This window comes from Oncorhynchus clarkii, chromosome 11 (assembly GCF_045791955.1).
Source record: "Oncorhynchus clarkii lewisi isolate Uvic-CL-2024 chromosome 11, UVic_Ocla_1.0, whole genome shotgun sequence".
In the NCBI taxonomy this organism is placed as follows: Eukaryota; Metazoa; Chordata; class Actinopteri; order Salmoniformes; family Salmonidae; genus Oncorhynchus; species Oncorhynchus clarkii.
The window spans coordinates 31,404,072-31,476,160 of NC_092157.1; the positions used below are offsets into that span (position 1 = coordinate 31,404,072).

At 41.6% G+C, this 72,089-nt stretch overlaps 1 protein-coding gene across 1 annotated transcript; it reads right to left on the reverse strand.

The window, feature by feature from the left end:
• Window positions 1-1,486: 1,486 nt before the first annotated feature.
• LOC139420433 (E3 ubiquitin-protein ligase RNF152-like) lies at window positions 1,487-48,130 on the reverse strand. Its single transcript, XM_071170562.1, has 2 exons — window positions 47,928-48,130; window positions 1,487-2,644 (listed from the first exon to the last, which is right to left on the reverse strand). The coding sequence occupies exon 2, from the start codon at window positions 2,209-2,211 to the stop codon at window positions 1,576-1,578; it is 636 nt and encodes a 211-aa protein (XP_071026663.1). The 5' UTR covers window positions 2,212-2,644; window positions 47,928-48,130; the 3' UTR covers window positions 1,487-1,575.
• Window positions 48,131-72,089: the final 23,959 nt, after the last annotated feature.

A 72,089-nucleotide genomic window follows, 5' to 3' on the forward strand; every position in this document is an offset into this window, starting at 1 on the left:
CTATATTGTGCACTACGTTTGACCAGGTCACTACGGGCCCTGGTCAAAAGCAGTGCACTAGACAGGTAATGATGTGCCATTTGGGACACAAACATGAAGAAGAAGAAAATATTTATAACTCTTCATAAATCAATGCGATTAGCATTAAGACTTGGACCCTCAAACCCGCCCACTCTTAACCCCACCCAGCACCTTACTGTGACCCCACAGCCTCACATGAAGATCAAAGACAGTATTAGCATGAAGGGAGATCAGTGTGAGAGAGAGAGAATGTGACTTGACTGGCCTATGACTTGAGACCTGGTTATCACGGATGCCCACGCCACGTGCTCTCTCTCTCGCACTGATCTCCCTTCATGTTAATACTGACCAGAGACCTCAATATTAAAAGCAATGACCATCTGTTCTCAGTGAAGGGCATCGGGGATAGACAAATCATTGCAACACTACATCAGTCATTATTACTTTAGGCTGGCTGGCTACTGAAGACATGTAGTATGTGCTTTCTATCAAATATAGGCTGGTTTATAAGTATATAATACAACACAGAGATCACATATTTCCCTGTTTTTGTTTTTAAAACATCATTGATCAAAATACCACCACATACATACAGTACTGCATTATACATTGGAGCAACAGTAAGTAAGCATTCTGTTTTTAGACCATTAGAGAGATTCTGACAAAATTTGAAACACAGCAAGCGCTTCCCCAAAATGTCACCCTATTCCTACATAGTGCACTATATAATAAATAGGGTGCCATTTGGGACACAACCACAGCAAACAACCACCACCAGTATTGATTGACCAGTCCCTCTAGGAACAACCCTTGGCTAGAGGTGGTTTAGTGGATTCCACATACAGTAATTACTGGATTCACTGTCTGTTTCGCCTCAGTACTGAGGACAGAAATAAAGAAAGCAGACCTGGGTTTCAAATACTTGGAAAATCAATTGAAATACCTATCTGTTTAAAATTGCCTGACATAATAAACCAATAGAAAAGTCCCAAAACGTCATACCCCACCCATCTGGCATGCCAGGCAGACTTAACCAAACACTCAAAGTATTTGAAAAGATTCACATTTTTGTATTTGATCCCAGGTCTACCAAGAGGTCCAAACACTGTATATTGCAGCTCCAGCTGGAGACACTGTATGTGCTCAGTACTGACACCACCAGTCCCCAGGGGTCCCCAAATTAGGTCCCCGGGTCAATAGATCCACAAGGATACCTCAAATTTCCACGAGAATTCCATGAGGCTGAGGCCCTCCTTCTGATGGGGGGGGGTTTGGGGAGTAGAGGGGTGCATCAAGTTGACGGAAAGGGGTGTGTGTTTTGTGTCTTCAGAATATCTCCAAATCAATAATAGGAGAAAATGAGTTTCAGTCCCCAGTTTATTTGTAGCAACCCCCTCTCTCTCTGTCTCGGTCTGTTTGTTGTTTTCTTGACCATCTATGATAGGTATAAAATCCTTTATCCTCATCATAATCCAGGCTGAGGAGGGTGGTGGAGCTACAGCAGGGGGGAGTGGGAGGGAACATGGTGATTGACATGATGTCTGGCCCCTCCCCTCAGCCACAGGAGATGACAGTAAAACGTTTGGAGATGCAGGACATGTTGTGGAGCACGATACCCAGGAGAAAGAGCAGGACACAGGCTACCAGGATCACTGTACACACCCCGGACCACGTGGAGCCCTTCCCCCCTCCACCACCTCCTCCCCCGGCTCCCCTCCTCTCTGCCTCCTCCAGGCCGTCGAGACTCATCCCCAGGGGCTGCAGCTCAGGCATGGTCACCACCGCCACATCCACCTTCTGCTGCCCGCTGCCACCTGGCAGGAACCGGCAGCCCAGTTCGCCAGGCAACAGCGCCCTCTCCTTAGCAGCGGGCAGGGGCAGCATGTAGCAGCCATTGCTAGGCAGGCGGATGAAGACGGGCGTGTGCTCGGAGGCATGTGGGATGGCGATGACGGTAATGATGTCAGGGTCATCGGGGAGCTGGGAGACGGAGAGGCCGGCGGGGAGTTTGGTGACGCCACGGCACCAGGGGCAGCGGATCTCTTTCTGGCTGGACCGCATCTGGGTCAGGCACACAGAGCAGCACGTGTGTCTGCAGTCCAGCAGCTTGGGCCTCCTTCGCGGGCTGTAGTAGTTAAAACAGATCTGACACTCCAAGATGGAGTCCTGCGAGAGAGACCGAGTCTCCATTTTGTTATGGATTGTTATTATGGATCCTTTATAGTAGCAATCAAGAGCAATCACGAGAATAGGCTGGTTTCACAAGGCTAGGTGCTTATAGTTTCAGAAGAAGGGAGAGAACGTGCTCAATTATTATCCTATTGTATAAACAAGTGAAACGGTGCTTGTAACCCTTTGATGTAACTGGCTGTTTTTGTGTACTGCAACACAAACCAGGATGACAAAGAAGAATGCCTCTTATTATTTGACTGTAGTAGCAGGAAGCTAAATGAAATCCAGATCATCTACAAGGCACTTGATTCCTCCTCAGAGCAAAGCTGTGCTGTTTGAGTTCATAGCCCCTGCTCGGTGTCCTTCCACCCACCTGACCGTCTCAGTGTTGGTGTGATGTCTCAGTGTCGGTGTGATGTCACAGGATGATTGAGGTCACACGATGGTTCATCTGTGAAACAAGAGAGAAGACCGCAGTGTTAACGGGCTGAAGAGATTCACGGAGCAGAGAGAGAGAGAGAGTATGTGTGTGTGTGTGCGTGTGTGTGTGTGTGTGTGTGTGTGTATAGAACACTGATTGTGGAGCAGAAATAGGATCACAGGCATGGCATGGGCAGTGTAGCGGGCAGCCAGGCATCTAGGCTTTTGTGTGTCCCGAATGGCACCCCATTCCCTATACAGTGCACTTCTTTTGACCAGAGCCCTATGGGGATTAGGGTGTAGCCTGTGTCCCCCTCAATCCCCCTAGGGCTGGCTCATCAGCCTGGATCTCTCGCATTCATTTTCACACAGATAAATCAGTTAGCTGCCCTGCCCCTATCAACGCTCTGCCTCTCTGCCTGGCTTTGACATCAAAAGGAACCACACACACACACACACACTCTCTCTCTCTCTCTCTGCTCCGTGAATCTCTTAGCTCTCATCAGACACACGACAGAGAAATAACTAACATTACAGAAACGTGTGAGGAAGCTCATACATGCCACATCATACAGAGCAAAGAGAAGGGAGGGAGGTCGTCATGCCACAACCACACGTGATGGAAAGTGACATTATCATCCGTGACATATCCACATCAGACACAATAGGGTAACTCAGGGCACTAAGGGCAGCAGAGGAGATCTGATAGTGGGTGGGATATAAGCATTTTTCATAATATTGCTAATTACTTTTTTTATCTTCAGCCACAGCAGGAAATTAATTTGGTCATCACACTACACAGAATACATCAAAATCAACATAGTTAGCCACAGGCTCTGTGAAAGTTTGTTCTCCCACTCTTCTTCTTACATAATCATATCAGCCATGTTAGTTAAGGCAATTCCAATGGTAACAGAATTACGCCCAGACTCAACATTTTTCACTTCAAATGTAAACCAAACAAAAAACACTGATGTCTAAGCTTAACAAACCACACATCTCTATGCACAAGGACTACTTTAACAAGATGTTACCGTAATTCTGTTGCCAAACGCTGCAACTTTTTCCAGATTTGTTTTGTTTATTTACTATTTACTCCTTTTTCTAAGTAGTCATTGTGCATAGAGTTCTATGGTTTGTTCAATTTTGAAATCAATGGTTTTTGTTTGGCATTCATTTTAAAGTAAAATAAAAAGTATTAGCGTCATTCCGTTAACGTGGAATTGACATTAATCCATGTAGAATCTCTGTTATGACACTCACATTTACAGATGATTACGTTCTGTCAAAATATTGCTGTTAAAATGCCGAAGAGGGTCTATTCCTACTCTTTATTTTCCTGTGAGCTGGGAGTGTGAAATGGAGGATCGGACTCAAAGCAAGGCAAGGCTTTTCTTTCCTCTTCCATCTCTAAGCCCTATAGGGACACTGTAGCTTGTACGGTAGTAGGCACATGTCTTAGTAACTGACTGACAGAGGGACAGTGACATGGAACAACCGTGAAACCTTTTCATTTCAAGGTGACCATAGATACTATTAATGTCAACAATATTGTCAAATTATACCTTGTCAATTAAACTCCTCAGCTCTAACAGCTGTTTGCTCACACGTTGTAATGGAATTATAGCCATAGAGAAGACATCCATGTGACATAGCGGTTGTGTCCCAAATGGCTCCCTATTATCTATGGGTCTTGGCCAAAAGTACTGCACTACTTAGGGAACAGGGTACCATGTCACTGTCCCTCCACCTTTTGGGACTGAAACATCTATTTCTTGTGTTAGGTTTCTAAATCCACTGTAAATGCAACACATTTGCAGCAGTTAGCGTCTCCACCACACCCATCCGAACCTCACCCACTTCCTCCCTTCCCCTCTTTTCCTCTCCCTCTATCCCTCCCCAGGCAAAATGTATCTTTCTGTTTTGGTTCTGATGTGATACCCCCTTCACTCCTCACTCTCCGCTTGACCTAGTTTCTCTAAACCCTTCTGCATTCTCTACCACCCTTTCAAAGTCAAGTAAAATGCAGAAAATGCAGTAATTTTAGTTACGGGGAAGAGAGAGAGAGAGGGGGGAAGATACAGAGGGAGAGAGAAAGAAGGAGAGAAAGAAAGGGAGGCAGATGAAGAGAGAAAAAGAGAGCGAGAGAGAGACCTGCCTGATGGGTAAGACAACCAGGGGTATTAGTAAAAACCCTTCATAAGATAAGGATTAGCTTTGATCTGACAAAAATGCTTTGTGGCTCAATATTCCCATACACTCATTATTTCATGCTCCTCTCCTTCCCTCCTTCATAATTTACTCTCTTCCCCTCCATCCTCTGTTATTTACTCTCTCTAAATACATTTCTCGACTGTTAGTCTGTCTACCTTTCTTTAGGTTACTCCTCTCTCTCTCTCGCTCTTTCACATTATAGTTTTGTGACCCATTTTCACATTTCACCTAGTGTGGGAGAGAAAACACACCTCACTGTCACTGAGCATAACTATAGGAGGTACGGCAAATCTAATTTCTGAACATCCTCTGTAAAACACTTAAAAGCAACTGTGAATGAATTCAAAAAAGTCTTAATACAAGGTTTGGTCCGTCATGTCATATGACTGTAGGAAGGGAATATGATTAAGTAATGATGGTGAGTTCCCTACTGGAACCCCTATCCCTGTCCAGAGCCCCTTTGGCCCCCTGGGACCATCCAAAAGGACAGATACACTCCCTTCGCTGAGCATAACTGGAACACACACACACGCACACACACAAACACTCTGTCCCTCCAGTCTCCCCTGCCTCGCTCCACAGCACACACAATCAGCCGAAGGAAAAAGCTCACTCCTCCTTAAAGACAGCGGCTAAAAATAACCAAGGAAAGGACACACACACACTCCCAAAAATGATAAACTGGTTGGAGCAAGTCAGGGAGGGGGGTAACAAGTAGCAGGGGATTTGGAAGACAAAGGAGGAGAGGAGAGAAAGGGCACAGAAACACAGGTTAACACCTGTCATTGTAAATAAGAATTTGTTCTAAACTAACTTCCCTAGTTAAATAAATAAAATCCCAAATGGCACCCTATTTCCTTATATGCTCCAGTCAAAAGTAGTGCACTAAATAGGAAATAGGGTGTCATTTGGGATGCATCATAGACATTAGACATGCATCAAAACTAAATAGTTCCCTTTTCTGAAAGAAAGGCTGGCCTCCTATAAATTAACATACACTTTCACAAAAAGTAATTACTATGTACATGTATGCATGAAAAGGCATTGATATTACACCACTTACACGGGTGGCCACTTACCAGTACTAGGACTAAAAACTCTGGCACAGTCAGAAACAGTTACTCTGTAAATTGAAACTAAGGGTTAATTGACATTACATGGCATGAGGCAAGGTCTAGGACAAACCCTTGACTAAGTTGCCAAGTACTTTTACGCTCCACACTCACTTCTAGTTAATCCTCCACTCAACAATTAATCTCAATAAGACAAAAAATGTATTATACATCGCAAGTGAAGCACACAAGCGAACAGAGAAGACCACATTTGCCCTTGAGAAAGGTGTATCTCGATGATGAAAAGTGTGTGTGTGTGTGTGTGTGTGTGTGTGTGTGTGTGTGTGTGTGTGTGTGTGTGTGTGTGTGTGTGTGTGTGTGTGTGTGTGTGTGTGTGTGTGTGTGTGTGTGTGTGTGTGTGTGTGTGTGTGTGTCCAGAGGCCTGTGCAGCAGACTGCTGCAGGACACATTATGGCAATTTCCATCTTAAGGACCTAGTCCCTATCAGCAAACACACACACACACACACACACACACACACACACACACACACACACACACACACACACACAGTCCCCATCCACAGACGTGCCTGCCAGGCAGCAGTACTATAAACTCTGGCCCACACACCCACATGAGCGTGACCAACAAACACACAATCCACTACCTCTCGGATACATCAGTAACACAGCTGAGGGGGAGGTGTGTGAGTATGTGTGTCCATGTGTGTGACCTGGAGAGGGAGGCGATCATACATCTCTTGAGGAGCTTGCATCTCATTCTCCAAAGCCAATATTTGACCACGTCCTTGGCTACCTTTCCTTTCTTATCAACAAACCCTAGTGGAAAACTGGAGAGAATAGATACAACACTAGGACCAGACTTACTGATTGAATTTCCCTGATCCTGAAACACAGACACCTCACATTGTTCTGTCTTAATCAATGTCTATCTAGCAGCTGGCTACATTATCAGAGATACAGGTAACTGCCAAAATAAAGGAAACACAAACATAAAGTGTCGTAGCCCTTTACACTTGTACCTGTATACAGGTTGAAAATGGTCGATTTGGGCAATGATAAGTGCATAAATTGGAACGCAGTGGCTGTATAGTAACATGCTATACAAGACCTCAGGCTCTGTCTGTATGGGTTTGACAAGAAGGAGGGATGGGGGAACAAGAAGATCCCCCATGCATTCAGCTAAATGTGCAACTTTTGCAAATGTTTTTGTTGTCTTGAGTGAGAGAAATGCTGTACATGTATTTTGAAAGATGAGACATAGAGGATTATAGTAAATACCGCGTTGATGTCATATAGGGAAGCCAAACATCCAGTCCAAATGTGCACTTCACATTTCCATCTCATAAAAAATCATATCTATTGTCAAAGTGGAGGATCATTATGTTTGATGTACAGTACCAGTCAAAAGTTCGGACACACCTACTCCTTCAAGGGTTGTTCTTTATTTCTACTATTTTCTACACTGTAGAATAACAGTGAAGACATCAAAACTCTGAAATAACACATATGGAATCATGTAAGTAACCAAAAAAGTGTTAAACAAATCAAAATATATTTTCTATTTGAGATTCTTCAAAGTAGACACCCTTTGCCTTGATGACAGCTTTGCACACTCTTGGCAATTAACATCCCTCTACGCTCCTTTGAGACCCCTCTATCAAAGTCTCTGAGATCTCTGCGCCATGGTAGCCAAAATAATGGGCAACTGGGCATTTTTATACATGACCCTAAGCATGATGGAATGTTAATTGCTTAATTAACTCATGAACCACACCCGTGTGGAGGCATCAGCTTTCAATATACTTTGTAGCCCTCATTTACTCAAGTGTTCCTTTATTTGGCAGCCTCTTATTTTTTAAACTGCATTGCTGGTTAGGACCTGTAAGGAAGCCACCTGTTGTATTCGGGTGCATGTGACAAATACAATTTAATTTGATTTGGGATATACACTGAGTGCACACAACATTAGGAACACCTTGCTAATATTGAGTTGCAACCCCTTCTGCCCTCAGAACAGCCTAAATGTGTCAGGGCATGTACTGTTAAAAGCATTCCACAGGAAGGCTGGCCCATGTTGACTCCGATGCTTCCCACAGTTGTTTCAAGTGGGCTGGATGTTCTTTGGGTGGTGGACCATTCTTGATACACACGGGAAACTGTTGAGTGTGAAAAACCCAGCAGCATTGCAGTTAAACTGGCGCACCTGGCACCTACTATCATACCCTGTTGAAAGGCACCATATATTTTTACTTGCCCACTCACCCTCTGAATGGCACACATACACAATCCATGTCGCAATTGTCTCAAGGCTTAAAAATCCTTCTTTAACCTGACGGATTTCATGGGGATTCCTTTATTATGCTAATTTGATTTCAACAAGGGCGCGGACATCGGCTCTAAGGGTGTAACCTTTCTCTTCCCCTTCATCAGTCGTGGCTGAACGACGACAACATTAACATACAACTGGCGGGTTGTACAATGTACCGGCAGGATAGAACAGTGGCGTCTGGTAAGACAAGGGGCAGCGGTCTATGTATTTTTGTAAACAACAGCTGGTGCACGATATCTAAGGAAGTCTCGAACTATTGCTCGCCTGAGGTAGAGTATCTCATGATAAGCTGTAGACCACACTACCTACCGAGAGACCTTTCATCTGTATTCTTTGTAGCTATTTACATACCACCACAGTTAGAGACTGGCACTAAGACAGCATTGAATGAACTGTATTCCGCCATAAGCAAACAAGAAAATGCTCACCCAGAGGAGGCACTCCTAGTAGCTGGGGACTTTAATGCAGGGAAACTTAAATCCATTTTACCATATATGAGCCCTAAAAGCTCATCAATAAGCTAAGGTCCCTAGGACTGAAAACCTCCCGCTGCAACTGGATCCTGGACTTCCTGATGAGCCGACCCCAGGTGGTAAGGGTAGGTAACACCACATTCGCCACGCTGATCCTCAACACAGGGGCCCCTCAGGGGTGCGTGCTCAGTCCCCTCCTGTACTCCCTGTTCACTCATGACCTCACGGCCAGGCATGACTTCAACGCCATCATTCAATTTGCCGATGACACAACAGTGGTAGGCCTGATCACCGACAATGACAAGACAGCCTATAGGGAGGAGGTCAGAGACCTGGCCGTGTGGTGCCAAGAGAACATCTTCTCCCTCAATGTGATTAAGATAATGGAGATGATTGTGGTCTACAGGAAAAGGAGGACAGAGCACACCCCCATTCTCATCGAAGGGCTGCAGTGGAGCAGGTTGAGAACTTCATGTTCCTTGGTATCCACATCACCAACAAACTAACATGGTCCAAGCACACCAAGACAGTCATGAAGAGGGCACGACAAAACCTATTCCCCCTCAGGAGACTGAAAATATTTGGCATGGATCCTCAGATCCTCAAAAGGTTCTACAGCTGCACCATCGAGAGCACTGGTTGCATCACTGCCTGGTAAGGCAACTGCTCGGCCTCCGACCACAAGGCACTACAGAAGGTAGTGCAAACGGCCCAGTACATCACTGGGGCCAAGCTTCCTGCCATTCAGGACCTCGATACCAGGCGGTGTCAGAGGAAGGCCCTCAAAGACTCCAGCCACCCGTGTCATAGACGGTTCTCTCTGCTACCACACGGCAAGTGGTACCGGAGCGCCAAGTCTAGGTCCAAGATGTTTCTATACAGCTTCTACCCCCAAGCCATAAGACTCCTGAACTTCTAGTCAAATGGCTACCCAGACTATTTGGAGCGGAATCAGTAGAATGGTATCAAATACATCAAACACATGGTTGCCAGGTATTTGATGCCATTCCATTTTATCCATTCCTGCCCTCAGAAGCCCCTACTGATCTACACTGAATGAAGTGGATATAACACGTGACATCAATAAGGGATTATCGCTTTCACCTGGATTCACCTGGTCAGTCTGTCATGGAAAGACCAGGTGTTCCTACTGTTTTGTACACTCAATGTCGATACAGATATCATGACAGGAAGAAATACTGATGAAGTGACATCAATCAATTGAGAGAAGGGTCTTTCTGTGTTGTCTATGCATCCAAGAGCATAATAAATGTTATCAACTGTGCTGTCCAAACAAATATCTTTATGTTTTGTTAAATCAGACCAATTCAAAGCCCTTTATGGTATTATGTCTATTCATGTCTACTCAGAATTGTAGCCTGCTGCCTGTTCAAAATGCTTTCAGTCATGACAGTGAGCTGGGTTGTGTGTTGTGCAGAGAAGTAAAACAAGGCAAGCTGGAGTCTAAATCTCCAAATAAAATAAATACTAATCTTTCTTCTCAAGGTCTCTCAGGTCAGGATTAAATCCGATCAGTGGTAGATCCGCGTTATAGCAGGTTTGACATTTAAAGGTAATTTCCAAGATATGCAACATTCACTGTGAATGAGGTCTTCACGAACGTGGGAACAATGCCTGTGACAGGTGCATAGCTGACAAAGCATATCCGGATTGAATCCCAGCCTTAATGTTGTGAACTCTGTGAAATACATCCAGGTTTAGTATCCTTTCCTTGATGTCAGTCATGGCTTACAAGCAATCAAGATTGCCATTTTTTGTATATCTCTGAAACTGAAATAATAAATATCCTAGTAATATCTAACCAGATCCAACGGATGATAAAATGTTTCTGTCTTCTACACGCAATGGCATCCACCTGTTCTATGATGAAATTACAGCGCAAAGCATCCTAATTATCAACAGCATTGCAATCCCTTTGTCTGATGATGAAAGGCGAGTTCAGACAGCACTGATGAGAAGTAGAGATAGTAGGACTACTATCTCTGTGATTAAAGGAACAGTTGAAAGGAGAGGATGGGTGACTATCTACTATCTGCCAGACATATTTACTGATTGTGGAGATGTGAAGGAAACCTCAACTGAACCAGACAGCTTGGAAAAAGTTGATCCTATTAGAAATTAACTCACAGTTTTTGACTCAAATTTAGCTGACCGTTAAGTATTAATCATATCTGTTAAAAATGTGAATAAGGGTTGTAGTTTCCTCGTGTGTACACCACCATTTTTAACAAAGTGCATACATTCTGCTGCTAACCAGCGGGTATTCCACACACACACACACACACACACACACACACACACACACACACACACACACACACACACACACACACTTCACTTCACTTCACTTCACTTAGGACTGGGAATGACATCATTCACACATCGGCAGGCAACGCAGCAATAGTGTATGTGAATGGGAACAGGAAGGAGATACCTAGTCAGTTGCACAACTGAATGCATTCAACCAAAATATGTCTTCCGCATTTAACCCAACCCCTCTGAATCAGGTGTATGTGCCTGTGCGTGTGCGCACATGCAAGCTTACAAACTCTGAAAGAGACGGCTTGAGCTTCTTACCCCAAGCACAGCACTACAGCGTGAGAAGACTACATACACTTGATGTTCTACTAATGCTTGATCTCTCAATGTCTTTCTGACGCACTCTGCTATCAGACAGTCCTACAACACACACCGCTTTTAACACACACACAAACTTTAGTCTTCAAACACACACCCCCTTCAAAACTTGTTTACTTAACACATCATCTATTCTAGTGTTCAATAACATCCCCGAGAGGCAAAACTTTCCTCAGCAAGTCAGTCAAACAGATGATATCTAGAAACAGAGGGAAGCGAGCGGAGATCTAACTCATTGCTCAAAGACAAGAACTGTCACATTACTTGAGTGTAATGTTGCTGGCGGTTCTTGGAAAGGAGTGAAGATATATTATCAAGAGAGAGAATGGATATTGTAGCACATTTTTAGAGTTGCCTGCCCTGAAACTGTTTCTTGTCACCTTATCAAGATCAACACCAGCTACATTGTCACTTTGTCATTATAATCATAGTAACAGTAACACATACTACAACCCTTAACCCTTCAAGTTCTTCTTCTCGTCAGTGTAAAACTATCATAGTGGGCAGAACTGGTTGGAAGATATCATTTCAACCAGGTTCTGAAGCTGAAACGGTGCCATTTCAAACAGTTTTGCCCACAGGGATATTTCAAGATCATACCATAGATTATCTTTGAAATAACACTGCCAGAGATTTCAAGATTATACATGTTGTCAAGGGACATGTATGGTGAAAGTAGAGGGCGTCCGCTTAAACAATCACATCAAATACGTATATTTCCCTTCAGGTCTTTCTATACCGCGCGCGCGCGCACGCACACACGCGCACACACACACACACACACACACATACACACACACACACGCGCACACACACACACACACACACACAAACACACACAAACACACACACAAACACACACACACACACACACACAAACACACACACAAACACACACACACAAACACACACACACAAACACACACACACACACACACGTCTCTGTTGCCAGGCAGTGGAAAAGAAAAACAGACAAACCTAGGCAGGCCTGAGAGTTTTAGTATAATCTCATATTAGAACCTTACCTGAGCCGCTTAGCTCTTCCCCAGGGCTGTAGAGCTGGTTTAAACAGCATCATGCATATGCTGACTACAGTTATATAACTGTATCATGTAGACCCTGACTACTACCACTATACACTGTACTGTGTATACCCTGAATACCGCTATATGCAGTGCTGATACTGTATTATATATGTACACTGTACTATCTACTGTGCTAATACTCTCTCTCTCTTTACTGTAGCACAGCGACAGCTAAAGCACCATAGATCCTTGTGTTGTGAAACTGATGCAGAGGTAGCTAGCTACTAGTTTTACAAATCCATGCTCTGTGTACCGAATACTGAGCCTCCTATCATGTAAAGGGAGCCACCCATAGACATTATTTACTTAACAACTAGCCAGTTTACTAACCAATCAACAGCCAACCACCCATAGATAATATAGTCAAAGGTTATGTCCCAAATGGCACCCTATATTCATAGAGCCCCATAGGGCTCTGGTCAAAAGTAGTGTACAGCAGTGTACATAGAGCATAGATAGTGTCGCAGTAAATTTGGGATGCAGACAAAGGCTTATCTTAGCTCAGAGGCAAACACAATTGTAGGCTACAGCTATATCCCCTGTCGTTAGTTACTAAGGCAGGGCCTTACCGTGGGCTTTAAAGACTTACACCTGCGTTCCAAATGGCAATTTTTGTAGGGGTTGATACATTTTTTGTAATAGAAAATCAAGTGTGACTTTTCAAAGCGGAAATAACAAACATCAAAAGCCTTTTTAAACATGAAATACACTACGAGTTTTACATTTCCTGCAAGAGTTCTCTTGCAAGAGTGTGATCAAATTAAGCCCTGACCAGATGTACTACACTATAAAGGGAATAGGGCGCCATTTAGGACCCGGCTACACCAATGGGGATCAACGGAATAGCAGCATTGATTGTTCATTAATCAGTCAATGCGACCGGATTGTTAGCTCACTGAGTGGATTATAAATGGCTATTTCAGTAGGAAAATATCCCAGCTTGTCCCTGTGTGTGGGCATACAGACAAATCAATTCTAAAACAGTCCTTAATTTCAAGGGAAACAATGTGTCTATACTAGAGTATATTTGTTATACTAAGTTAAAATAGCTAATAATTCTTTGAGTATAAACCAATTATAAACCCTAATTCAACAGGGTAATTTTCTCAGTAAGGCTATCTTGACAAACATGAATCAAATCATGAGCTAACAACATTCAGCTTTCGCGCATGCATTTACTTGCTCCCACAAAAATAGATTTAAAGAGCACTGCTACTGTATATGGAATAGCTTGGATAACAGTAACGCTCTGCTCATAGATCTATTCATGTCCAGTATGAAATTATGAGTGGATCATAGTTTTGACTAGATAGCTGTGAGGTAGTTGTCCCCAATTGGAACAAAATCAGTGTGTGACAAATTATAAACCTGATCTGAGGAATGGGCCAGATTCTCAATCCCAGTAGGCTGTCATGACTCCTGCTGCCCTGGGACTGAATTTGAGGGATTACTGTTCTGTTGTCTCTCTGTCTCTCTCTCTCTCTCTCTCTCTCTCTCTCTCTCTCTCATTGAGGTGAAGAAAGGAGAGAGATATTTCATCTGACTGGTTGGCGTGCAGCGGTGGACAGCTCTGGTTGGTGAAAACACAAACAGATCGATGAGATGATTGGCACCACACGACAATCCCGGCCCTTGGGCAGCCCAGACACTCAACCTTCATCCCAAATGGCATCATATTCCCTATGTAGTGCACTACTTGTGACCAGAGCCCTTTGGGAATAGGGTGCCATTTGGGATGCAAACACACACTCATGCCCCCCCCCCCCCCCCCCCTCTCTCATCTCAATCAACTTCACACAAGACCATTATGTAGGCCAACTCACACAAACACTATCAAACACACACATGCTATTTAACACCCTCCTAGATCCTTGGGTACACATTCTATCCACCCTAGTACACTCATGAAAATACAGTGATGAAAGCTACTAAAACCACTTCTATCTTTCCAGAGGGAACGTCCTCTGTAAGTGAAATGGAAAAACGTAGAAAAAGGCTAACATTGATATATAGTGACAATAAATTAGCTTTGCTAGCGCTTTAAATCCTCCACCCTCTGGGACCCTGCAGCTATTAATTCCTTTTTGAGGACAGTCAGCTATCAAGCGTTTTTCTTCCTTTTCATTCCCACTGAAAACGTTCCCAGATGTTGGCAAATCAACAGCCTTTAATATTCCTCTACCCCCTCATCTCATCTCGTATCCCCCCTCGTTTCTGGCAAACTCAAACGCTGAAAAATGAGCTCTTGTCTATTCTTCTCGTCTGACAGATGAGGTGGCCTTTGTGATGTACGTGATTTCTCCAAACTGCACGACAACGGGCACAAAGCAACAACGTCAAAGCAATGAGCATCCTGACAGGTATCCCAGCAAAACTCTGAAGAAATTACCAACCCAAACAGGTAAGAAATTCGAACTCTCGTGAACAATAGTGATTCGGTTCTACACAAACATCATCAAGTCCATCCTCACCTCCTCGTTAGGGAATGAGTAGGCCCGCTCTAAGGGCAAACTGCAGCAGATTGTCCTCTCTGCTAAGAGGTTCATCAGCCGCCACCTGCCCTCCATCGAGGTCCTGCACGACTCCAGGGAAAGGAAGCGTACAGGAAAGATCATTGCTGACCCCTTCAACCCCCTCTTCCAAAAACTCCCCTCAGGGAAAGAGTTCAGGGCCCAGTTTCCCAAAAGCATAATAAGGCTAAGTTCATTGTTAGATGAAGTATTCTATACGCAGCCAAGACAGAAAGATAAATGCGGTCAGAGACCCACTAAAGCAGCACCGCACCCTCAAGATTTTGAGCCTGCCTGGCAGAGTTGGTTCTAACAGAGCCAAAGCCCCCAGTTGGGTGAGCATAATATACAAGGAATTTCTCAAAGCTGCTAATGAGAACCTTGACTACCTTAAACCTAGCCGGTGGGGATTCCAGTGGGGTGCCCCAACCCAGGTAGTGGCAGTGCTGGCAACACTAGCTGCACTAACCCATGGGGAGGGGGTCACACTCTGACAAGGGGGCAAATTATTGTGGCCCTGGTGGCACAACATAATTAAAGGTCTGACTGCACAGAGATGCTTGGGAAAATGGTCACAACAGGGGACCAGCGTGTGTGTGTTTCAGGGGAAAGGGATGTATCGGAGCTCCATCAGATAGGACATTGGTTAATCAAATCTCCCCATTCTTGCTCAATTTTGCATGCCTTCTCAAACAGCTACAACTGAATAGGCATTCGCACATCAAGTCCTACAGGCTCGGGGTTAGAACAACTGTTGAACATCTGAGCTTGTGGTTGTTTGTGGAGGAAGGGTGGGGAGTGTGTATGAGTGTGTGTGTGTGTGTGTGTGTGTGTGTGTGTGTGTGTGTGTGTGTGTGTGTGTGTGTGTGTGTGTGTGTGTGTGTGTGTGTGTGTGTGTGTGTGTATCCCACACCTGTTGCTATGGGGTAAAGATGTTAGGGACAATATAGGATGAATCACAATAATTGTTTTCGAAAATATTAATTGCTTGCCAAAAATGTAATTTTTGTAATGACAATCCTGGTTGTAGGTAACAATCTTTTGCATTATTACGCATATTGTTCATTAATTGTGGGAATTAAGAATAGCAAGATTTGTTTTATGTACACTAGCAGTCAAAAGTTTTAAGAGCACCTACTCATTCAAGGGTTTTTCTTTATTTGTACTATTTTCTAAATTGTTGAATAATATTGAAGACATCAAAACTATGAAATATCACTTATGGAATCATGTAGTAACCAAAAAAGTGTTAAACAAATCAAAATATATTTTATACTTGAGATTCTTCAAAGTAGACACCTTTTGCCTTGATGACAGCTTTGCACACACTTTGCATTCTTTCAACCAGCTTCACCTGGAACGCTTTTCCTATAGTCTTGAAGGAGTTCCCACATATGCTCAGCACTTGTTGGCTGCTTTTCCTTCACTCTGCTGTCCGACTCATCCCAAATTTCAATTTGGTTGAGGTCGGGGGATTGTGGATGCCAGGTCATCTGATACAGCACTCCATTGCCAAGTTAGATAAAGATTCAATAAAATAAAAATAAAGCAAGTCTCTTCTTATTATTGGTGTCCTTTAGTAGTGGTTTCTTTGCAGCAATTCGACCATGAAGGCCTGATTCACACTTTGTCCTCTGAATGGTTGATGTGAGATGTCTGTTAATTGAACTCTGTGAAGCATTTATTTAGCCTGCAATTTCTGAGGCTGGTAATTCTAATGAACTATCTTCTGCAGCAGAGGTAACTCTGGGTCTTACATTCCTGTGGCGTTCCTCATGAGAGCCAGTTTCATCATAGCGCTTGATGGTTTTTGTGACTGCACTTGAAGAAACTTCCAAAGTTCTTGAAATTTTCCGTATTGACTGACCTTCACGACTTAAAGTAATGATGGACTGTTGTTTCTCTTTGCTTATTTGAGCTGTTCTTGCCATAAAATAGACTTGGTCTTTTACCAAATAGTGGTACAGTATGTTTTAAATAACTGTATATAATACAATTGAGGTGAGGCTGTTGGAAATGCTTTTGGCAGTTAATGTGCTTCTGTTATGTGGGTGGCACTGTGTGCTATTTTTGAAGGATAGGTTCCAGGTCTCTTGGGGTCCCTGTGATCCGGGGGGGACCGGGGTGGTCTGCCGGTCACTGGGACGACAAACCAACTTGGGATAGGTGTAGGTTTTAGAGGGTGGAATGGTGGAGAACAATTGGAGGTTTACTTAGTAACAATGCAAATATCATGGTACAGCTACAGTTGAAGTCGGAAGTTTACATACACCCTAGCCAAATATATTTAAACTCAGTTTTTCACAAATCTTGACATTTAATCCTAGTAAACAATCCCTGTTTTAGGTCAGTTAGGATCACCACTTTTTATTAAGAAATATTTATTTTATCACATTCCCAGTGGGTCAGAAGTTTACACTCAATTAGTATTTGCTAGCATTGCCTTTAAATTGCTTAACTTGGGTAAAACATTTAGGGTAGCATTCCACAAGCTTCCCACAGTAAGCTCCTGACAGAGTTGATGTAACTGAATCAGGTTTGTAGAACTCCTTGCTCACACACGCTTTAACAGATCTACCCACATATTTTCTACAGGATTGACGTTACGGCTTCGTGATGGCCACTCCAATACCTTGCCTTTGTTGTTCTTAAGCCATTTTGCCACAACTTTGTAAGTATGCTTGGGGTTATAGTCCATTTGGAAGACACATTCACGACCAAACTTTAACTTTAACTGATGTCTTGAGATGTTGCTTCAATATAACCACATAATTTTCCATCCTTATGATGCCATCTATTTTGTGAAGTGCACCAGTCTCTCCTGTAGCAAAGCACCCCCACAACATGATGCTGCCACCCCCGTGCTTCACGGTTGGGATGGTGTTCTTCAGCTTGCAGGCTTCCCCTTTTTCCTCCAAACCTAACGATGGTCATTATGGCCAAACAGTTCTATTTTTGTTTCATCAGACCAGAGGACATTCGTTAGTATGATCTTTGTCCCCATGTGCCGTGGCAAACCGTAGTCTGGCTTTTTTATGACGGTTTTGGAGCACTGGCTTCTTCCTTGCTGAGTGGCCTTTCAGGTTATGTCTATATAGGACTCTTTTTACTGTGGATATAGATACTTTTGTATCTGTTTCCTCCAGCATAATCACATGTTCCTTTGCTGTTGTTCTGGGATTGATTTGCACTTTTCGCACCAAAGTACGTTCATCTCTAGGAGACAGAACGTGTCTCCTTCCTGAGCAGTATGACAGCCACGTGGTCCCATGGTGTTTATACTTGCATACTATTGTTTGTACAGATGAACATGGTACCTTCATGCACTTTGAAATTGCTCCCAAGTATGAATCAGACTTTCAAGGATCTACAATTTTTTTCTGAGGTATTGGCTGATTTATTTTGATTTTCCCATGATGTCAAGCAAAGAGGCACTGAGTTTGGAGGTAGTCCTTGAAATACATCCACAGGTGCACCTTCAATTGATTCAAATTATGTCAATTAGCCTATCAGAAGCTTCTAAAGCCATTCAATTGTTGGAAAAATTACTTGTGTCATGCACAAAGTAGATGTCCTAACCGACTTGCCAAAACGATAGTTTGTTAACAAGAAATTTGTGGAGTGGTTGAAAAATGAGTTTTAATGACTCCAACCTAAGTGTATGTAAACTTCTGACTTCAACAGTAGGTACATGGTTGCAAAGGGCATCAGTGTCTTAACAGCATGATTTGCCAAGGCAGGAAACTCTGAGCGCAGCCCAATACAGAAATCTGGCAGTGGCTTGTGATGAAAATGTTTTTTCAAAGAAACGCTTAGTGTAATTTTCATGAGGCTCTTGTTCAGATATCAGTAAGTGGACTGGAATCCAGTTGTTTGTGTCATCCGTTTTGGGAAAGTACCTAAGTGATTGAGCAGCCATCTCACTCAGGTGCTTCGCTATAGCACATTTGACATTGTCCGTAAGCCTGAGTTCATTTGCACACAACAAATCATACAATGATGTAAAGACCTGTCTGTTGTCCTTGTTAATGCAGACAGAGAACAGCTCCAACTTCTTAATCACAGCCTCAATTATTTCCAGCACATTGAACATAGTTGCGGAGAGTCATCAGGCAAGAAAAAAGATCACCCAGATAGGCAAGTCACGTGAGAAACGGGAGAAACTCGGGCATCATGCAAGCGGTCAGACGAGTGAAAATGATGGTCAGTCAAGAAAACTTTAAGCTCGTCTCTCAATTTAAAAAAACGTATCAATACTTTGCACCTTGATAACCAGCACACTTCTGTATGTTGTAAAAGCGGTACATATAGTCGCTGCCCATATCATTGTATAGCGCAGAAAATACACGAGAGTTCAAGGGCCTTGCTTTAACAAAATTAACCATTTTCACAGTAGTGTCCAAAAAGTCAGGCATTCCCTTAGCACCAAGAGCTTCGGGAGCAACTGCTTGCATGCGCGTTACCACTCCACTATGTCTGCATGTCATGGCCATCAGTACAGATACCAACACATCTTGACCACCAAATTCAATTTGATGTCACAAAGCTGTCCAGTACTTTAAAAATATCCTCTCATGTTGTCCTGGTTTCCAGTGAGTTTGCAGAAGAGGATGTCTTCCTTAATTGACCTCCCATAAACGTAACGGACATATACCAGGAGCTGTGCCCACCACGCCTGTTGACTCATCCAGCTGTAACACATAGAATTCACTGGCTTGTATGTGAAGCATTAATTGTTTCAAAACATATCCTGCTATGTCAATGATGCGTCATGAAACAGTGTTGTTTGATGAAGGCATTGTCTGTATAGTTTTTTGGGCCTTTTCCCCCTGCATTGTCCCAGCCATATCTGCGGCAGCAGAAAAAATTAAGTCCTCCACAATACTATGGGGTTTGCCTGTCTTAGCCACTCGGTAGCTCACCATATCAGATGCTTCTTGACCCTTCTTTTTAATGGTATCTGTTGCTTTTATACATGTCTTACTACTCGAAAGTCGTCTTAATTCTCACTCAAAAAACTCCAGCGGCTTATTTTTGTTTCTATACATTGTTTCTAAATGTCTGCGCAAGTGTGAAGGTTTCATCGAGTTGTGAGATAGTGTGTTATATGTGCAAAAGTACTATGGCTAAGGAAAGGCACTACTCCCAATATAAGTTAACCCCAAATCAATGTAGTTCTAATCATATTTGTGCCTCTTTGATGGTCCAACATCCCTGTCTGTTGTTCGGTGCTTTCCCAGGTAAGGGGGCAATAGCTCTTCTGCTGCATCAGATTCACAACTGTCAGTGTCCATGCCAGCTGGGCTAACAACAAATGTAAAATGACTGATGCTAGCATTGGATGTGCTTGTGGAAGCAGAACAACTTGTGTCGTCGACAGGTGCAGGTGTAGTGCTGCTGGTAGTAGCAGTACTACCAGTAGAGCTGTTATGCGTCTATGGACGCGGGCCTTACTTTTTTTAACCATTAATCCATCTTCGAGCAAACGGAAAGAGCAGCAGCTACGTCTGGCTACATATGGACCGGTAGTGTAATTCCCGCGAGAGAGTAACGGTTAATGTGATTGGATGTTAATTATTCGACTAGGCTACCTGTATTTACATTGTATTGTTATTTTGCTGAACACTATATGGTTAAAAAAATGTATTGGTAGTAAAACAAGGCTACTCAGGCGAGAAAAAAACTTCCCCCAAACGGTTAGCCCTGTTGGAAAACATATATGGAATGTTTGAAAATGTGAATAATCTTTTTTTTAAACAACAAAAAAAACACGTGAATCACATTTTTATTTGACGTACCCCCGACAGCATTGCGCATACCCCAGTTTGGGAATACCTGCCTTACACAGACCCCTATGGACCCTGCTCAAAAGCAGTGCACTCTATAGAGAATATAGTGCCATTTTGAAAGCAACCACAGCAGCATCAGTCTGAATGGACCCTAATGAATGTAAAGTGCTAACAGTGAATGTTCTGTTTCCACTGTACGCTATCCTTCATTCACTCACACACACACTTCCGCAGTGTGAGAGACCGAAATCAGCATAGTAACAAAAGCATTTAGTGAACTAATCAGTGGGAATGACACACTATGAGCTGGTCTTTAAAGAGCCAGGCAAAAACACATTAAGAGAGGAGTCAATAAAACACACACTGCAGCCTACACACAGTCAATGAAAGACACATAGAGGACCTATAGAATGCACAGTCAGCAAAGCCAATCAATGTGGAGCAGCGGCACACACATAATCAGAGAGGGGGAAGTCATACTATGTCAGTCAGGTACCGACACACACACACACACAAACGTCATACATCCCAGTCCAGCTGCTGTCTGTCACAATAGAAACACTCCTAATTATATCCTAGCTATGTCTCTCTTGGGGATATAACACAGGAGATATATGTTAAAATCGAAGGTTGAATCTGAAAACTGAACCTGGGGTCAGAGGACTCCAGATAACCTCAATTTCTCCTGTCGTTTGGAGCAGTCGTTGTCATGGTAACAAGACCCCCCCCCCCCCCAAAAAATACGATTGATCAATTCTATGACTTATTAACCAAAATAAAGTAGGTATATCCTCATTAGTAAAAGCCCCATGTACTCCAATGTTTTTTTGTTGTAAATTCTGTATGTGTTACAAACAGGGTTTTCGAACTTGGATAGAGAGCTGATGGTTATCTGCAGATTCTTTGGGTGGTCAGCTACCACCACAGATGGAGCGGAGCAGGCAGGCTGTTCAAACAAACCGTATTGGACTCACTCACATTGGTTTACTATTTATTCGAACGCAATTGGTAATAGAAATATATACTCACATAGGAAGATGATAAGAAGGAACACCCGGATAGATATGCTATCCTTTGTGAGACAGCGGTGCATCTGTAGCTGTATGATATGAGGCGATGAGACGATGGTGGCTAGTGCTTTGGTGGACGGGAAGGAGGAATAGAGAGATAAAAAAAACACCCTCTCTCTCTCTTTCTCTCTCACTCTCTCATTCTCTCTCTCAATTCAATGTACAATTCAATTCTCTCTCTCACTCTCCTTTCTCTGTCCCCCAAGCTCTCTCTCTCTCTCTCTCTCTCTCTCTCTCTCTCTTCCCTACACCTCCCCCTCCCACCCCTTCATTCTCCCCCTCCCTCTGTCTTTTTCTCTCTTTCTCTCTTTCTCTGTCTATAAATCCTGATCTATACTATCCCTGGTGCCTTGCACAATGCCTTCAGAATGTATTCACACCCTGACTTTTTCCACACTTTGGTGTGTTATAGCCGGTATTTAAAATTGATTAAATAGAGATGTTTTGTCACTGGCCTACACACCATACCCCATAATGTCAAGCAGTATTATGTTTGACAAATGTTTACAAAAGCTGAAATGTCTTGCGTCTATTTGTATTCAAGCCCTTTTTTTGGCAAGCCTAAATAAATTCAGGAATAAAAACCTGCTTAACAAGTCACATGCATGGACTCTGTGTGCAATAATAGTGTTTAACATGATTTTAGAATGACCCTGTAAGGTCCCAGAGATTCTATATGGTCTCCTCAGTCGAGCAGGTAACGTCAAACACAGATTCAACCAAAAAAGACTAAGGAGTTTTTCCAATGCCTCGCAAAGAAGGGCACCTATTGGTAGATTGGTAATTCTGTTGCCGGAGTGGAAGGAAACTGTTCAGGGATTTCAACGTAAAACCAATGGTGACTTTAAAACAGTTACAAAGTATAAAGGCTGTGATAGGAGAAAACTGAGGACGGACTCACAATATTATAGTTACTCCACAATACTAACCTAATTGACAGAGTGAAAAGAAGGAAGCCTTTACAGAATAAAACATATTCCAAAACATGCATCCTGTTTGCAACAAGGCAATAAAGTAATACTGCAAAGAATGTGTCCATAAAGACCAATCTGAAAGCCACACCCCCAATAGACCACACCTCCTGAAAGTAACCTATGGATTATATAAAAAAAGACCCATATGCTGGGTCAACCCAGCAAGAAAGTGAATAAAAACCGATTTGTTTGGATAATCCAAATGCGTGACCTGTTGGGGGCGTGGCTTTCATATAGTTAATTTTTGGCCAAACGTGAGAGTAAATGTTATTCATATTCATCATGTTAAGTTGGTTCACTACAACTCTTAATTTTCCTTCAAAAGTTCTGCACATTAAATTTCTTAACACAAAATGAATAACACTTAAATATTAAAACTATCCCAACATTGGGCTATGCCAATAAAATTTTTTTTTAAATAGACAAGTCTTTTATTAGCATGATATGACCATTCACTACTGTTGCACATTCAGTTTGAATGTTTTGGCACCAGTAATAGTGTACCACAATATATTACACTGTGCATAGATACTGCATGTGTATTCACACAGACATTCTTACTTTTCTCCACCTTTCTAAAATGTTTTAGTAAAAACATTGAGTGATTTCAGAAGAAAAACATGACAAATAAGTCCATCAGGACATTTGTGCACACTCACAAATGTATACCCTCATGGTACAAAGAGAACATTAAATCAGTAAACTATCTAATTGTCATTATGGGCCAAATTCTTACTTACATGCACATACATAGCCTAAATTGTTCTCTCACATTTTAAAATGTTGTAAACTGTTCTTGTACTGTAAACAAACAAAAAAATACATAAACATAATGAAATGCAAGCATTGTAGGTCAAATTGACAAATATCTCTGGTGCACACATATTTTGTGAATCTTCAAGTGTGATGTGTGAACTGAACTACTCGAGGAATTCTTTTCCAGCAATTTTTTTTTGTGATGAAGAAGCCCATGCCGGCCAGTGCGAGCCAGGACAACTCAGCCGCAAGGTCCTCTGCTAGGGGACTCTACTAGGCAAAGTCCTGAAACCATGGGTTTCACCGGACAACTTGAAGTAGACAGCAAATGCAGCAGTGCTTAGGCACATAGAAACTCCTGAGAGGATGAGAAGCTTTCTTCCAGCGCAGTCCATGACCAATGCTGCTACAGCAGTGACCACTACCTGGATTGCTGCTACTACCACCATAGCAACGTTGCTGTTCTTAAAATGTGCTTCCTAAAAGATATTCTCAGCATAGAACATGATGGCATTGATACTGCTGAGCTTTTGGAATATGATCAACATATTGCCCACTCCCAGGTCCTTAAACTCATGCCTAGACACTTGTGTAAGATTCATTTACACTACAAAGAAGTGGGTTGACAAGAGAACAGATTAACCAGAATGACATTTACTCTCATGGTTGGTCAAAATAACCCAATGTGTGTTCTGTCCAATATTTACTCAAATTGGGTTTTTAACCCAGCATTTTTTTACCCAGCAGTTTATTTGCAAACAAGTCAGCTAGCTTTTTGGCTTCGGCTCCTCTGTTTTTGTTAATGGCAGCTATAATGTTAGCATAAAAGTGACTTTCACTTCCTCTCCAGCTCCGGTGCAGCAGGGTCATTCGATTAGGTGGCATTTAACGCAAAGACAAACATTGCCCAGGAGGTCAACTCAAGGTGGCTAGGGGCTCAACCCCCTTGTTTTCCTTCAAAGTGAAAACACTAGTGATGTTACGCTTGATACCAGAGCTCTGAGGCATGCGTCGAAGTCGCTAAGCAGTTTCCTTCGAAGAAGTGTGACGATTCCTGTATCACTTTAACAATGACGTTTGAAGCTTTGTTTCGTTGAATAACCAACTGATTGGTTTGGTATTAGTTTAGTAGAGGCGTGTGGGACATCATCAATAATAAGTTGGCTTCTCAAAATTATTTTGACCAGCAGGTGCCACTAGTGTATACTGTGTTGATTGAAGTCATGAGTAATGAACCAATTTTCAAGACAATTGGCTGGAAAGCCTCAATGCTTCAGGAAGCTTCATTTCCCAATCACTAGAAAACCCTACAGAAAAAGTATGGCAACATAGGGCTGCAAACAACCTGTGGATTCCTGCTTTAACTACAACAACATCCTCAGTAACGGTTACAGAGACTGTGAGATATGTTTTTTTTTAATCAACCTTAGATTAATGCTGACTGTAAATAGCTCTGGACAAAACATACATTTTGCTAAATGTCCAAAATATAAATGTGAACATGAACACTTGCGAAGCACACTGCTGGGTATTATTCTAGTGAGCCCCACCCTCAAATGACTTGTATTTTGATCAAATTTGGCCTTGTTTCGGCAGACGCTCATATTCAAAGCAACTTACAGTAAGTGAATTGAACTAAGGTATATAAACAAGAACATATAACAGTCATAGCAAGTAAAAAAATCATATTACTGTTACCAAGAATGTTAGTATAGTTAAGCGGGCTACTTAGAAAATACAAAATAAATATATTCTAATAAAACATTTACAAAATAGATGATTTGTGCTTCAGGCCAGTGAATTACAATTTAAAAAAAATAGGTATTGAAACTATTGAAATACCTATATCAAATATATGTAACAGAAATACTGCCCATCGTTGGCATTAGCTGCCTGCAATGTAAATCTGAAACAGTATATTAACCACTGTGCTTCCAGTAATGCACTGTAAATTCTATATATACAGTATGTTGCATCAGTCAGGCGTTACAGTAATATGCTGTAAATTTGTGTTTCAGTAAAGGTCTAAATCTACAGAAATGTACTGGCTTCTGTGCTGCAAGTATTTTACTGTAAATTTACAATAACCTACTGGCTACTGTGCTGCCAGTAATTTACTGTAAAAATTACAGGAAATCTTTTACAGTGTATGTAGGGAATGGGGTGTCATTTGGGACACAGATATGTTAAGACAAGCCAGACATGGCTTATTCTACGTTCCTGGCCTTTTCCTTTCCACAGCTAATTTTCTCCCTTTCTCTCAGCTCTCCCTTTCTGCTGCTCTCTTTCTCTTTCATTCATTTCCTCTCTCTCTTGCTCCATCTCTTTCTTGTCATCTGCATTGTCTAATAGGCTTTGGTTCTACAGCCCAGCTGTCTGTAGTGATTAGAGGGAATGGTGAGGGGAGGGCGAGAAGACAGAGAAAGAGACCCTGTAGCAGAATGACTGTTGGACTTGGGATCTGTGGGAAGGAATTCTATCACACAACCAAGGTACATTTGATTTCCCTATCCTGCTAGATCTAGGCCTATTTGTGCCCCAGCCAACTCCTCAATCGTCCTTGTCTTTCTGGCTACATGTTCGGAATGACAATCAACACCAGAAGAGTTAGCTGACCCACATAGGTCGTGTCGACACTTGACACTAACATGCGACATCTACTATTAGAATCAGAAGATCACATTGAAAAGATGGGTCTCGATGCACAACAGTCCGTTTGTGGTCTGATTGCGTTCAGATCTGGCTGACCTCTTCAGGACATGTTCGGGGGTGCTGTGTGTGAGGATTTCTCCTCAGTCTGGATGCTAACAGGCTACCGAAAGATCATACAGTGGATGACATCTTCAGCACTCCTCCCACAAGTCTCCAGAAAACGTGTGTTTTGGGACTGAGAGGCACCTTGTCATTATAACGTTGGAGGTAATACAATCCTAGTGTGTGAGGAACATGTTTGCTGGCCTCAAACTCTAGCCAGCTAGCTAATATTTAGAAAAATAATTTGGGGATTGGCTAGAGTTATGCTAACTCGTTTGCAATCCCTTTAGCGTTGCTTGTTAGACGTTTGCTGGCTTGTAAGCTACAGCAGTTAGCTACTGCCATCAATTGTTGTTGTGTTATTATCATATTTTACCTCTTTCCACCGTTTGTAGAATGCATACTGCCATTTGAATACAACACAGGAAAAGGGAATCCGGACACACTGTGGACACGGTAGACACATTTAAATGTACAGTTGAAGTCGGAAGTTTACATACAACTTAGCCAAATACATTTAAACTCAGTTTTTCACAATTCCTAACATTTAATCATAGTAAAAATTCCTTGTCTTAGGTCAGTTAGGATCAACAATTTATTTTAAGAATGTGAAATGTCAGTATAATAGTAGAGAGAATTATTTATTTCAGCTTTTATTTCTTTCATCACATTCCCAGTGGGTCAGAAGTTTACATACACTCAATTAGTATTTGGTAGCATTGCTTTTAAATTGTTTAACTTGGGTCAAACATTTCGGGAAGCCTTCCACAAGCTTCCCACAATAAGTTGGGTGAATTGTGGCTCATTCCCCCTGACAGACCTGGTGTACGGAGTCAAGTTTGCAGGCCTCCTGGCTCGCACACGCTTTTTCAGTTCTGTCCACAAAATGTCTATAGGATTGAGGTCAGGGCATTGTGATGGCCACTCCAATACTTTGACTTTGTTTTCCTTAAGCCTCCAACTTTGGAAGTATGCTTGTCCATTTGGAAGACCCATTTGCTACCAAGCTTTAACTTCCTGACTGATGTCTTGAGATGTTGCTTCAATATATCTACATGAATTTCTTTTCTCATGATGCCATCAATTTTGTGAAGTGCAACAGACCCTCCTGCAGCAAAGCACCCCCACAACATGATGCTGCCACCCCTGTGCTTCATGGTTGGGATGGTGTTCTTCGGCTTGCAAGCCTCCCCCTTTTTCCTCCGAACCTAACGATGGTCATTATGGCCAAACAGTTCTATTTTTTGTTTCACCAGACCAGAGGACATTTCTCCAAATAGTACAATCTCTGTCCCCATGTGCAGTTGCAAACCGTAGTCTGGCCTTTTTTATGGCGGTTTTGGAACAGGAGCTTCTTCCTTGCTGAGCAGCCTTTCAGGTTATGTTGATATAGGTCTCGTTTTACTGTGGATATAGATACTTTTGTATCTGTTTCCTCCAGCATCTTCACAAGGTCCTTTGCTGTTGTTCTTGGATTTATTTGCACTTTTCGCACCAAAGTACGTTCATCTCTAGGAGACAGAACGCGTCTTCTTCCTGAGCGGTATGATGGCTGCGTGGACCCATGGTGTTTATACTTGTGTACTATTGTTTGTACAGATGAACGTGGTACCTTAAGGCATTTGGAAATTGCTCCCAAGGATGAACCAGACTTGTGGAAGTCTACAATTGTTTTCTGAGGTCTTGCTGATTTCTTTTGATTTTCCCATGATGTCAAGCAAAGAGGCACTGAGTCTGAAGGTAGGCCTTGAAATACATCAACAGGTGCACCTCAGATTATGTCAATTAGCCTATCAGAAACTTCTAAAGCCATGACATCATTTTCTAGGCTTTTCCAAGCTGTGTCAAGGCACAGTCAACTAAGTGTACGTAAACTTCTGACCCACTGGAATTGTGATACAATGAATTATAACTGAAATAATCTGTTTGTAAACAATTGTTGGAAAATTACTTGTGTCATGAACTAAGTAGATGTCCTAACCGACTTGCTAAAACTATAGTTTGTTAACAAGTTAACAAGATATTTGTGGAGTGGTTGAAAACGAGTTTTAATGACTACAACCTAAGTGTATGTAAACTTCCGACTTCAACTGTAAGTGTAGATGTAGATGCATGACGCATTCAGAATTCCATGATCAGAACTCTATGATCAGATTACTAAAGCTTCATGAACTGTCAAGTCTAGACACAGCCAGACAGGTCTGGCTAGCCTCAATCTAACATTTCCCGGCTCTTGCTACCTAGAGCTAAACGATTTCACCAAAGCTTCTGTGAAGTGCAGTTGGAATTTTTGAATTTTGTCATCCCCTACTGATCGTCTCTCTGGAGGTAGGTAAATAGAGAAGGGGGGGGGGGGGTAGATAAATAGAGAGAGAGAAAAAAAGAGAGACAGAGAGAGATAGAAAAAGGACACAGCACACACACCTTGTACATACAGGTAAGCCTAATTGTTAATCTCCACAACCATTACAGTGCTGTCCAGGCACTAAAGCAATTCATTACTGAATTATACCACTCTAGTTGCTGCCTGCTGCACAATGAATGCAATAGGCCCTGGGGTGCTCTCCTCATTACCAGGTATACACTTTCCCAGGATGTGTCCCAAATGGCACCCTATTTCCTATGTAGTGCATTATTTTTCACCGGGGCCCATAGTACTATGGTCAAAAGTAGGGCACTATGTAGAGAATAAGGTGCCATTTGGGACACAGTCCCTGTCCTGTACCAGGGAGGGAAGGAAAAGCGTTTAATAATAACATTTAGTATTCAGATTAAACTGCTATATAAATTTATATGCAGCTGTAGCCAGAATGACAGGGGTTGTGTCTCAAATGACACCCTACTCACTATATACTGCAGAATATAGGGAATGTAGTGCCATTTGGGATAGAGATATGTGTTAGGTATTAGATTACAGTCCACTTAATTCTAATTGCGTGTGTGCATGGCTCACAAGCTTTACTGCACGCTCTTAGAAAAGGGTTTCCAAAAGGGTTCCTTTTTGGTTCCAGATAGAACTCTTTTGGGTTCCATGTAGAACCCTCTGGGGAAAGATTTTTTCCAAAGAACCCAAAAGGGTTCTACCTCGAGCCAATAAAGGTATCTTCAAAGGCTTCTCCTAAGAGGATAGCCGGAGAACCCTTTTAGGTTTTAGATGGCAATATGTTTCCAAGAGTGTACATACAAATAAAGGAAACATAAAGTATCTTAAAGGGTGTTGGTCTACCAGGCGTTGGTCCACCACGAGCCAACAGAACAGAATAGCTTCAATGTGCCTTGGCATAGATTATACAGCGCATTGGGAAAGTATTCAGACCCCTCGACTTTTCCCACATTTTGTTACGTTACAGACTTATCCTAAAATATATTATATTAAAAGTGTTCCTAATCAATCTACACACAATACCTCATAATAATGAAGCCATTTTTTTTTGCAAATGTATTAAAAAAAACAGAAAAACCTTATTTACATATGTATTCAGAACCTTTGCTATGAGACTCAAAATTGAGCTGAGGTGCATCCTGTTTCCATTGACCATGCTTGAGATGTTTCTACAACATGATTGCATCCACCTATGGTAAATTCTATTGACTGGACATGATTTGGAAAGGCACACACCCCTCTATACAAGGTCCCACAGATGACTTTGCATGTCAGAGCAAAAACCAAGCCATGAGGTCAAAGGAATTGTCTGTAGAGCTTTGAGACACGATCGTGACGAGTGACAGATCTGGGAAGGGTACCAAAACATTTCTGCAGCATTTAAGATCCCAAAGAACACAGTGACCTCCATTGATTAAATGGAAGAAGTATGTAACTTCTAAGACTCTCCAGAATTGCTGTGTTGAGATGGGAGAATCTTCCAGAAGGACAACCATCTCTGCAGCAATCCACAAATCAGGCCTTTATGGTAGAATGGCCAGATGGAAGCCACTACTCAGTAAAAGGTAGATGACAGCCCGCTTGGAGTTTGCCAAAAGGCAACTAAAGGACTCTGACCATGATAAACAAGATTCTCTGGTCTAATGAAACCGAGATTGAACTCTTTGGCCTGAATTCCAAGCGTCACTTCTGGATAAAACCTGGCACCATCCCTATGGTGAAGCACGGTGGTGGCAGCATCATGCTGTGGGAATTTTTTTCAGCGGCAGGGACTGGGAAACTAGTTAGGATCGAAGGAAAGATGAACAGAGTACAGCGAGAGATCCTTGATGAATACTTGCTCTAGAGCGCTCAGGACCTCAGACTGTGAAGAAGAATCACCTTCCAACAGGACAACAATCTTAAACACACCAAGACAATGCAGTGGCTTTGGGACAAGTCTCTAAATGTCCTTGAGTGGTCCAGCCAAAGCCCGGACTTGAACCCAATTGAACATCTCTGGAGAGACCTGAAAATAGCTGTGCAGCGACACTGCCCATCTAACCTGACAGAGCTTAAGAGGATCTGCAGAGAAGAATACAGGTGTGCCAAGCAGAAGACGAGGATGTAATCTCTGCCAAAGGTGCTTCAACAAAGTAAGTGTCTGAATGCTTATGCACAGTTGAAGTCGGAAGTTTGCATACACCTTAAAAAGATTTAAACTTAGTTTTTCATCATTCCTGACATTTAATCGTAGTAAAAAAATCCCTGTTTTAGGTCAGTTAGGACAACCACTTTATTTTAAGAATGTGAAATGTCACATTATAGGAGAGAGAATGATTTATTTCAGCTTTTATTTAACATTCCCAGTGGGTCATAAGGTTACATACAATCAATTCGTATTTGGTAGCATTGCCTTTAAATTGTTTAACTTGGGTCAAACATTTCGGGTAGCCTTCCACAAGCTTCCCACAATAATTTGGGTGAATTTTGGCCCATTCCTCATGACAGAGTTGGAGTAACTGAGTCAGGTTTGCTCTTTGCTCGCTCATGCTTTTTCAGTTCTGCCCACATATTTTCCATAGGGTTGAGGTCAGGGCTTTGTGATGGCCACTCCAAAACCTTGACTTTGTTGTCCTTAAGCCATTTTGCCACAACTATGGAAGAATGCTTGGGGTCATTGTCCATTTGGAAAAAACATTTGCTACCAAGCTTTAACTGATGGCTTGAGATGTTACTTCAATATATCCACATCAATATCTGTCCTCATGATGCCATCAATTTTGTGAAGTGCACCAGACCCTCCTGCAGCAAAGCACCCCCACAACATTCCTCCTGACAGTGCTGGTGTAGGACTCCTTGCTCACACACGCTTTTTCAGTTCTGCCCACAAATGTTCTATAGGATCGAGGTCAGGGCTCGTGATGCCATCTATTTTGTGAAGTGCAACAGTCTCTCCTGCAGCAAAGCACCCCCACAACATGATGCTGCCACCACCGTGCTTCACGGTTAGGATGATGTTCTTTGGCTTGAAAGCCTCCCCCTTTTTCCTCCAAACATAATGATGGTCATTATGTCCAAACATTTCTATTTTTGTTTCATCTGTGATTTCTCCAAAAAGTACGATCTTTGTCTCCATGTGCAGTTGCAAACCGTAGTCTGTCTTTTTTTATGGCGGTTTTGGAGCAGTGGCTTCTTCCTTGCTGAGCAGCCTTTCAGGTTATGTCGCTATAGGACTCGTTTTACTGTGGATATAGATACTTTTGTACCTGTTTTCTCCAGCATCTTCACATGTTCCTTTGCTGTTGTTCTGGGATTGATTTGCACTTTTCACACCAAAGTACGTTAATCTCTAGGAGATGTTCGTCTCCTTCCTGAGCAGTATGGCAGCTGCGTGGTCCCATGGTGTTTATACTTGTGTACTATTGTTTGTACAGATGAACGTGGTACCTTCAGGCATTTGGAAATTGCTCCCAAGGATGAACCAGATTTGTGGAGGTCTACCATTTGTTTTCTGAGGTCTTGGCTGATTTCTTTTGATTTTCCCATGATGTCAAGCAAAGATGCACTGAGTTTGAAGGTAGGCCCTGAAATACATCCACAGGTTCAACTCCAATTGACTCAAATGATGTCCATTAGCCTATCAGAAGCTTCTAAAGCCATGACATCATTTTCTGGAATTTTCCAAGCTGTTTAAAGGCACAGTCGCTCTTAGTGTATGTAAACTTCTGACCCACTGGATACAGTGAATTATAAGTGAAATATTCTGTCTGTAAACAGTTGTTGGAAAAATTACTTGCACAAAGTAGATGTCCTAACTGAACCAAAACTATAGTTGAAACTCTGAAACTCTGGGGGCGGTATTTCATTTTTGGATAAAAAACGTTCCCGTTTTAAAACGGGATATTTTGTCACGACAAGATGCTCGACTATGCATATAATTGACAGCTTTGGATAGAAAACACTCTGACGTTTCCAAAACTGCAAAGATATTGTCTGTCTGTGAGTGCAACAGAACTGATGTTACAGGCGAAACCCAGATAAAAATCCAATCAGGAAGTGCCCCATATTTTGAAAGCGCTGCATGCCAATGACTCCTTATATGGCTGTGAATGGGCTACGAATGAGCTTACACTTTTTACGTATTCCCCAATGTGTCTACAGCATTGTGGCGTATATTTATGCATTTATGTTGAAGAATAGCCGTAAGGGACCAAATTGAGCAAGTGGTCACAAGATGGCTCCCGCAGAAAATCTTGTGTAAAGTACACAGGTAGCCATTTTTCCAATCGCTTCTATTGAGAAACCAATTGTCCCGGTGGATATATTATCGAATAGATATGTGAAAAACACCTTGAGGATTGACTCTAAACAACGTTTGCCATGTTTCTGTCGATATTATGGAGCTAATTTGGAAACAAGTTCGGCGTTGTAGTGACCTCATTTTCCGGTCGATTTCTCAGCCAAACGTGAAGAACAAACGGAGCTATTTCGCCTACAAAAATAATATTTTTGGAAAAAAGGAACATTTGCTATCTAACTGGGAATCTCGTGAGTGAAAACATCCGAAGTTCTTCAAAGGTAAATTATTTAATTTGATTGCTTTTCTTATTTTCGTGAAAATGTTGCCTGCTGCTAGTCGGGCATAATGCTATGCTAGGCTATGATAAACTTACACAAATGGTTGTCTAGCGTTGGCTGTAAAGCATATTTTGAAAATCTGAGATGACAGTGTGATTAACAAAAGGCTAAGCTGTGTCTCAATATATTTTATTTGTGATTTTCATGAATAGGAACATTTTCTAGGGATATTTATGTCCGCTGCGTTATGCTAATTAGTTTCAGGCGATGATTACACTCCCGGATCCGGGATGGGTAGTATCAAGAGTTAACATGAACACATTTGTGGAGTGGTTGAAAAAATAGTTTTTATGACTCCAACCTAAGAGTATGTAAACTTCCAACTTCTAACTTCAAATGCTATATTTCCGTAAATCTTTTACCTGTTTTTGCTTTGTCATTATGGGGTCTTGTGTGTAGATTGATGAGGGAAACGTTTTTTAATTACATTTTAGAATAAGGCTGTAACCTACCAAAATTTGGAAAAAGTCAAGTGGTCTGAATACTTTCCAAAGGCATTGTACATGTGTCTGGAATACTATTGGAAGGATGTGACATCATTCTTCTACCAGATATTTCATAATTTGGTAATTTGATGATGGTGCTGGAAAACTCTAAAATACACTGTGGTAGGTATTAGATTCCAATCCAAATAATTCTAAATGCATTTGTACATGGCTCACAAGCCTTACATAAAAATGAACGACGTAAAGGTAACTGCCCAAAGAAACTAAAAACAATCAAAATGCCGACTTTTATTGTCATGAGTTTTTGTCTGGAGGCAGAACTGAGTGATTTCCGCTAGATAGGCTGGCTGCAAAGTCAAAATTAGCTATATTGTGAAATTCATGAAAACAAAAATGTACTTTTTGGTCTTTATTGAAGGTTAGAGTAAGGCATTACGACTAGAAGTGTGGCTTAGTTTAAGGTTAAGGTTAGGGTTAGGTTTAAAAATCTAATTTTAGGACTTTGTGGCCGTGCCAGAGAGTGACCACTGTGCCGAGCTGCCTCCAGAACAAAATGTATGACGAAAAACGCTAACCTGTCTCTTCATAGAGCGTTGGGCCACCATGAGTTGCCAGAGCAGCTTCAATGTAGCTTGGTAAATATTCTACAAGTGTCTGGAACTTTATTAGAAGTATTTGACACCATTCTTCCACCAAAAATTTCATAATTTGTGTTTTGTTGATGGAGGTGAAAAACACTGGGTGTTTCTCAAAATGCATACTATCGTACTCCGAAGACACGAAAATGGAGCCCAGGAGGGTCGGGGTATGAGTCCTGATCAAAGTCTGCAAAACTGAGCACAGAGTGCACTTCTCGAATGCGTACTCCGTTTGTAAATATTTTAAAGCAAGCTTCAACGAAAAGTATGCACAGAAATATGACGCAACAACGTAAAAAAATGATGCAACATTTCTTGAAATCAATGTATACTGTGTACATGCTGTATTAATTTTGGCATGTTTACCTGCCTATGTTGGCCATGGGGCGGCAGGGTAGCCTAGCGGTTAGAGCGTTGGACTAGTAACCGGAAGGTTGCAAGTTCAAATCCCTGAACTGACAAGGTACAAATCTGTCGTTCTGAATTTTAAATTCAAGAATGACTATGAGGTTTAAGAGCAGATTGTCAGCTTTAATGAGGGTATTTTCATCCATATCAGGTCAACCGTTTAGAAATTACAACACTTTTTATATATAATCCCCCCATTTTAGGGGAGCACTAGTATTGGGACAAATTCACATACAGTACCAGTCAAAAGTTTTGACACAGAGAATACCAAGGGTGTGCAAAGCTGTCATCAAGGCAAAGGGTGGCTACTTTGAAAAATCTAAAATCTTTCTGAGTTGGGTTACTACATGATTCCATATGTGCTATTTCATACGGTTGATGTCTTCGCAATTATTTTACAATGTAGAAAATAGTCTAAATAAAGAAAAACCCTTTGATTGAGTAGGTGTACAGTACCACTCAAAAGTTTGGACACATGTACACATGCATGCATACACACACACAGGCACACACTTCCCTCTCGGGATAACAACCTGTTCACAACTCCCCTAACCCCACCCCTCGTTTCTAGCCTCACAGACTCAGTCAGTCCTACCCAGCAAGAAACCCTACCCTGTTTGACTCCAGCTCAACCATGCCACCACCACAGGAAGACACTTCTTCGGTAGGGGAAATAACTTTCAGATTCATTCCCCGAGACAAATCTGAAAGTAAAATGAGATGCCTATGGCTAGGCAGGCAGAGGGAGGAAAGAGAGGGAGAATAAAATATCTAGCTACCTGGCCAGCGAACAGAGGGCATGAGGGAGAAACAAAACAGGACCCCACTTAAATACCAATTTATAAATCCCTCCTTCATGCATAAGTTTGTTGACATCCTAACTGGCACCCTATTTCCTATTTGTTTTCTTTGGTCAAAAGCAGTGCACTTGCTCTGGTTAAAAGCAGAGCACTTAATAGGGAATAGTGTGCATTTTTGGAAGGGCCCCTAACCTCCAGGAGATTATATGCTAAATGTACTGTGCACTCTTAGAAGTAAAGGTGCCTGGAATAACCTTTTGGGTTGCCACACCGGCATAACCTTTCCAATTGAAAAGGATCCTTGAGTAACCCCTCAGAAAAGGCTTTTGAGGAACCCCGGTGTAAAGGTTCAAACTGCAAACTAGCCGACAACAAAAGCTAGCTAGTTAGACCGTGGGAAAACTACGGCTCGCTCTTGCGCAGTGACCTGTTGGCCTTCAAGAAGGCAGAATTTTGTTAAAATGGTCCTACTCATTAAGTCAAAATGTGATTGGTTGATTCCACTGTCATTCCCAAAATGTTGCCCTAATACAGTTGAATGGCAGATGCCTTTATCTGGCTTCTGATGGCCTAGCCAATGGCTGACATTGCTAGACAGATTTATCTACCCTGAGACCAGCAATGAAAAATCCTGATTGATTACTATTTTTATCTTTTGTGTTAACCCTTTCCAACAAAAACTGAAGAGATTAAATCAAAACATCATTTAAAATGAAATAAGAATATAATCATAATTTATATAAATCCTTAGCCCTTCTCTGAAGGTGTAGGAGGACCATTGTTCCCCACTGTGCTCTATATTTACCTTAGCATCAATTTTTTTCTATTTTTTTCTAAATGTCTAAAGAATCCATGAGTTGTCCTGAAATGTGAAGATAGAAATACTGGACAGTTTTTACTTTTTTAATGGTGGGGATTTGACAAAATTACAATCATGCCTTGAATTGGACTCGCATTTTTCTGGTCTCGGTCTTGACTCTGTCTCGGACCCCTTGTCCCCCATCGAGGTCTCGGTCTTTACCCGGACTCGATATGTTCCTGTCTTGGTCTTGAATCTGTCTTGGTTTAGGTGGTCTCAAACACACCACTGCTATGAAGCAAGTGACAAATAACATTTGATTTGATGTGAGAGTGAGTGCCTGTCAGGCAGACTGAGCCTGCATCCAAAATGGCACCCTACTCCCTACCTAGTGCACTAGAACGAGAGAAAGAAAGAAGGAGAGAGAGCAAGGGTGAAAAAAATAAACCATTGTGAACTATGGTTGATGAGTCTATTGGCTGCAGTTCATCATTCATTCATCATCTGGTCAATAAAAAGGTCATGGGTCGACATGTACAGTGTCACATTAAAGACTACCTAGTAAATGACACTGCATGAGTGCCCAATGCCATCCTATTACCTTTATAGTGCACTAGTTTTGACCAGAGCCCTACGAATCCTGGTAAAAAATAGTGACCTATAATGGAATTAGGGTGCCATTTGGGAAGCAATAAATTATGCTCTCTGAGGGGTCATATCTCTCTTCTCTGTCACAACATCATTCTATAGTTTGATGCTCTAGAGATATTACACTGTAACCATCAATCTTACTCTGACAGGCATTTATCACCCTCTCTCTGTCTTTCTCGTTTCTCTCGCTCATCTCTCTCTCTCTCTGTGCTTCAAATATCTCTTCTTACTTTTCAGTTTCTCTTTGGCATATACTGTAATCAACAGTGACCCTTCAGAAGTTAAATATTTTCCAGTCAACATGAACATTCAATTATCATATGACAAATTCCTCATTGACAGCTATGTACTAGCTTCAAGGTCTGTTTCTCCAACCGTTGTATGTTAACCGTCCTCCTTACATCATACACTCCATCCATCAATCATTACTGGATCATTTGAAAAATAATGTTTCTCACATAAAAATAAAAGCCTCTTCCTTCTAGGTAATGATGATGATCATTAGAGCAACCCAATCAACGCTAAAGTCCTTCCATTTTGAGTCCTTTATACTGGTTTCCTAACCTGGTCCCAGATATGTTTGTTCTCTTGCCAACTCCATTGTTTGGCATGAAAAGAAGTGACAATGGGTTGGCATGATGGTACACACACATTTTCCCATATGGCCCAAATACAGATGTGGATGACAGGACAGCATTGATTTCTACCACTGTCTGCCCTGAGAGTTGTCCGGACTTTTCTGAGTATGTGTTAAAACAAGCAGGAAACACCATCCTGAGGCGTTTAGTATTGATAAGAACGATGAGCTGTGTCAGTGGCCAGACTGACTGACTGCCTGACTGACTGGTCTAACGAAGGAGGAAAATAAGTCACCCCTGAAAGAGTCTGGAGAGCTCCAGGGAACCACTCATTTCACCACACACACTGTTCACCTCTGTACCCTCTACACACTCATTTGGGGATCACCATTAATCTACCAAACACACAGTAGAGTCTGGTAAGGGGGAGATGGCCCCTAGTAGTGGCTGAAGTGAAATTAATGGAACGCTATCAAACCATTCCATTCATTCACCAGCTACAACTGCCACCGCATTTTCTCACACACACTGGCTAACTACCCACTCATCAGCAATCCCTCAAGGTCGAAGATGATCTCTTCTTCACAGGTCTTTTAGGTGACTTGATTCTGGGGGGTCATACACACTCTGAAAACAACAAGGTCTGTTCAATACAAACCAAAATGTAACAGTGCTGTGAAGCCATGCTGTGCTCTGTGCTGAAACTTTTCTATGAAAACAACCGTGAGTGTGGTTATGCGTTCTTTCACCTTTCAATGTTGTGATGGGTTAGCTGCAGCTAAATGCTAAAATCATCACTGCCACCCCTGACGATGCTACATCTACCTTCTCTCGTTGTCTTAAAGTGTCAATATGTAACGTTTTGGGAGACTTGAACAAATTCTCCTAGATATGTGAGATATAGATCTATCATTCTACTTGAAAGCAAGTCTAAGAATTGGTAGATCTGTTCTATGTGCGCTATTTCTATGCTTCACGTTCTAAAGTTTAGATTTTTCATCTTTTACCTTCGTTTTTTTTACACCAGCTTCAAACAGCTAAAACAACAATATTTCACAGCGGATTAGATGGTACAATGATTCTCTACACTATACTTGCTTATTTTGTCACGTAAACTGAAATTAGGCAAACTATTAGCGTTTTAGCAACCAGGAAATGGCGGAGCCATTTCTGCATAGTGTAACTTTAATGGCTGGTTTGAAGCATAGTAAATCACTTTCATCTGACAAAAAAGGATGCATTCACCGTCGCCATTAGACACTGTCTACATCCCAAATTGCACCATATTACCAATGTAGTGCACTACATTTGATCAGGTCCCATAGGGTTCACATAGGGCTCTAGACAAAAGTAGTGCACCATGTAGGGAATACATTTCAAACACAGCCCCGATTTAGAATACATCCAGGAAGCTAGAAATAACATAATTTATCAACAGGAAGAGATGTTGTCTAAAACAAGAACACCTGGAAGATGGTGAGTGATCTAATTTGAAGACATTGCAGCAAAACTAGTAGGTGAACGAAAGAAAAACAGCAATTAAATACTGGAGATCAAGGAAGGCCTCGGAAACGTATTAAAAACTGTCATTAAGGATAGATGGCCAAGTCAGTGGGTAAATGCTAGTAACTGAAGGGTTGCTCATTCGGAAAAAAAATCTATCAATGTGCCCTTGAGCCAGGCACTTAACCCTAATTTGTTCCAAGTGTGCCGTACTACAATGGCGGACCCTGATAAACAACACATTTCACTGCACTTATCTGGTGTATGTGACTAGAGCCTGGGATCTGATTAAAAGTAGTGCACTATATAGGGAATAGGGTGCCATTTGGGATGCAACCAGTGTAGCAATATGCCTGTGTGTTTGTATGCATGGAAAGCTCATTTTAGATTGGGCGGGAAAACAAAATGAATGTCGGGGAGAGACCCAAAGAATCAAACAAATACACATCAATATCTGCTCACTAACAGGTTGTGGACTTGGACTATCACTTCTAAAAAGGTGCCTAAATTCCTCAATATCACCTAAATTCAAATAAGTGCCAAAAAGTACACGAAGGAAAACATCAAACGACACCAGTACAGTCCCCTGGGCCATTCAGCCTCAATTCTCAAAACCGGGCGGGTAACCTTGTGGTCTCTTACTTTGAAAGTTCTCCCTCATTCTCTCCATCTCGATATCACAATTGAAATCTTCACTTCTCTCTTTATTAATTTTGTGCTGAGAAAGGAGATGTAACATAACAGGGCCAAATATCTTACACCCTGTTTCATTCCGCCTGTTCACCCTACCTCGGCAAAATACATTTCACTCATTTTTCAGAGGGAAGATACAAAGTCGTTCCATCATTATAGAAGGTCATTGCTGGCACCCCATCAATTGTCAGATTTTTTTTTTATATGCATAAAACACATGTATTACAAACAGCTCCCACAGAGGGGAAGGAGATGAGAAACATGATGAATCAAAGTCATCAGGTATAGAGAGAGAAAGAGAGAAGGAGGGGGGGAGAGAGAATGAAAAGAGAGGGAGAGCAAGATAGAGAGAGAGATGAGAGAGAGATGGGTCCGCATGATGTGGAAGATAAAGTGACAGGGTTTATGTGTCAACTCCAACATCTAGACTGGTAACGGTCCATAGTATCCCAGGCTAAATACAATTATAGCATGAAAAAAGCAGAACACACAAACTATCTATCTTGCAGATTCACAGATGACTGGTACAAACACATTTTCAAACAGGTTGCATTTGTTTGATTTTACAAGAGAACCCGAGGGAGTCATAATATGCATTAATAAGAACAGAACATAAATGAAAGCCAAACACAGCACATGGTCTTATTGAACATTCAAGAGTTGCAGTGTGATAAGTTGTGCACAGTGGCGAAGATCCAATAGCCTGCCTCTGCACTGAGTAAACTACCAATATAATACCAGTAGGTAGGTAGCCTGTAGCACCAACTTTACTGCATCCCAAATGTCACCCTATTCCCTTTATAGTCCACTACTTTTGACCAGGGCCCTTTTGGACACAGGCTATCCCCTCTATTTTACCTGTTAGAAGTGTTAACTCTTTGGTTAAAAGAGACAGGCATTTCTCTCATGCTCTTGTGAACAGGCACCTTTGTGTTGTGTCTTTTGGGTTCCTCTTTAAGTTCTTGTTTTTAAGGGTGCTAGCACGCCAACTGCAGATCATCACCAAGCTAAAGACCTTACCACTTCCTCAGTACTGCGGGTAGTTTGCATCCTGCTTCTGAGCTGCTGAGGCTTGATGCAATCAGTGTGAGATTAAAGGCAGTGCAGAGAGCATGTGGGAGGAAGTACTGTATGTTTGGTTTTTACTTGGTCAGAACAGAACAGGAACAATAACTTAGCAAGAACACAGCCGTGATGAAGCCTATATCTATATGCGCCTCAGCCTAGTCCTTATGTAACGTGGCTCATGTTGCTTGTTTAAAATAACAGTATAGCTTCCTCAATCACAAACACACTATTGGGATTGATCTTGTGTCTTCTGCCTCGCAAACACACATCACCGCCCTCTTGACATTGTCTTACCCAGGTTTAGGTTACCAACACCACTCGTCGTTACACCTTCAAAATATTAGCGTACAGAATGGGAGATGGAAGGAGCATTATTCGGAACATTTATGCCCAGTCAGTATATGGCACAGAGTCCATGAGCAACTACAAAAAAAAATAAAAAATAGGTGTTTCTGTGAGTCTAAGACCACCGAAACGGTGAACATGGTGCCATTGGCCCAGCAGAACTCAGTCAATATGGTAAAAATCCAGACACAAATTAGCCTGGATTCGGCACAGACCTCCCTCTCTCCCAACAGATGGGACCCAATTAGCCAGCTGACTCCAGGAGAAATACTTGGGCAGCCAGCCACATGGAGCGTAGAGCCAGGATGCAAATGAATAGAGGGGGGAGGGGATGAAGGGAGGAGGAAAGAGAGGACCTGCCATCTTGGGAAAGTAGAAATTAATTAGGGGGACAGCAGAGGTGGAGGAGCAGTTTTGGAAAACGTAACAAAGAAAAATAGAGCGAGAGAGCGAGAGAGAGAGAGAAGTGGGTGATGAGAAAGAGAGAGGTGAAAGTGTTGTATTGAAGACAGGAGAGGAGAAGCAAGAGGAGGAGAGAAAGTGAGGATGGATGGATCCCAGGAGATCTTAGACAAACACACACCTGAAGGGTGTGAATGTAGAAGGATGTATGATTGTAATAACTCCCGGCATTGAATCTTTCTCTATTTATTCATAAGATTATCCAACTGTAAAATCAACAGAGGCGTATTCATTTTGAAACCCATATGTAGTTAGTATTCTATAATTGTCATATTTCCTCCTTCCAACCCATTGATTAAATTAGTGTGGGTGTCAATCACTGATCAATCATTTATAGTGGAGAAAAATACAAAAAAGTACTCTCACTGCCTCAGCTACTATGTATTGTCATGTTTTCACACAAAACGTACAGCTGCATTTTGCCTTTAGAAAAGCCACTAGGCAAAAACATTGACCAAATTGCCATGTCCACTTTTGTGAACATACACAAACACAGACCAGCATTCCTCTTGCCTCACAGCCTTGAAATGTTTCATTGGAAAATACTTGCAAACACAGTTAAGAAAGATGCATGCCTATTCATAGTTTACCTAAAGAAAGTAGGTTGAACTAAAATTCCACATCCTTGTGTTTTCAGCGACACCTCCAGAACTGGATCCTCAAACACCTGTCAGGTGGATCCAGCTTCAGTCACCTCTAGAGGAAAGCTTGAACCTTTCCTGACGCCACAATCACAGCTCTCAGACTGATTTAAATGTCTCTCCCACTCACCTTAAAAGCAGGTAGAAAGCCTCCCCAAAATAACCTGCCACAGAGCATTAAACTCCAAATGACTATTTTCAAAGCCTCAGATCGGTCAAAAGCTCTCCTCTCTTGTCCTCTGTCTCTCTTCTTATTTTCCCTTCCTCTCTCTCTCAACTTCAAGGCTGTATTTACTTTGCTGCTATCCCCAGAATCATTCTCCAAAAGCGACACAAAACCTTACTTAAAATAGTAGAACATTGACAAATCACATGAAATAAAACACAACATAAACACAACTATAGCTACATTTGTTGAAGCTTAACCAAGCTACTGGGTGATCATTCACAGAAAACTGTGGTTTACATGAAAGGGAGAGACTTAAAGAAACATGTACTGTATCTTCACCTAATACCTAACTGGAGTGGATCTTTAGAGGGGCAATCTGCGATTCGAAATACAACAAAATGGTCATCACACCCCTTGTTTTGATAAACAGCCGAGGGTTGGGGCTAAATAAATGTTGAAACTGAAATTCTCCACAAACATGTGGCCTCTCTCTGCCATGTATGGGTCTCTAAGACATCTGGTTTTGAAAACCACCTCTTGTTCTGCTGTCCCTGTCACTTCTGATTATGCTTACAAGTCAATTCCCTCCATGGCTCTTATATACAGTTTGTAGGAGTATCCTTTACTGTTTAACCTCCATTTTAGAACCCTTTTAGGTATCAAAAAAATATATAAAAAAATTATTTGATGAAATATAGAAACACATTGAATAGCACGTTCATAAATGGCAGAAATGACAGAAACACAAGGAATAAGGTTTTGAAGTGTCTGTCCTATATCCAGGAGATATTACACATATTTAACCCCCTTTTTGGGGGGGCACAAAACGACTTCCATTCATTTTTTTAACCTGTACTGAGTTACCTTCAGACAAGTCGTAGAACAAAACGGAGAACACCATCGTGTTCGTGAGAGTCTCATCTTTCCATAGAGGGGTCATATTAGTTCGGACGCTACAGACGTTTTCGTTAAAAGACAGATTTTCAGGATGTCTCCTGGTCTGACTAACAGCCCTGTAGCTCTGCCACTTTCCACCGCAGATGTGGAAGGCCGACATAGGCGGATGGGGTGGATTGAGCCCATACAAAAATACAGATATCTCTAGCTTAAACAGGCTTTCAATTATTCAGTACTATTTTTTTTAAAGCAGTTCAGACTAAAAGCCATGAAAGCCAAGCTCAAGGCTGCCTAAATAGGGAATGGGACATTCCCTCTGGTCCATACAGAAGGCTAGAATACAACCAATCCCAAACCACAGTATTCCTGCTATTTACAATATAATGTTAAAGTATCTTTAACTCAAAATGCACATATCACTCATCAATAAATGATAGGAAAATAAAAACACTGGGTGTGGTTTTACTATCCTTGCGGGTACCAGAGGTCCTAAAGAAGTGGTTACAACTAGCATTAGGGGTTTGGAGTTAAGGTTAGGTTAAGGGTTAGGGTAAATAGGATTTTTAATGGGAATAAATGTTTGTCTCCAAAAGGATAACAAAACAGATATGATGATGAGATACAGGAGATACAGGAGAACAGACTCGATAAGGTAGCCATTTATTCTTTGTCAGGAGGTAAACATAAAAAAGAGGTAAACATAAAAAATCTATCATACACCAGCTAAAATGGTAAAACACTTCCACTGACAGGTGGCCAAAAATATCTAACTGAAAGCCACGCCACCATTAAGCCACACCTCCAATTGAATAAACCTCCATAGACCAGTTAAACTGGTACTCAAATGTGGCCATGAGGCGATAACTGAAAGCCAAGCCCCCACTAAGCCATGCCTCCAATATAATTTCCCAGTGTGCCTTGCCTTTACGAGGGAATTGTAGTATTACCACCCATGACTGTATTTGTTAGTGATACAGAGATGGTTATTGAATTTGTTTCTGATCAAGCCTGTGGTTATCACCAATTGAGATTCTACGTGAGTGGTTTCATTCAAATCTTGTAAGGCCTTACTTTGAAAACATGATTTGTTTATATAGTGGCCTGAGACTATTGGTTTTACAGGCCACATCTGGTCTGCAAGTAGCATTGGAAAATTCTAGTATCTTTCCTGGGAAATGTGGTTAAAGGAGTTTAGGCTTCCTGAATATTCCCTCCAGTTTCCATGAAGCTTTCAAGTGGGATATCTGAAAGTTCTGGGAACTTTGGGAACATTACCAGCTTTTTTGAAAACCTGCCTGCAAGTCACATTATGCAAAGTGATGTGTAATTCCTATTGGAATCCAGCCAGCATTAGAACAGCCAACAGTTGGGATTTTTATTCCCCTGCAACCTGCATTCAGAATGACTGCCAGGGTTAGGAACATTGGGAGGAGACTACGCATTCCATTTAGACTCTAACAATGATTTCAGTAACAAATGCAAAAACTAACTGATTGGATTAGTTTAGAAAAATGTATTTTATTTATCTTAGTGTAGCATACGATTAATGACGCAATGATGTACATGCAAAAGCACAGATATAAAAATATAAAAAACTATTTTTCTAAATCAACCTGCAGTAGAACATGCTCGGAAATATGATAATGATAACGGTTATGGTAGAAATTTGCCTAAATGTCCTAACTTCTTGAAAACTCATCTGAGACATTTTTATAAATCAAGGCTAAAAAGTTGCCGTGTCCACTCTGCATTAGCCTCAAATGTACACCTTATTCAGATAAAGAGTACATTTACCTTGTTTCATGGTTCATATTCCTTCTGCTGGCTGGCTGAGGCTCACTGCAGGTTGTCAGTTGTCACTTCCCTTTTCAAGATGTGTGAAGGCCAGGGTGTGAGGCCACAGCGTAGACGCATGATGACTTCGGATCCACAATTCGATTGGTCAATAATATTACATCTAGGGTGTGTTGTATGTTTTTCAGCTTTTAACACATTATTTGCAGGAATTGACACAAATTGTGTTGAAAAATGTCATACAAATTCTAAGAGTGTATGTTATGTGTGATGATTGTGAGGCATTATGCAAATTAGACAGTCACAAGACAGGACTTCAAATAGGCCTATGGCATGTCAAGTGAACTGTAGCCTACTGTTCAGATGGGTTAAATGGAAACTGACTGTAGGTCTATAACCTATTGCATTTTCTCTCCAATCCCTAAACGTCTTTGCTCCCCGAAATAAGCAGACCACAGAGAACTTAACTGATGTCAACTAAATTGAAGCATTAATTCTATAATTTATGACATTATTCTGGTGAATAAGGGTTCATTTAGTTTTCTATGGCAACATATGACAGAAGAGAACCTGTATGTATCTAATTGTAGACAAGTTGACTAACAAATAGCCTCCAAAAATGTCAGAGATTATAAGCAGAAACATCTAAATTAGGGAAACTACTCAGATTTTCACTTTATCACATACAGTGCATTCAGAAAGTATTCAGACCCCTTGACTTTTTCCACATTTTGTTACGATGCAGCCTTACTCTAAAATGTATTAACAAAAAATATATGTAATCAATCAACACACAAGACCCCATAATGAGAAATCAAAAACAGGTTTTTAAACATTTTAGCTCATTTATTAAAAAGAAAAAACACAGAAATACCAGAAATAGTATTCAAACACTTTGCTATGAGACTCGAAACTGAGCGCAGTTACCCGTTTCCATTGAACATCCTTGAGATGTTTCTACAACTTGAGTGGAGTCCATCTATGTTAAATTCAATTGATTGGACATGATTTGGAAAGGCACACATGTGTATGTATATATAAGGTCTAACAGTTGACAGTGCATGTCATAGCAAAAACCAAGGCACGAGGTCAAAGGAATTGTCCGTAGAGCTCGGAGACAGGCTTGTGTCGAGGGTATTAGAAATGTAGGGTACTAAAAATGTTATGCAGCATTGAAGGTCCCCAAGAACACAGTGGCCTCCATAATTCTTAAATTGAAGAAGTTTGGAACCACCAAGACTCTTCCTAGAGCTGGCCACCCGGCCAAACTGAGCAATCGGGGCCTTTGTCAGGGAGGGGAACAAAAACCCAATGGTCACTCTAACAGAGCTCCAGAGTTAATCCGTGGAGATGGGAGAACCTTCCAGAAGGTCAACCATCTCTGCAGCACTCCACCAATCAGGCCTTTATAGTAGAGTGGGCAGACGGAAGCCACTCCTCAGTAAAAGGCACATGGCAGTCCGCTTGGAGTTTGCCAAAAGGCACCTAAAGGACTCTCAGACCATGATAAACAAGATTCTCTGGTCTGATGAAACCAAGATTTAACTCTTTAGCCTGAATGCCAAGCGTCATATCTGGAGGAAACCTGGCACCATCCCTATTGTGAAGCACGGTGGTCGCAGCATCATGCTGTGGGGATGTTTTTCAGTGGCAGGGATTGGGAGACTAGTTAGGATCAGGGGACAGATGAACAGAGCAAAGTACAGAGAGTTCCTTGATGAAAACCTGTACTGTTGGGAGCGAGAAGTACTGAGTAAAGGGAACTGTATACTTATGTAAATGTTTCAACATTTCTAAAAAAAAACTGCTTTCGCTTTGGTATTATGGGTTCTGTGTGTAGATTGATGAGAAAAAAACGATTTAATACATTTTAGAAGAAGGCTGTAACATAACAATATGTGGAAGTCAATGGGTTCTGAATACTTTTCAAATACACTGAATAGGCCTAGTCAGGCGGTTGCAGATGGGTTATTAGCAATTGCGGGTGGGTGAGGGTGAACAAACAGCTGACCCGCGCACCATTAGTGTGTCTGTGTGTGTAAAGAAAGGAGTGTAAGCTCTTTGCCCTACAAAGTTAGAAACACATAGGCCTGCCTACACATTGCAAGGGACAACATTCTTTCTCTTTTCTCTCTTTCTGCGAAATGAGGATATAGAGCGGAGTGGGCTCTGAAGTCAAATAGCCTACACGCAACTACAAAAAGACTGTAAATCAACTGCATAACACAATTATTACATCAAATTATGAACAGGGTAGAACATTCGAATTAGTTGTTAGCGTTCTAAAAAAAACTATTGATTTAGTTTAATTTTGACCTCACCTATCAATGCATTGCATTATACATGTATTTGTAAACAAAATTGAAATCTACGCAAAAACACGTAAAGTTTGAAGTCTAGGCTAAGTTATGTGTGTAAAAAATAAAGATGTCTGTCCATCAAAGAGCAATCAATGTTTTATTTTCGCAATCGGTCTGATAACGCATGGTTAACATTTCCTTTAACATGATTATCGGAGAAAGGACAACGCACCAAGCCAACAGAGCGCTGCAGGCTCGAGACAGAGCGTATGATATTTCTTCATAACATTGTCTCACCTAGCCTAATGTTGACAGCCTACGCATTGCAACATTTGTAGACATATCCGATAAATAAGTTTATATTGTTTACAGAATCAATATAGCCTACCATACATTACAATTTGCACGACAACAATATAATCTCAATCTCACCTTTAATATCCGCTGTTTGTCATGTATGCATTTAGTAGCCTACAGAAGCAATCCACATTCGGCTTCAAGTGTCTGTTTGATAGTTTTTTCTGTCTGTACCTGGGCTCTGTCTCCTCCGAACGAGCATAGACTAGACTGGACTGGCAGCGATTGCGAAATTCTGGCTCCGCGTTCCTCCCTGATCAAGGTGGACTAGGCGACTTCACGGAGTGGTGACAGCAAAGACCGTTTAGTATGTGGTTACCCAGCTAGCAGATTTGGTTCCTTAGAAATTGTGGGAACGTATGTTTTTGGTCTTACATGGTTTGTGGGAACGAAGCCATATGTTTCCTGACTGGTAAAACTTGTTTTTTTTTTTACTTGTAATTTTTTTATGTTCTGGGAACAGAACATCTGGGAATGTTTATTTTTAGGTTACAGGGTAGTTCCTTGAGCGTTTTGCTGGGAGGTTTGAGAATGGAAATTATAAGCTATTTGGAAGTTTTTTAAATAACTTCCATAAAACTTTCACTGAATGTTTCAAAAAAACTTTGAAAAACACTGCTAGCTTATTTTGAGTTAACTCTTTTTAACTTCAAGCACAGATTGAACACATGCAATTTAATTTTCTTAGGCATTAATAACAAATAACATATTTGTTTTGACACGGTATCTGTGAGATTCAAACCTATAATCTTCTGTTTTCTAGCCATGGAATTAGTCCACTGATCCACCAGGATGGAGCTAGCATGCCATGTAAGTTTAATCTATTCAAACAGACCCCATTTCAGAGGAAACATGCACTCAGGTGTGGCCAATTAGTGGGCGTGGCAAACATACCTGAACACACAACAAAATAGATGACAGAGAGAGTTTTGTTCATACTGAGAAGAGAATGTATGTTTTTAAATAACATTTTTAGAATATTCTTTGAACATTACTACATTTTTCTTGTGGTTTTTATAGAAACTTTTCTTAACTTCCTCAGAACAGGTTGAGGACTTGACTTTATATAGAAGCATGAGGGAACATGTAGGAAACGTTTTGCTAAAGTACTGAAATTCCCACAGAAGAACATTGCTTCCTAATGTTCTTGGAGCAGTTTGAGAACATGACTTTAAACAGAACCATGAAGAAAACGTATGGGAAATGGTATGTGAAAGTACCCTACTGAAATTCCCACAGAAGAACGTTGTTTCTTAATGTTCTCTGAACTATTTGAGACCATTCCCAATGTCAAACCAGATGCAAAACGTTCCTAGATCATTACCAAATGTAAAATACATGTATCCATGTTTGAACTTTTAGGAAACGTTTTGTGAAAGTAATGAAATACAAAGAAATATTTCAAATTCCTTAAATGTGCTGAGAATGTTCCAAAGCCAAGCAACTATCCTGCACCATTCCCAGAATGCAGTAGGAAGGTTGTATGCAAAACAGTGGCTGCTGGTGTGGAGGAGCTATAAGAGGACAGGCTGCAATAAATGGAACAGAGTCAAACATCCCATTAATTCCATTCCAGCAATTACAATAAGCCCATCCTCCTGTAGCCCCTCCCACCAGCTTCCACTGATGTAAAATAACCATAGGTCAACCACGCTCTCACCAAGCTCTAAGAAACATATGGTTATCAGAACGTTATGTGCTAGCTGGGAACAATGTGACCTTAGTCATCCTACTAAACCAAATGCAGACCCTTCCACCGCGCTATTCTCAATTTTAATAGATCGATCAATCTTTGAAAGTTTGTTACGCCCTCTGATAGCCAATTACTGCTACTCGATCTACTTTATGACCAATACCGTTCTGTTTAATTCTTAGGTAATGTGAAAAAAAAAAAAATTTGTTCAGCACTTCCGGTGTGTAGCGAGAGCCACCTTGTGTGACACAAGGTAGGTGGTCCTTTGTTCTGGTCCTTTATTCTTCCCATTTGTCAGTTTCTTATTTACAATTCATTTCTTTATTCTTGACTTCACTTTTTTATTTTCAAATTATAATACGACCTTCATCTAAGTGAGACAATGGTTTAGTCAGAGCTTATGTTATATTTCCTGCATAGGCATACATTACATTCCTAGTAGTAAAACACTGTTACTCTGGTTGAGTGGGGAAAATGGTTTTAATTGGTATTCATTGTTAATAAAAAACATTACAGCTGTGGGAATGAATGCCTGATGTGTCTGGGAAATTAACCAACAAACATCTCTGTGAGGTCCACTGCTGAACCCATGACATCACTTCCTCTGGACTTTTCTGTTCTTAACCCTGCAGTGGAAAGCTGTTGTTTGATGTATTTGCTTAAAATGATGAAGGATAATCAAATTTTAATGCATTGTGCATCAATCAAGGCTATGTAATGGCCATCTACCCTGGAGCCTGTAAATGAGTGATGTTGTTGAAGGGGCTAAGGGAGTTTGGGACATATAATGGAAGGTTGGCTTGTGTCCCAAATGGTATCTTATGCCTTATTTAGTGCATTATTTTCAGTCCAATGGGCCCTGGTTAAAATTAGTGCACTATAAAGGAAATAGGGTACCATTTGGGATGCGACGCTTATGGAAGATTGAGTGAATGAAAATGGATAGTGCTCTGAAATGATAATATTGACTTTGTTACTCAAATTTAGTGGCTCTATAGGGATACCTATCAGCAGTGGTTCACTAGATTACATACTTGGCTTGGATAGGGCATGAGAAGGTGTGTGTGTGTCAGTGGAGGATCCTCAGTTGTGGAAGGGGAGGACCATCCTCCTCAGTGAATTAAAAAAGTTATAATTTTTAGATAAAACTATACAAAAAAAATTCACATGTTTGATTAAAACACAATGTTTTGCAAAGAAGGTCTACAGTAGCTTCAGCAGCACTCTGTAGGGTAGCACAATGGTGTAGCCAGAGGACAGCTACCTTCTGTTCTCCTCTGGGTACATTGACTTTAATACAAAACTTAGGAGGCTCATGGCTCTCAACCCTTTCCACAGACTTACAAAGTAATTACGACAACTTTCGGAGGACGTCCTCCAGCCTATCAGAGCTCTTGCAGAATGAACTGACATGTTGTCCACCCAATCAAAAGATCAGAGAATGATTTTAGTACTGAAAGCGTAAGCTACAGCTAGCTAGCACTGCAGTGTATAAAATGTGGTGAGAAGTTGACTGAAAGAGAAAGAAAGGCAATAGTTAATTTATTCAAAAATGAAGAGATATATTTGGTTGTATATATTTTTTTACTTTCACTTTCACTTAGCTAGTGAATGTGCTAGCTAGTTTAGCCTACTCAAACACCCAGGTCAAACAGAGAGGGATGCAAAGTTAGCTAACTATCTATGGCTATCTAACACTGGAACTCTTCCAAATCAAGGTAACCTTTTGGTTTAACTGCTAAACTGCTTTCTGACTGTACACTGTACTGCATGATTGTAGTGGGTTTACTAACGTGTTAATTCTAGTAGCTATGTTGACTATGACGAGTCCGCAATGTAGGCTGTGTGTAGCAGTTATCGTCATGATATGAAGGTTTGGCTTGGAAAGGATTTTTGCCTGGTCACAGACAGGTGATGTGTTGTGCACTGAAGTCCACAAGCGAAGGGAAAAGGTGAGAGGAGGAGAGTGAGTAGATAGTTGCAAGAAGCAATTACATATACAATGAGCAAAGTGATCATCCATCCTAGCTGGAGGGGTGCTCTCATCTTATCTAGCAACATAGACAGGGCTCTACTCCTCTTGCTCCACAATGAAATGGGGTGCAGGCCAGGCAGCAGGCTGTTAGCCAGCCTGCCAGCTTAGTGGAGTCTGCCACTAGCACAGTCAGTGTAGTCGGCTCAGCTATCCCCATTGAGACCGTGTCTGTGCCTCGACCTAGGTTGGGCAAAACTAAACATGGCGGTATTCGCCTTAGCAATCTCACTAGGATAAAGACCTCCTCCATTCCTGCCATTATTGAAAGAGATCGTGATACCTCACATCTCAAAATAGGGCTACTTAATGTTAGATCTCTCACTTCAAAGCAGTTATAGACAATGAACTAATCACTGATCCTAATCTTGATGTGATTGGCCTGACTGAAACATGGCTTAAGCCTGATGAATTTACTATGTTAAATGAGGCCTCACCTCCTGGTTACACTAGTGACCATATCCCTCGTGCATCCCGCAAAGGCGGAGGTGTTGCTAACATTTACAATAGCAAATTTCAATTTACAAAAAAAAAACAGACGTTTTCGTCTTTTGAGCTTCCAGTCATGAAATCTATGCAGCCTACTCAATAACTTTTTATAGCTACTGTTTACAGACCTCCTGGGCCATATACAGCGTTCCTCACTGAGATCCCTGAATTCCTATCTGACCCTGTAGTCATAGCAGGTAATATTTGAATTTTTGGTGATTTTAATATTCACATGGAAAAGTCCACAGACCCACTCCAAAAGGCTTTCAGTTAACCACCTAACTGAGGAACTCAATTTAACCTTGCACAATACCCTAGATGCAGTTGCACCCCTAAAAACGAAAAACATTTGTCACAAGAAACTATCTCCCTGGTATACAGAAAATACCCGAGCTCTGAAGCAAGCTTCCAGAAAATTGGAACGGAAATGGCGCCACACCAAACTGGAAGTCTTCCGACTAACTTGGAAAGACAGTACCGTGCAGTATCGAAGAGCCCTCACTGCTGCTCGATCATCCTATTTTTCCAACTTAATTGGAAATTATTTTTGATACTGTCGCAAAGCTAACTAAAAAGCAGCATTCCCTAAGTGAGGATGGCTTTCACTTCAGCAGTAATACATTCATGAACTTCTTTGAGGAAAAGATCATGATCATTAGAAAGCAAATTACGGACTCCTCTTTAAATCTGCGTATTCCTCCAAAGCTCAGTTGTCCTGAGGCTGCACAACTCTGCCTGGACCTGGGATCAAGAGAGACACGCAAGTGTTTTAGTACTATATCTCTTGATACAATGATGAAAATAATCATGGCCTCTAAACCTTCAAGCTGCATACTGGACCCTATTCAAACTCAACTACTGAAAGAGTTGCTTCCTGTGCTTGGCCCTCCTATGTTGAACATAATAAATGGCTCTCTATCCACCGGATCTGTACCAAACTCACTAAAAGTGGCAGTTATAAAGCCTCTCTTGAAAAAGCCAAACCTTGACCCAGAAAATATAAAGAACTATCGGCCTATATCGAATCTTTCATTCCTCTCAAAAATGTTAGAAAAAGCTGTTGTCCAGCAACTTACTGCCTTCCTGAAGACAAACAATGTATACAAAATGCTTCAGTCTGGTTTTAGACCCCATCATAGCACTGAGACTGCACTTGTGAAGGTGGTAAATTACCTTTTAATGGCGTCAGACCGAGGCTCTGCATCTGTCCTCGTGCTCCTAGACCGTAGTGCTGCTTTTGATACCATCGATCACCACATTCTTTTGGAGTGATTGGAAACCCAAATTGGTCTACACGGACAAGTCGCGGCCTGGTTTAGATCTTATCTGTCGGAAAGATATCAGTTTGTCCTCTGACAAATCAACTGTAAATTTCGGTGTTCCTCAAGGTTACGTTTTACGACCACTATTGTTTTCACTATATATTTTACCTCTTGGGGATGTCATTCGAAAACATAATGTTAACTTTCACTGTTATGCGGATGACACACAATTGTACATTTCAATGAAACATGGTGAAGCACCAAAATTGCCCTCGCTAGAAGCCTGTGGTTCAGACATAAGGAAGTGGATGGCTGCAAACTTTCTACTTTTAAACTCGATCAAAACAGAGATGCTTGTTTTAGGTCCCAAGAAACAAAGAGATCTTCAGTTGAATCTGACAATTAATCTTGATGGTTGTACAGTCGTCTCAAATAAAACTGTGAAGGACCTCTCGGCGTTAGTCTGCCCCCTATTCTCTCTTTTGACGAACAAATCAAGACTGTTTCAAGGACAGCTTTTTTCTATCTACCTAACATTGCAGAAATCAGAAACTTTCTGTCCAAAAATGATGAAAAATGGCAGAATTTTTCTGTGAGTTGGTGGTGACCTAACATAATCGTGTGGTGCTTTTGCTGTAAAGACTATTTGAAATCGGACACTGTGGTGGGATTAACACCACACCACCCACCGTCTTAATCCAATCCTGCATCCCTCACAGGGAGCTTTGTTTAAAGAGTGTGTGTGCGTGCGCGCTGGATGAGATCAAGTAAATCAAACAGATATCGTTTAGTGTCTGGCATCAGAGTGCTTGCCACTTTTAAAGCAACACTTGTGGGATGTTTGTGGGACAGCGGGTCTCCTTGACATGCTGCATTGGAATACTAATCAGTCCTCCAGTAGGGACCCTCTCAACTCATTTAATACATTACTGAAGCACACTCCATCAGTGTAGGAGTTGAACCTGGGTCATGTTCAGCGAGGAGAAAATGTTTTGAAACATTTTGAAATGGAGAGGTACTACTACCTGAACTTGTCCAAAAAGAACACAGATATTAATTTCTGAGTAAAAACTTTTTTTTACGGGTTGCCCTATTGAACACGACCCTGGTGATGGACAGTCAGGATGACTGAGAGCTCTGATGAGGGCTGTGTTGTGGGAGTGGCAGGGAGTAGGGCTCCTGAGTGGCACAGTGGTCTAAGGCACTGCATCTCAGTGCAAGAGGCGTCACTACAGTCCCTGGTTTGAATCCAGGCTGTATCACATTCGGCCGTGATTGGGAGTCCCATATGGTGGTGCACAATTGTCCCAGCGTCGTCCGGGTTTGGCCGGGGTAGCCAATCATTGTAAATAAACATTTGTTCTTAACTGACTTGCCTGGTTAAATAAAGGTTACATTTTAAAAAACTATGACAATAAAACAATAAAAAAGATGGGGACATGACAGATCTTTCAGAAACAGCACTCTGAGAGGTTCACTGATTAGTCTAATTTAATGGATGAGCTGAGCTTCACTGTAGTCTTTTCGGTCTGCTTGATTCTCAGAACCAGGGGAACTGAATTGTGGTTGTAATACTTCTTCTCTCTCTCTGGGACTGTTTCCCAAATGGCCATACAGCTCTGGTCAGAAGTAGTGCACTATATAGGGAATACGGTGCAATTTGGGATGCATGCTCACGCTACTAGCTAGCTGCCTGTGTGAAGTAGGTTAAATCCTGACCCCCTCTTCATATCTCTGGGGGGTGGACATGTTGTAAGAGCAGGTAGGGAGAGATTTTTTTTCTTTAAATTGCTCATTGTCCATGTTGACTATGAACATAATATCTGGATATTCAGTCTGGCTTATGATTTGAGGCAACTCATGTGGATGAGAGGATGAGATGAGGACACTGATTGACAAATTACGGAACTTTATAATTACACTGCCACATACGGACATTACATCTAGACATATACTCTTACCAGAGAGAGAGAGAGAGAGAGAGAGAGAGAGAGAGAGAGAGAGAGAGAGAGAGAGAGAGAGAGAGAGAGAGAGAGAGAGAGAGAGAGAGAGAGAGAGAGAGAGAGAGAGAGAGAGAGAGAGAGAGAGAGAGAGAGAGAGAGAGAGAGAGAGAGAGAGAGAGAGAGAGAGAGAGAGAGAGAGAGAAACAACTGTAAAATGGCTGAGTTCCCTGTGGAACCTCTGAAGTAGGCTACACATCACTTGAGGATGTTGGTTGACTGGTTGTCAGTACGCATCATCCAGACAGTACAGCTACAGAACAATAGGCAATTAGAACGCTCCTGTGGAACCAAACTCAGAGAGATAGAGAGCGACAGACAGACACAGAGCTCTGACTATTTATAGAGGAGTCACAGAGTTTTAAGATTCAAACTGTAGGATTCGGTTAAAATAATCCTTAAAATTGGTCTTCCTCATTCCTTCTCAGTCAGTGTAACAGTGTAGTTGTGATGGTGGCGTTTCTTTTTAGATATTGTATATGAATCTTTTAGTCTCATTTGCTCCAATTACATATTGGGGTTTGTCCCATTGGCAGCCTAATGGCATGCGTCTGCTGTCTTGATTCATCCATGCCTAAATGACGAAAAGAAGGGGGAAAAGCCATCTACTATCCATCACTTCCTACTAGTATCCCTCACTACAATGGATTTTCTGTAGACAGCCTTGGCCCTGGCCCGAGTGACACAATGCACACTGACAGACGTCTGCTCCAGTCAAAGAGACGTTCGGAGACGCGAGCTGCCACTGACTGATCTTTGTCAGTTCATACACACACACACACACACACACACACACACACACACACACACACACACACACACACACACACACACACACACACACACACACACACACACAGCGACTCTGTACTGATACCCTGTGTATTTAGCCTAGTCATAATTACTCATTGTGTATTTATTTATTGTGTTATTATTTTTCTACTGTTTCTACATTTTTCTCTCTGCATCATTGGGAAGGACCCGTAAGTACACATTTCACTGTTAGTCTACACCTGTTTGTTTACGAAGCATGAGACAAATAAAAGTTTATTTTATTTGATTAAATTTCACACACACACACACACACACACACACACACACACACACACACACACACACACACACACACACACACACACACACACACACACACACACACACACACACACACACACGGCAACTTTACATTTCCAACAGAGCTTCTGACTCCTCACTACATCTTTACCACTACTGACCACAGTCTTCTTCTGTGTCCCAAATGGCACCCTATTCCCTACATAGTGCACTACTTTTGACCAGACCCCTGTGGGCTCTGTGCCCTGGTTAAAAGTAGTGCACTTTGTAGGGAGCATAGTGCCATTTGGCAAGCAACCTTCTCACCTCAATCACTGCCCCCCCTCCCTCCCTCTCCTGTTTGTCCCTCCCTATACCCCCTCTCAATTGAATCGCCTAGATGAGGAGGAGATAAGATCCAAGGTGACCCTGCTCTGAATCATCCTGCTGGCATGGCTGTATCATTGGAGACACATTGTGACATGGGTTGCGTCCCTCATGGCACCATATTCCACACAATGTGCACTACTTTTGACCAGAGCCCTACAAGCCCTCGTCATAGGAAGTGCACTATATAGGGAATAGGGTGTCTTTGGGAGTTCGCCATGGAGATTGGGTTTATCCCAGGTAAAAAGCCCCGGCTCAGCCCTAAGTGGTGGTCCGGCTGAGCTCTGCTCTCAAATGAATGTTTGTCAATGAGAGGTAATCGTGTTAAGGAAAGAGCCTTCCCTCGGTTACAGAGCTATACGGAGAGCCTCAATCAGGTTACAGGTTATACTATAGCCTCTGTGGATGGAGGGGGTACCATGAATTTGACAGTAATTTACAGGCAGCTCGAGTCAAGTCAAATTCTGTATGTAATATTACAGTATACCTACTGTAATATAAATATGGTATCAAAGCAAGTACTAGCTAATGACACACAGTACAGTACCGTAAAATGGACAGTATTATACTGTAAAAAAGTCAATGCTACAGTGATCGGGATAAATTCACGAATGGATGGGGAGGGGCTTGTATTTCAGATTTTACTGTAATTCAAGGGATTGGTGCAAGCAGGTTGGCTGCTAGGTAAAGTGTTTACACATTACAGCATATGAATGAATATTTGGTGTTTGATGTCACTTGGCCTTAATTACTCACCGGCAGCGACTACAGGGCAAAACAGACCAAACGTACATGGCAAAATGCTCAACCAAGGTTTACCAAGGCGCTGCCTCTCCAGTCTGTCTCTTATACATTTTTAAATTGATGTGGCACTATAACCATATAGGAGTTAAATTGGTACAGCATTCTCACACAAGGATGTAACAAATGTAGCCTCTTACAAAACAATATGTTAATGAGCCAGAAACAACAATACTATGCATCCACTAGTGATCAAAATGTTTTTGCAGCTCCAAAGATATGGTACGGTACTGTATTCTGTGGGGTGTAATTTCAGTACCATTCGAAATACAGCAATTTTCCCACAATGCATCATCATTTAATTTATGCTGCAGTAACACGTTTCATCGTTTTTTACTGTCGATAATACCGATATATATGGATGTGCCTACCAAACAGCACTGTTTTCCATATATAGTGCACTACTTTTGACCACAGCCCATAGGTCTCTGGTCAAAACTAGTGCACTAACTTGTATCGGGAATAGAGTGCCATTTGGGACGAAGCAGATGTACTTCTACTATTGGTCTTATATTGTTGGGGAGGCCAACTTCTGTATCTTTAGGGAAGGAAGATGCTCATTCGGTTGTCAATTTAACGGACATTTTGACATATATTCAGAATGGCATTATTACATTATCAACTGATTGTAGTTCTTCACTGCAATTTCTATATGCTATAGAGGAGGCTCCTATAGCGTTATGTCAGATGAGCTTTAATCCAGTTCCTAACACACCTTGGAGTGTCATTGGGTGTTGGGCATGCTGCCTTTCATATATCCAAGATGCATCCCAAATGGAACGCTATTCCCCTATATAGCCCCATGGCCTCTAGTCAGAAGTAGTGCACTATATAGGGAATAGGGTGCCATTTTGGACACAGCCTCATACAACATGAGAGGTTAATTATGAAGTGTTCCCTGAGGGGAGTCTCCTGAGAAATATGTAAATCAACCACCACACACTTCCTCCTCATAATGTACCCCCCTCTATCTCACCCCCCTCCAACCTTTCTCTCTCTGGCTGAGTTTCAAAATCAAAGTAGACAACCCTCAGCCCTTGAATGACGTCACATCCAAGTGTACCTTAAATGTCCCGTGCCAAAGCGAGGGAGAGTGATGATCAGAGAGGCAACATCCTTGATGGAAATCTTGTAGTTGAGCTTAAAAACTACCAGCCTATGTCACACCCTGATCAGTTTCACCTGTCTTTGTGCTTGTCTCCACCCCCTCCAGGTGTCACCCATCTTCCCCATTATCCCCAGTGTATTTATACCTGTGTTCTCTGGTTTGTCTGGTGCCAGTTCGTTCTGTTCATCAAGCCTACCAGCGTTGTCCCCCTTGCACCTGTCTGTTTCTCGCTACTGTTTTCTAGTTTTGACCATTCTGCCTGCCTGCCTGCCATTCTGTGCTTTGTCACTCCACACTGGATTATTGACATCTGCCTTCCCTGACCCTGAGACTGCCTGAAATGCTGTACCTTTTGGATTCTGCCTGCCCTTGACCTGTTGTTTTTTCCTGCCCCCTGTTTAAGTAATAAACTTGTGTTACTTTGACACTGTCTGCATCTGGGTCTTCCTTAAACGTGATACCTAAAGCTATTAATGTACCTTGTACGCTAAAGTATCTAGCTAGCACTCCTGTCAGGTAGCTAGCTACAGTTACCCATAGCTGGCTAGCTAGTTTTATAGTTTGTTAATTTATTCCAATACATATTTGCAAAAAATATTTTTATGAATCTATCAATGTTTTATAGGCTGAGACTAAACCAATTTGCCAACACTCAATGAATATGTTGTTTAGCAACCTAGCTTCATACTTTTTTCTGACATGCAGCCTTGTTGATTGCATTTGACACTTCAAAGCTACCAGACTTTGACATGTGACTAGTTTGCATTGAATTGTGCGTCATATCAACCTTGCAAGTGACCAAAGTTGTTCACTTGCTTCCTCAAGCTAAATTGTGGGCCGAGGGGGCAACATTGGTGAATTGGACCTCCACTTAAGATGGCAATCAAACTGCATCCGGTTTCGATGGGCATTCCCCAGAGGGAAAGTGGATCATGCAAGGGCTGATGGGGTAAAACGTGTTTGGACCGCACCCTCTCTCTCTCTCTCCAGGCTCAACCATCTTAACTAATTCTCTCTGCTTAGGCTGGACCTAATCCTAAACCATAAAATAACAGTTACCGTAAGCTTTACCCCAAACTAAACCTAACCACTAAGCTTAAAATTGTATTTTTCCTTGTGGGGACAGGCAAAATGTCCCCACTTGTGAGGACTTCTGGTCCCCACATGGATAGTAAAAACAAACACACACACACCACCAGCTCCCTACATTAACCTATCTATTACCATTACGGGCATTCCACAACAACGATGTTGTGTTTCTGTGCAAATCGCATTCTGGTACAGTACATCTGGTTTAGGTTTTTAGCAATTTACAGGGGAACAAGGTCGTTTTTATACCTTTTGAAGCTCCTCAATTACATGTGTTTGTAATCTCACTCTTCCTGAATTTGGTGATCATTGACATTCCTCCCTGCTGTGTTTCTTTGGATAAAAAGCCCTTTACGCTGATTCCCAAAAGGTACCCTACTCCCTAATAGTGCACTACTTTTGGCCAGAGCTCATATCAGAGCCCTGTGGGTACTGGTCAAAATAAATGCACTACAGTATATACAGAACAGGGTGCCATTTGGAAGTTACACAAAACCATTGGCTGAGCTAAGGCTGGAAAACCTCAGCTATGCTAACTACCTCTAGGTGAGGTGTATGTGTGTGTGTGCACGCATGCCTGCATTTGTGATTACCTATGGGTAGGGGTAAGCTGATCCTAAAGCAGCACTGAGCAGAGACAGAGCAGAAAAAACGATCAACCCACTCAACCAAAGGTAGCTTTTATTTTCACTAAAAAGGAAATGTATGTTTCTAACCAACAGGAAAATATGTTATCACTACACAGTACATGATTTGTTTGGCTGATTTCCCAGAGAGACCTAGTATGCTCCTGTAAACATCCAGCAGAGAGTATACAGATATATGCAGTATTACTCTATGTATATACAGTGATGACCCGTAAACCAGGGCAATTTTGAGCCCCACATTTTTCGCAAAAAATAAATAAATAAATAAATATACGTGTATATATATATATTATATATATTTTTTGCCTTTACCTCCCTTATCTCACCTCATTTGCTCACATTGTATATAGACTTATTTTTCTATTGTATTATTGACTGTATGTTTGTTTTACTCCATGTGTAACTCTGTGTTGTTGTGTCAAACTGCTTTGCCTTATCTTGGCCAGGTCGCAATTGTAAATGAGAACTTGTTCTCAACTTGTTCTCAACTTGCCTACCTGGTTATATAATGGTGAAATAAATAAATAAAATAAATAAAAATACATACAGTACCAGTCAAAAGTTTGGACACACCTACTCATTCAAGGGTTTTTCTTTATTTTTAATATTTTCTACATTGTAAAATAATAGTGAAGACATCCAAACTATGAAATAGCACATATGGAATCAAGTAGTAACCAAAAAAGGGTAAAACAAATACATATATTTTATATTTAGGTTCTTCAATGTAGCCACCCTTTGCCTTGACAGCTTTGCATACTCTTGGCATTCTCTCAACCAGTTTCACCTGGAATGCTTTTCCAACAGTCTTGAAAGAGTTCCCACATATGCTGAGCAGTTGTTGGCTGCTTTTTCTTCACTCTGTGGTCCAACTCATCCCAAGCCATCTCATTTGGATGGAGATCGTGTGATTGTGGAGGCCAGGTCATCTGATGCTGCAGTGTCACCAGCAAAGCACCCCCACACCATCACACCTCCTCCTCCATGCTTCACGGTGGGAAACACACATGTGGAGATCATCTGTTCACCCACACGGCGTCTCACAAAGAAATCTCAAATTTGGACTCTTCAGTCCAAAAGGAAAGATTTCAACAGGTCTAATGTTCATTGCTTGTGTTTCTTGGCCTAAGAAACTCCCTTCTTATTATTGGTGTCCTATAGTAGTGGTTTCTTTGCAGCAATTCGACCACAAAGGCCTGATTGACGCAGTCCCCTCTGAACAGTTGATGTTGAGATGTGTCTGTTACTTGAACTCTGTGAAGGATTTATGTGGGCTACAATTTCTGAGGTTGGTAACTCTAATGAACTTATTCTCCGCAGCAGAGGTAACTCTGGGTCTTCCTTTCATGTGGCGGTCCTCACGAGAGCCAGTTTTATCATATCGCTTGATGGTTTTTGCTACTGCACTTGAAGAAACTTTCAAAGTTATTGACATTTTTCATATTGACTGACCATGTCTTAAATAAAATATGGACTGTTGTTTATCTTTCCTTATTTGTTCTTTCCATAATATGAATTTGGACTTTTACCAAAAAGCGCTATCTTCTGTATACCACCCTAACCTTGTCACAACACAAATGATTGGCTCAAAATTAAGAGCGAAAGAAAGAAATTCCACAAATTAACTTTTAAGAAGGCACACCTTTTTTCACAATTTAAATGCATTCTAGTTGACTACCTGGTTGAGCTGGTTGAGAGAATGCCAACAGTGTGCAAAGCTGTCATCAAAGCAAAGGGTGGCGGCTACCTTGAGGAATCTCAAATATAAAATATATTTTCATTTGTTTAACACTTTTTTTGGTTACTACGTGATTCCATATGTGTTATTTCATAGTTTTGATGTCTTCCCTATTATTCCACAATGTAGAAAATAGTACAAAATAAAGAAAAACCCTTGAATGAGTAGGTGTTTCCTAACGTTTGACTGGTACTGTTTATTTTTTGGGGGTGGGCTTGCCTGTTTTGCATGTTATTTTGGCATTAATACGTGTCACATATCAGTTTGCAAACAATATAAAAAATATATATCACTGAGTTAATAAAGCTGCATAAAAAATGCAAGTGTTTCAGCCTAGCTCAGTGCTTTCTGTGGTGATGGGGCAAGCCAGCAGAAAAGATGAGTGTTGCTCCGTGATTGGCTCAGTATTCTGTCACTCATGGGGACACTACGTTGCCACCAAGTCTAAGGGTAGACCTAGACAATTCTAGCCCCTTGGGTGCTGCCTTAGAGTTACTGATGTGCCCATCCAAGAAGGCTCAAGGTCATCGGCCACAGATAAAATGACGTCAAATCACGTCATATCTACAGTAGCTTTGATTGGACTCAAAATCTTAGCTAGCAGTCATCATCATGAATCAAGTCGACTATCTACTGGCAAATCATTTTTAATCCATGTCTTATGAAGATAAATAATGAAGAGAAATTATAGATAAAACATATCGGTGTTCATCGACCATTGGACATAAACTGTCATGCCCTGATCTGTTTCACCTGTCGCCCATCTTCCCCATTATCCCTGGGTACTTATATCTGTGTTTTCTGTTTGTCTGTTGCCAGATCATCTTGTTTGTCAAGTCACCAGCGGTTTGTCTTAGCTCCTGCTTTTCCGCATTCTCTTTTTTTCTTGCTTTCCTGGTTTTGACCTTTGCCTGTCCTGACTATGAGCCCGCCTGCCTGACCACTCAGCCTGCCCCTGACCCTGAGCCTGCCTGCTGTCCTGTGTCTTTGCCCCTACTCTGGATTACTGACCTCTGCCTGACCTGAGCCTGCCTGCCGTCCTGTGCCTTTGCAATTACTCTGGATTATCGACCCCTGCCTGCCTTGACCTGCCGTTTGCCTGCCCCTGTTGCTGTAATAAACGTTGTTACTTCAACACAGTCTGCCTTTGGGTCTTTCCTAAAACATGATAATAAACATTACAAGACAAGTTGGAAATCGCAAATTCAATAATGAGTGGTTTGGAAGTAATCAGTGACAGTGGCAAACTGCAAGCATTGCAAAGCAATCACTAGCCTGCTATTCAGTGGTGTGGCTGTGTGGTCCCAAATCTGGGATTATGGGGTTCTTTTCCAAATTTAATGAAGCATGATTTGTGCCTCGCTCAAAACAACTGTTAACTCGGAACTGCGAGAACTTGTCTTCAGTGAGTTCAAGACAACTGGGAAGTTGGGAATAAACAACTGGGAAAATACGTTTTTAACGGTCATACAACTCAGACCTGAAGATCAATGACGTCATCATGATTCAACCTTTTTTTTTTTGAGTTCCCAGTTGTTTTGAAATCACCATAAATCCAGGGAATGCCAGACTTTGAAGACAAAATATGCCCACGAAGGACTACAGCACCACCTTCCTGTTCAAGTGAGCGCAGCACAACAAGGTGAGTCCATAATGTATTGTATGCTGCTACATAAATGATGTAACATGCCAGGGAGATATGTATACTGTGTCTAAGAAAGTAATACTAAGTGTATGTTGTGTAGTAAGATGTTAGTAACCCATGTTTCTCACCCAAATAATTTGGTCTATTTACCCCTATTCTTTTCGCCTACTGTTCGGACTGTTCTACTGTAGCCTATAACCTGTTTTAAAGAAATGTAAGAAAAATGTAAGAAATTGTCTGCTTATATGCCGCCTTTATTTATCCTACGGTTCTTATGTTCTGAATTATGTCGCTGTACATTTCAAAAGTGCTAAACAAATAGTTATATTGACTACGTCCGTCCTAGCTCGCTCACTAATGTCTTAATCGAAATTACGGATTGCCTCTTATCGGCTTGTCGTCCCCTTATGCCATAGTTTGTACATCTCAATTGTCATTAGAAACAGCATTTGTTTAAGCAAGTCAGCCAAATCATGTATGTTTTTTTAAAGGAAGTAAATGAGGCTGAATTAACTGTTTCGCTGCCAGATAAGGCTCCGCTGATAGCCAGGTATAACAGTGATAAGAAGTTGGGACTGCTGTTGAGACAGCATTATGTAGGCCCTAACAGTTTGTGGGCACCGTTTGTCACTGTTATAGTGCAATTAATTTATTGTTTAGTGTTGTGTAGTGGCTTTGCTGGCATGCATCCCACTTTTTTTTCTTCCCACCAAGATTGACATGCCTCAAATTAAATTGCCATTGTGTACGTATCCTGTAATACAATGTCTCCTTCTGAAGGTAGGTAATACATTGTAACATGAAATAGATTTAAAAACCCAGCAGGACCTTGTTTCCCAGTTGTGATGCCACTTAAGCATTATGATACAGTAATCATACCAGAAGCATCGGCATTTACCTGGCCAACTGAGTGATTCCCAAACAAACACCTAAAGATAGCGTTTGCTACGCGCATCGTGTGTCGATACTGATAGGATCGAAAGAAAGGTAGCTATGCTTTTGGATCAGGTTTCTCCCTTCAAATCGTACCATAGCATTATACCACACATTTTATTCTAAATGCATACCCTATAATAATGCACTAAATCAAGATTTGGCATACCCACCATTGCACACATGTTGTTGCACGTCATGAAATATATTGAGGCAAAAATTACAGTAGCCTAGAATTTGCAAAATAGAATTGAATTGAATGAACATAAAATCTATTTTATGTTCAATCAATTGAATTCTATCTCCATGCCTACGTAGCCCATAATGTATTTCTCTTTTGCTGTTTTCATTTATAGCATTGTTTTTTTTTCTTCGCTTCTTTGTGACAATTTAAAAGACATTTGCAACTTTGTGCTTATTGTCAACTTCTGTTTGAGGTTATCGTCCCAAAGAGACAGATAAACCTCTTGATTCTGTGTTTAGCAGAGATCTTCTGTATTTAAAGTGACGTGGAAGGGCAAAATAAGCACTACCGACGCACTTATCTGTTCAACGAGTGGTCTGAGGCCGTTGGTAAATAACAAGCTTTTTCAAGTCCAACTTTGAGTAACGATGGTTTTGGGAAAAAGCTTGGCTAGTAAAGACACGTTGTAAGATGGTTCTAACGATTATCGTAATGCTACGAAGGCTCTGGGAAACGAGGCAGAGAGCATTTCTCTCCCTCTGTCTCTCTCTATCTCGCTCTCTCTCTCCACCGGACACTAATCCGTATGTTTTTAAGAAATCCCGCTATGCCCTCAGACAAACCATCAAACAGGCAAAGCGTAAATGCAGGACTAAGATTGAATCCTACTACTCCGGCTTTGACGGGCTACAAAGGGAAACCTAGCCGTGAGCTGCCCAGTGACCCAGACGAGCTGAATGCCTTTTATGCTCTCTTTGAGGCAAGCACCACTAAAGCATGCACGAGAGCACCAGCTGTTCCGGACGACTCTGTGATCACACTCTGCATAGCCGGTGTCAACATTCACAAGGCCTCGTGGCCAGACAGATTACCAGGGCATATACTCGGGAGGTCAACCACACTGCCAGTTCTCTGACCTCCTCCCCATAGGCTGTCTCATCATTGTCAGTAACCACTGTTGCGTCGGTGTTGTGAGGGCGGTGCAGGATGCTCTCGATTGTGCATCTGTAAAAGTTTGTCAGTGTTTTGGGTGACAAGCAAAATTTCTTCAGCCTCCTGAGGTTGAAGAGGCACTGTTGCATCTTAGTCACCACACTGTCTGTGTGAGTGGACCATTTCAATTTGTCTGTGATGTGTACGCTGCGGAACTTAAAACTTTCCACGTTCTCCACTGCTGTCCCTTCTAGGTAGATAGGGGGATGCTCCCTCTGCTGTTTCCTGAAGTCAATGATCATCGCCTTTGTTATGTTGAGTGAGAGGTTGTTTTCCTCACATCACACTCCGAGTGCCCTCACCTCCTCCCTGTTGGGGAGGATCTGTTGGGCCGGTTTGCGAATTGGGTCTAGGGTCTAGGGTGGGTCTAGGGTATCCTGGAGGATGCTGTTGATTTGAGCCATGACCAGCCTTTCAAAGCACTTCTGGCTACCGACATGAGTGCTAGGGGGCGGTAATCATTTAGGAAGGTTACCTTTGCTTCCTTGGGCACAGGGACTATGGGGGTCTGCTTGAAACATGTAGGTATACAGACTCAGTCAGGGAGAGGTTGAAAATGTCAGTGAAGACAATTGCCAGTTGGTCCGCGCATGCTTTGAGTATAAGTCTTGGTAATCCATCTGGCCCTGCGGATTTGTGAATGTTGATCTGTTTAAAGGTCTTGCGAGCAACCCGTCAAAACTTCTTTAATATTAGACATCGCGCACCAACTGTTATTGACAGGCCCCCATTAACATCGACTGTAGTGGAGCGGGGTCGACAGAAACTCATGAAGAGGGCACAATCACACCTTTTCCCCCTCGGGAAACTGAAAAGATTTGGCATGGGCACCCAGATCCTCAAAACATTATACAGCTGCACCATCGAGAGCATCCTGACCGGTTGCATCCAGGCCTGGTATGGCAACTGTTCGGCATCCGACCATAAGGCTCTACAGAGTGTAATGCGTACAGCCCAATACATCGCTGGGACCAAACTTCCTGCCATCCAGAACCTATATACTAGGCGGTGTCAGAGGAAGGCCCAAAAATCTGTCAAATACTCCAGACACCCAAGTCATAGAGCGCCAAGTCTAGGTCCAAAAGGCTCCTTAACAGTTTATACCCCCAAGCTATAAGACTGCTGAACAATTACTCAAATGGCCACCCGGACTATTTACATTGACACCCAGCGTTTGTTTTTACACTGCTCCTACTCACTGTTTATTAGAATATGTCCTGTTGAAAAACAAATGATAGTCCCACTAAGCCCAAACCAGACGGAATGGTGTATCGCTGAAAAATGCTGTGGTAGCCATCCTGGTTAAGTGTAATAAAATCACAGACAGTGTCACCAGCAAAGCACCCCCACACCATAACACCTCCTCCTCCCTGCTTCACAGTGGGAAATACACATGCGGAGATCATCCGTTCACCCACACCGCATCTCACAAATACACAGCGGTTGGAATCAAAAATCTCCAATTTGGACTCCAGACCAAAGGACACATTTCCACCGGTCTAATGTCCATTGCTCGTGTTTCTTGACCCAAGCAAGTTTCTCCTTCTTGGTGTCCTTTAGTAGTGGTTTCTTTGCAGCAATTCGATCATGAAGGTCTCCTCTGAACAGTTGATGTTGAGATGTGTCTGTTACTTGAACTCTGTGAAACATTTATTTGGGCTGCAATTTCTAAGGCTGAACTTATCCTCTGCAGCAGAGGTAACTCTGGATCTTCCTTTCTTTTGGCGGTCCTCATGAGAGCCAGTTTCATCATAGCGCTTGATGGTTTTTGCGACTGTACTTGAAGAAATTTCTAAAGTTATTGACATTTTTCAGATTGACTGACCTTCATGTCTCAAAGTAATGATGGACCATCATTTCTCTTTCCTTATTTGAAATGTTCTTGCCATAATATGGACTTGGTCTTTTACCAAATAGGGCTATCTTCTGTATACCCTGTCACTACACAAGGGAATGGCTCAAATTCCACAAATTAACTTTTAAGAAGGCACACCTGTTAAATTAAATGCATTCCAGGTGACTAACTCATAACGCTGGTTGAGAGAATGCCAAGAGTGTGCAAAGCTGTCATCAAAGTAGTGAAAATAAAGAAAAACCCTTGAATGAGTAGATGTTCTAAAACGTTTGACCTTAAGTGTATATATATTAATATTTTTATTATAGAAGAAGTTTAAACGGCAGTAATTATTTGTGTATTTGACTTTTTTGTCCAACACAAAATGCTATTTGATATTGCATAACCTCTGATACAAAAAATAAGAATGAACATGCAACAATTTCAAAGATTTTACTGAGTTACAGTTTATATAAGGAAATCAGTCAATTTGAAAAAAATCATTAGGCCCTAATCTATGGATTTCACATGACTGGGAACACAGATATGCATCTGTTGGTCACAGATAACTTTTAAAAAAGGTAGGGGCGTGGATCAGAAAACCAGTCAGTATCTGGTGTAACCACCTTTTGCTTCATGCGGCGCGACACCTCTCCTTCACATAGAGTTGATCATGCTGTTGATTGTGGCATGTGGAATATTGTCCCACTCCTCTTCAATGGCTGTGCGAAGATGCTAGATATTGGTGGGAACTGGAACACGCTGTCGTACATGTTGATCCAGAGCATCCCAAACAAGATCAATGGGTGGCATGTCAGGTGAGTATGCAGGCCATGGAAGAACTGCGACAGTACCATACACACAAAAATAGTGATTAATCAACAATACAGTGGTTTTATTCATCCTAAAAGTTGTCATTTTCAAGTTCCATCCATTAAATATTGGAAGGTGGAAAAAAGTTTACAATAAGGTTTGAACGATAGTCGTTTAAATCTTCCCTAATCCTCACTAATCATAGAACTGTATGACAACGGTCAGGTCTTCGTGAACCAGGCTCCAGGTTTAACCTGGTAAGTGTGGTTTGAGTTCCATAATGTTTCAAATAGGCTACAAATCCCAGATTAGTGCACAACGTTAGCATAATATGATCCACTAATCATGGATCTATTGAGCCTCAGGAACAACTACATATGTGACAGAGAAAAGAAATGTTAACAGAGTGGCGTGGAATGATGCAAAATATAAGCTACTCATTGATGAAAACTAACACTAAAGTGACAGTTAAAATTATTATTACTGATTGTGGCTCCCAATTGTGGCTAATATTTAACCACTCAAAGGACATTTTACCCTGCCCCCACCCCAATGGACATGTGTTAAGCCACGAATAGCCACCACTAGTCAGCTACTAGTCTAACAACTCTGTTTGTCTGACATAGGAGAGAATGTTTGACCACTGGAGGGCATTAAAGTCCTAGACCTAAAAAGGTAAATTCACATAATATTCACATATAGGCCTACTCTTTCATTCCTCATTTAATTAGCCACTGTCATTTATTGGTGTTCCTTTGTGGGCCAGAAACTGGTTGTTGTTGTGTTGGGATGGGTGAAAAATGTCCATTATCTCAGTATAATAGATAAATAAAGAACAAGCCTATTCTCTTCTTTTGCAGGGTCCTGGTTGGCCCATTTGCCACAATGATACTGGGAGGCCTGGGTGCTGAGCTTAAAGACCAAACAAATTCAGTGTTACATTCTGTGAGTTTTTGGAAAAAGCTCAATTGTTGTCGGGGAAAAACAAAGGGGGATCACTTGCAACGTGACACAATCCTATAGAATACAGTATTTTTGTAAGTTGTCAGTGGCTCTGGCCTTCAGCAGCCACATGGTGTCACTGATGTGTAAAACGATTATAAACCTACTTGAAGGTTTGTGAACAGTCTAAATGCCCTGTTTGAATGCACTTACATTGACAATGCATCCTTCCTGGAAGTTATCACTAATCTAACATCATTTGATAGGTGTGAGCAAGGCTTCCACTTCATTGTTTTCATCAATCATGTTATGTCAGATCGGCGACTACCTCAAAGAAAGGAGGGCGAAACCTAGTAGCGGGAAGTAGTTTGGGGGTGGGGTGCTGCAATCGGCGTGACAAATTTCCCCCACAGAAAATGAAATACTTTATTGATGAAAAAGCGCAATGCAGGTGTGTAGTGCTGGGGGAGCCCGAGGGACTTCACTTTTTTCAATTTGAGAATACACTGAAAATGATTCTGAGCATTTCTAAATTAATAATATTTAATCACCACAAAAATACCATGAAAAACGATAGAATTTCAAACCAATTAAATATGGAGTTTACAGCAGCCTAGAGGTAGGTGAATTGTGGTTTCTTCCCTGGCTTCTCTCTGATGAATGATAAAGAACTCTAGGCTACTGCAGAGGCCCGTTGGAGGCTTGACAACTTCAGAACAAAAATAATTTCACAATTTCTGCCTTGATCTTCATAAAACTCCACCTACTCGCTGTTGCACAGTGGAACCCAGAACAATATGTGAAAAGAACGACACCGTTCTGCCTAGGACACCCAAACCAGAGGGGCCACAGCAAAGCCCAATAGCCTGATCCCCTCTGGAAGTTGCTTTAGCCCTGCTTTGGATATTTAGCCTATATTGGCTATTGATTTAGTTTTAGCTTGGTAGGCTATGTCAGGGTGGGAAAGCTTGATATTATGCACATTTCCTGCAAATCTAGTGATTTATGTTCACTACTTGGTCAGTTGATTTGCTCTATACAAATAACTTAACTGAACAAATATATAAACACTGTAAGGCTCCGGGTGTCGTGGGTGTGGAGTCAAATGCAGGAGACAGAGAGTTCAATGCTGTGCGTCTTTTAATAGCACCAACGCACCACAGGGTGCTCACAAAAGTTATGTTCCCAAAACACAGGGAATCAAAATGTACAATGGAAAAAATCACGACCAGGCACTAACACGTACCTCTTACAACAGAGCCGAAGGTTACATTGAAATAATCCCGCACAACAACCAGGCGGGCCGGCTGTCTAATAAAGACAAACTAATTAAACATAAACAGGTGCTACCACTAAACATACAAGGAGGGGGAGGAAAGACAATCAGTGGCAGCTAATAGGCCGGTGACGACGACCGCCGAGCGCCACCCGCCCGGGAAGGGGAAACACCCTCGGTCGGACTCGTGACAAACACAACATGTAGTGTTGGTCCCATGTTTCATGAGCTGAAAAAAAATCCCAGAAATGTTCCATGCGCACAAAAACCTTATTTCTCTTAAATGAAATTGCACAAATTTGTTTACATCCCTGTTAGTGAGCATTTCTCCTTTGCCAAGATAATCCTTCCACCTGACAGCATGATCAGTACACTGGTGCACCTTGTGCTGAGGACAATAAAAGGCCACTCTAAAATATGCAGTTTTGTCACTCAACATAATGCCACAGAAGTTATGAGGGAGCATGGAATTGGCATGCTTTTGCCAGATCATTTAATATTAATTTCTCTACCATTCTCCGCCTCCAACATCGACTTCTTCACCTGCGGGATTGTCTGAGACAAGCCACCCGGACAGCTGATGAAGCTGAGAAGAATTTCTGTTTGTAATAAAGTCCTTTTGTGGAGAAAAACTCATTCTGATTTGCAGGGCCTGACTCCCAAGTGGGTGGGCCAATGCCCTCCCAGGCCCATGCCGCCTTTGAATATCACCGAAGGTGGCTCCCCTTCCTGTTCGGGTGGCTTTTTCCTTTTTGTTTGTTTTGGTCAAATTTTTTTCACCTGTTCCTTGTTGGGGTTTTGGGGTGGGTATTATTTAAGTTTGTTTAGCCCGCTTGTGTTTGTGCGGGCTTGTTGTTATTGTACGTAGGTGGTATATTGTTGATTTTGGGTTTTCGCTGTCCGGTTTATGTAACAGTGGTCTTTGGGTTGTGTTGCGCCTGTGTTTTGGCTTCACCCATTTTTGTATCTGTTCCTGTTTACTGTGGACATTAAAGTGTTTTTTCCCGTGAAACTTCTGCTCTCTGCGCCTGACTCCACACCCATCACTCTCCTGATGTTACAGTTGCCTATACGCCTAATAGTCTTACTCATCACTTATTATTATTATAAAAAATTGAAGATGAACACTTCTCACAATGGTGCTCGTTTAGTAAAGTTGGATCAAAGCTGAATCAATGTCACACAAGATCACAGAACGATTCATTGGCATTTTACAGAACCAAATATAATACCATAGCATAGTAGGCCTATAAAGTTACTGTTACACCAAAAACACCTTCTAAGATTTTAGGATGGTTAGCTGAACCTGAATAGTAAT

What these genes read in the sequence shown, in the direction of transcription:
- LOC139420433 (XM_071170562.1), bottom strand. Translation starts at nt 2,211, where the DNA reads ATGGAGACTCGGTCTCTCTCGCAGGACTCCATCTTGGAGTGTCAGATC.